We start from the raw sequence: 72,089 nt of genomic DNA, 5'->3' as shown, positions 1-72,089 counted from the left end.
CACAAAGGCTGCTTAGGAGAAGTCTCAGTAGTCGGCGGAGCCTCAACAGTCGGTGGGGCCACAGAAGGAGGAGGTATCGGAGGTTGATCATTTGGAGCTTCACTACGCGGTATAGCCCCAGAAGACGAAGGCAAATGCTGTTGGAACAAACCCACAAACCTCCGATGATCAAGTAAAATCTGACCATCAGATTCCTGCATCTGGTCAATTTTCCTCTTCTTGTTTGTGGCATAGTTGTGTGCGAGCTTGTGCAACTTTTTATTCTCATGCTTGAGTCCTCTAATCTCCTGTTTGAGACTCATTACTTCAGCCGCCAACGATTCAACTTGACGGGTTCGAGCAAATAGGCGTTGGGCCATGTTGGACACAGAACCCGCACACTGCACACTAAGAGCCAGAGACTCCTTAATAGCCAACTCATCAGACCATTTGGAAAGCAGTCTGTTATCTTTAGGAGTGACAAGGTTTCGGGCCACCACCGTAGCGATCATGTTATTCTTCATCACTGAATCCCCAAGGGTAAGAGGACCAGTAGGGGATATGAAGGATGGGCGCCATATGTTGTCTGGAAAAGGCGGGACTGCCTCTTCACTAAGGTTCAAGTCAAAACGACGGTCGGAAGGGCCAGACATTTTCAGAGGTGTTAAAGAAAGAAGAGGTCGGACAGGTCAAGATCGTAGAAATGCAAGAATGGAGTTTTTACAGGTTGAAATTCAAGTGTGCTTTGAACGTCCTGCGTACCTCTATAAAAATCAACATGTGATGGGATTTCAGAGATTGAAGAGGCGAGCTTAGAATTCAAAGAGGCCAATTCAAAATTCGAAGAGGCGCCAGCTTTCTTAGAAGTTGGGCTTACTCATAAACCACCGATTCTAGATATCGAAGAGTGTCAGCTTTCTCAGCCTCGTCAGCACCCGTCACACGCAAACTCAGCTTTGCAGAAATCACGGGCAATTTGTCGAAGCGCCGATTCCAACCATCTGTCTTTCTCAGCCTCGTCAGCTTTGAGGAAATCACGGGCAATCTATCGATGATTTCTGTTGAAGTAGAAAACACGTGAAGTTTACTGTTCAATCATCTAACGGTTGCCGACAGGAGTGAAAGAATAGTACCGGTTATTATTTCCTATAAATGTCGACCTTCACCCTCCATGGCAAGGCAGACATACAAAACCTTCCGTCATCTCCGAGAATGCCTTTCCAACAAACCCTCTCGAGTCACTCAGTGTTCCTTATTCCTTGGGGTACCTCTGCAAACAACTCATCCAAAGCAAAAGTATTTCATATCATGAAGGTTGAAAGCAAGAGTATCTCATATCATGCTTTCTCCCTGTCCTTCTCCTTGTCGTTGATTTAGGACAAGGAGAAAGTGAGTAATCAACCAGCACTTGGTATCAATCTTCCGATTTAGAACCGATTGCCTGGAACCCCTTCCTGATTGCTTACCTAGCCTTGCTCTCGAGTACTCATCTTCATCATCTTATGCTTCCGCTTCGTCTACCACATCTGCCTGGGGAACAGATAAGGGAAGTGAAAATGATACCTCGAAGCATGTGGAGACAATTTGCCAATTCATCCTCAGCTAGGGACAAGGAGAAAGAAAGCAAGAGGTGGGCACTTGGAAAGTTTGAAGAAAGAAACAGACCAACACCTCTACCTCCTGTCTGCTTGCCGTGCAAAAGAAACAAGCAGAGAAGAATGCAGACTGCACAATCAAATCAACCCAGCAGAAGGAGTCTGATTTGAAACCAAGGAACTCTGATATTCCTCACTCAGAATTCCAAACCAGTTTGAGATCAAAGCTGTGGAAAGTCAACAAGATCATCTATCTCCAAAACCAGATTTGCGTTCTTAAATTCTACTCTGTCTATTTTTTGTTTACTTTGCTATACTTGTCATGTTTATTCGTTGTTTGTTTATTTGCTTGTTTTTGTGTGAGTTTATGCTTGAAACATTGAGGACAATGTTTGATTTAAGTGTGGGGGGGTAACCATTGTTTTGCATGAAATTCGTAGGAGTTTATCACCCATTACTTCTAATGTTGGTCCTTGCTCTTTTAAGTGTTTTCAAGCTGTTTTGGAGTGTTTTAGTGTGTTTTGACATAAAAATCCGAAAATCTCATAAAAATTGTTTTGAAAAAAAAAATACCAAAAAAAGTTGTTTTTTTTGTATGTGTCTTAGGGTACCTTCCAACACAATGATGAGGAATTGGTTTTTAATTACATGACTGTTAAAGAGAGTTATAAACATGGATGAACATTTGATTTACTCTTTGGTGTATGCTTGGTTGTGGTTATAATTTATGAATTCACATGCAATCATAAAGGAAAAATTAGTTTTTGTAACATGCTTGAAGGAAGGAACTCAAACAAACGCTACAACCTTGTGAGACTTGAGCCTAAACGTTATTGGAGAGTTGATAATCTGTGCATTATTGTTTTCTAAGTCGTTGCATGATCTCATTATTCTTTACTTGGTTACTACTTAGAAGGCGTTTCATCATTTAGTTCCAAATGCTAGAACTCATGCCCATTTCATTCAAAGCATGCTATTGAATTGCATAACACATATTCAAGAAGAAGTTGTGTAGTGACCACCACCTTAGCCAAATTTCCATGTATACTACTTCATTATATGTTCAAATGTAACCCCGTTGAGCCTTGTTTAGCCTGTTTTTCTTTGTTAATCACATCATCTCCACCTAGCCTAGATTAGGACCATCCATACCCTTGTTCTTAAAGCATGATTCAAATTGAATTCCTTTTGAGTAATGTTTGGCAGAAAACAAGTGTGGGGGAAGTGTTTCTCATGTAAGTAGTGAGCCATAGGCACGGGTGGAAAGAAAAGAAAAGAAAAATACATCCAAAAAAAAAAAACAAAAAGAAGAAAAAGAAAAGTTGTGAAAATGTTTGAAAAAGAGTTCTAAAGTGTTGTTTGGGTCCAAAACATTGAATTCGGCCCTAAGTGTTGCTCAAATCTTCCCTTTGTGTTAAAAGTTGATTTCTGCATTCTAAAGTGAATTCTAAGTTTCAATTTCATTACTTTGCTTGCTATTGCCTTAGGAACGTTTGTTATCCCTATCTTTCCTTTGTTAACCATTACCCCAAGCCCCGTTACAACCTTTGACTTCTATCTTGAGTGTTATGTGTTTCAATTTGTGGAGTTTGAATTTGGCATGAGCATATGATGTGAAAATTATGTTGACACACAAATTAACCCTCTTTTTATCAATTGTAGCAAAGTATGTAAGTAGGGATCGTTCTAAACCGGGGATTAGGAGGGATTGCAAAATCACTTGAAAACTGACTCAAATACGTAAAAACAAGTTTAAAACACTAAACTAGACTCAAACAATGCAAAACTAAACTTTAAAACACCAAAACAAACCAAAAGACTCAAAACAGCCCAAAAACACTCAAAACTGCCTTAAAACCACAATCTGGGCAGTTTTGAACACTAGACACAAACTTGGACGAAAATTGGTTTTAACTTGACCTAAGACACTTAAAAACACAAACTAAAGTGATGTCTAACTATTATGACTCAACTAAGAAAAGGGGGATTGATTTTGGACGAATTTAACTTTGAAAACAAACTTTGACAAAAACGTTTTGATGAAAATTAAGATTGTGAAAGGCTAGTTAGAAGGTTCCTTCTCCACACATGAAACATATGCATACGACTCGATTTCCAATTACTCTTTCAATAAACCATGAATGACAATGCCCCAAATTAACTAGATTGACCAATTAATTCTCTGATTTCCCTAGATTCATTGAATTGAATGGGATACGCATTACAACCAAATTATTCTTATCAAGGACCCTAACTATGGAATACGCATGATAGAGACACATATCAAAGATCATTAAGTTCAATGGAAATCATAAGCATTGACGAGGCATTCATAACTATGGGATACGCATGTTACTCTTGCCTAGGATTTACTTAACACAATCGTGACTAGCGACTTTTACTACTTATGAATATAAGTTAATAACGATTAGGTGAAATTCCCTTATACTCTAGCATCAAATTCATGCATGCAAACTAAGTGTCGACCCTCAACCAACATACATAAACATGTTATCAATCAAATAGATAAGTAAACCACATTCACGATTCATGAAATCATAATTGGAAGAAATCAAGTCATATAAAACATATGATCATGGCTTTGAATTCCCCTCTAACTATAAAGAAATTAGTTCCTCATGTTCGCAAACAAACAAAGATAAATAAATTTAAACATTGAAACAAAGATAGAAAACACCTAGAAACGCTCCGACAATCCAACGTCTTGAATGGCATGCACGGCTTCAAGTTGTCTTCCTTCTTCTCCTTGCAAACTCACGGCACAATGAGGGATGATTGGTGAATGGTGTAGTGAAAATCTGGTAGAAGGTGGTGAATGAAAGGGTGCGGCAATGGGTTGTATATATAGGCTGAAAATCCCATCTCCTAGGTAGCAAAGGACAAGGTTTTAAAGGCCTAAATTGCATAGGATAATAACATCCAATCCTATAAGGAAAACAAGTCAAAAACCCAAAGGGATTGGGAGATAATGTGCAGCACAAAGAGTGTGAAAAGATAAGGCTTCTAGAAACCAAAAATCCCAAGGGAAATAGGTATTAGGTGCGGCAAGGATCTAGGGTTCTAGAAGATAATGCAAGGCAGATTTTTAGGCTTCTAGAAAGGTTCCTAGGTGTCATCTTTGTAGGATAAGATAAGGCCTTCTAGAAATCCCATTTTAAGCTTCCTAATCTAGTTAGAAACCCTCCTAAATGGCTGGAATGTGGATAGTTTAGGATTAGGATAAGATAGGATAAGATAAGGTTTATTTGGATAAGATAAGCTAAGATAAGGTTATTGATGAGGTTTTGGATAAGATACCTTATCTTGAGCTGATTCATTGGCTTTAATTCTTCTTCTTCATGTAGGAAACCTTGCTTGAGTAGGAAACTTCATTCATCTAGGAATCCATCTTCAATTAGGACTCCTACATTGATTAGGAATCCTTCTTCATTTTGGAATTCTTCGTTTAAGCCCTTTCCTTCTTCAACTAGGAAACTTTGTATCTTCAATTCTTCAACTTTGAAACGCCTTCCTAGCTTCATCAATTCCTCAAATTCGTCCATCCCTTGTGCTTCATGTGCATGAACTTCATTCTAGCCCAATTTTGCTCCAAAATGCTCCAAATTGCATCCTTTTGCTCACTTTGTCTCTAAAACCTGAAAACACATGAAAATAGCTTAAAAGACTAACTTAACTAAGAAAACATAACATAAATGCATAAGAACTAACTAACTAAGGCGCATAAATATGCTCCTATCAGCATATGGTGTCACTGGTTCTCGCATCTAAGTAGTAGCATTCCATTCATGAGATCATATCTAAACATGCTTATTAACTTCAGAAATTGCGTTCTTTGTGATACATATATGTGAGTGTTCGTTTTCATATCTACATCAATCTTCTCACATATGACTAGTATAGGATGTGTAGTTAGAAAATCTGAGTGAAAATTGAGTGCATACTTTGTAAGGAATTGAGTAAAGTCTCTAAGGCATGTTACTACATCAAAAACATTGTTTTAATCGATTAATTGTGAACAAGTAAATGGTGACTATGATTAAGTATGTGCTTGATAGGAGCATATTCATGCGACTTAGTTAGCTTGTTTTCTTGCATTTTCATAGTTTGTTTGTGTTTATTATAGTGTTTTAAGCTATTTTCGTGTGTTTGTAGGTCCATATGACAAAGTTGGCAAGAAAGTGCAATTTGGAGCATTTTGAGGCAGTTTTGGGCACCAAATGGATAGCTTATGAATGTAGCAAGATGGATGGACAAATTTGAAGTTCAAGAGGCTAGGAATGTGCTGAAAAGAGTGAAGAAATAAATCCAAGTCAAGGAAGATAAGAAATCAGCTCAAAAGAAGGAACATTATCCAAAATCTTATCCAACCTTATCTTATCTTATCCTATCCTAATCCTATCCTAACTTAATTCCAGTTGCAAAGGGGATTTATTTTTAGATTAAAACACATTAAAATAGGTTTCTAGAAGCCCTTATCCACTCCTACAAAGGTGTTGCACCTTATCCCTTGTTTTTCTAGAAATCAGCCACAAAACAACCATTCTAGAAGGCCTTATCCCTTGTCCTACAAAAGTGACGCCCCAAACCTTTCTAGAACTTCTAGAAACCTAATTATTCCTTTCCCCCTTGGTTTCTAAAAGCCTTAGCCTTTTCCTTCAAGGATTGTGTGTTATTATCCTATACAAATTAGGCCTTTAAATCCTTTTCCTTTGCTACATAGGGGCTGCGAATTTCAGTCTATAAATACCATCCTTTGCACCACCATTTAGTCACCATCCTCTACCATATTTTCACTACACCATTCACCCAAACATCCCTCTTGTGCCGTGAGTTTGCAAAGGAGAAGGAAGGATACTCTTGGAGCCGTGCATGCCATTCAAGGAGCTTGGATTGTTGGAGCGTTTCTAGGTGTTTTCTATCTTTATGTCAATGTTTAAAGTTATTTATCTTTGTTTATTTGCGAACATGAGGAACTAATTTCTTTATAGTTAGAGGGGAATTCAAAGCCATGATCATATGTTTTATATGACTTGATTTCCTCCAGTTATGATTTCATAAATCGTGAATGTGGTTTACTTATCTATTTGATTGATAACATGTTTATGTATGTTGATTGAGGGTCGACACTTAGTTTGCATGCATGAATTTGATGCTAGAGTATAAGGGAATTTCACCTAATCGTTATTAACTTATATTCATAAGTAGTAAAAGTCGCTAGTCACGATTGTGTTAAGTAAATCCTTGGCAAGAGTAACATGCGTATTCCATAGTTATGAATGCCTCGTCAATGCTTATGATTTCCATTGAACTTAATGATCTTTGATATGTGTCTCTATCATGCGTATTCCATAGTTAGGGTCATTGATAAGAATAATTTGGTTGTAATGCGTATTCCATTCAATTCAATGAATCTAGGGAAATTTGAGAATTAATTGGTGCAATCTAGTTAATTTGGGGCATTGTCATTCATGGTTTGTTGAAAGAGTAACTGGAAATCGAGTCGTATGCATATGTTTCATGTGTGGAGAAGGAACCCTCTAACTAGCCTTCACCATTCTTTTTCATCCAAAATCGTTTTTGTTAAGTTTGTTTTCAAAGTTTATGTTTTAACTTTCAATTTCGTCAAAACAAAATCCCCATTCATTAAGTCTTGTTTTTAGAGTCAAAACCTATTTTCTTTTGGTCTTTTGAGTCTTTTAAGTTCTATTTTCGTCCAAATCACTTATTAGGTCTAGAATTGAGTCTTTTTTTATTGTTTCTTGCTGTTTTGAGTGTTTTGAGTTAGTTTTGAGTCTATAGAGTCTAGTTTAGTGTTTTTGAGTCTTATTTGTGTTGATTAGCTGATGCGAAATAGATAAGCACACAAATTAAACCCTCTTTTTGTCAAATTGTAGCAAAGATGTAAGTAGGGATCGTTCTAGACCGGGGATTAGGAGGGATTGCTAAACGCTTGGAAACTGACTTAAACACTCAAAAACAAAGTTAAAAACACTAAACTAGACTCAAAGAATGCAAAACTAAAAGTTAAAACACTTAAACAAACCTAAAAACCAAAACAGCAACTAGAAGGCTCAAAACTGCCTAAAAACCACTTTCTGGGCAGTTTTGAGCACCTACACTAATTTGGACGAAATTTGATGAAAACTTGAATCAAAATACTTAGAAACACAAATCAAAACACTTTCTAACTAATCTAAGACTTCAAATTAAAGGGGGATTTTGTTTTGACGAAAATTAAACTAAAGAAAACAGATTGGAAATAGGGCAGATTGTAAAAACGATTTTGGTGAAATAGATGGTTAAAAGGCTAGTTAGGAGGTTCTTCTCCACACATGTCACACTTGCAAACAAAACGATTTTCAGTTGTTCTTCCGATAAACTATGAATACTCAACGCCCCAAGTTAACCGTGAATTGCACTAATTAAGCCTCAGTTTTTCCACAAGTTATTAAGTTGGATGATTGCATACGACAACCCAAAACATTCCCTACAAGTTCCCTACATGAATTGCATAATAGAGATACAAGCAAGAATCATTACGTTCTATGAAAAACATAAGCATTGACGAAGCATTTGTTACTATGAATTGCATGAAACTTATGCTAAGAATTCATTCAACGCGATCGTTTTCAAGCGATCTTCACTACTTGTGATTATAAGATTGTAACTATTAGGTGAAACTCCCTCATAATCTAGCATCATATTCATGCATGAAAACTAAGCGTGCACTCTCAATCAACATACACAAATAAGTTATCAATCAAATAGATGAACGAATTGAATCCATAACTTATGAAATAACAACTGAATGTAATCGAATCAAATTGCAAGCATGTACATGGTTTCGAATCACCCCCCAACTAAGGGGGTTTAGTTCCTCATACTCACAACACAAAGTTTATTGAATTGAAACATCGAAGACATAAGAAAGATTACACCTAAAATGCCAAAGAATTCCACTTTGAATTCTGCACAGCAAGCTCCTCTTTCTTCTTCTCCTTGCTGCGGCAGAGAGGGTTTAGGGGATTTTTGGGTAGTTTTGGATGATTTTGGACGAGGGAGAATGGTGGAAAAATGTCTAGGATGGGTGTAGGGCACGGCTAGGAAGGTTTGGGGTCAGAAAATATGGAGTTGGGTGAAGGTTGGGCTCGGCAAAGGTGAGGGACAGGTTCTGGCGTGAATGGAGTTTTCTGAATGTGTTTTTGGGTTTTGAAAGGTAGATAGGATAGTATGGTGGTGCGGCAAGGTGTGGGAATGGTTTATGGAGGTGGAGAATGGTGTATGGATGTGTGGAATGGTGCTGGAATGGATGGAAGCTGCGGCAAAAGGTGGGAAAAGTTGCTGGAATGGGTGGTGGCTGCGGCAAGGAGAGGATTAGGGTGATGGTGATTTTCTGATTTGTGTAGAGGGAATGATATGTGCGGCTAGGGTGTTGAAATATATATATAGGCACTTAAAAACCCTAGCAAATCAGATTAGGGCCTTTAAAACACAAATCCATCAGAAATTAGGTTGAAACAATTAGACATTTAGTGGGAAAAAGGGCCTAGGGTGCGGCTGGTATGTGGGCTAAGGTTAGGGTTTCTAGAAACCCTAACAAGGCAAGGCAAAGTGATTCTAGAGGGCCCAGGTGCGGCATAGGATGAAGGTCCATAAGGAATTTGGGTTTAGGTCATCTAAAAGCCCAAAGCCAAGAATAGAAACTCACGAAAATGGAAACCTCCAACTTTTAGAAACTTTGGTTGCCAATTCCGATTTAGGAAAGATCAACCCAAAATTGAAACTTTTAGGCTTAGCTTTCCTACTTCAAGTAGGAAACCTCAACTCTTCAACTCTTCAATTTCATCCCAACCTTGTGTTCCATGCATGTCCTTTTCAATCCAAACTCACTTTTTGCTCCAAACGCTCCAAATTGCATCATTTCATGTAATACGTCCTTTAACCTGAAAACACATGAAAGTAGCTTAAAAGACTACTTTAACGAAGAAAACATAACGAAAATGCATAAGAACTAGCTAACTAAGGCGCATAAATATGCTCCTATCATTAGCATCCCTAGTTAATCCCCGGTCTAGAACGTGAAGGAAATCTTTTGGGAAAACATGTTCATTTGAGCAACATCATATAGCATGCAATTAACAATTAAAGGCGGAATCATGCTTGTATGCACTCAAAAACAAAACATTACCATGAAATTCAATGCCTAGTAGATTGGTGAACCAATTAATCAACTCAAAACAAAGTGAGTTGAAATTAATACCTTTGTAGATTCCTCTTTGCATAAGCAAAGGCTAATCACCCAAAGAGATAGGGGCCTTCATTCCTTGCTTCTTAGATCCATGGATTTGGATGGAAGAATAGGTTCTCCAAGTTCCCAAAATTGAGAACCTCTAAGTTTCTTCACCAAGGTTAGATTTAAGAAGAAATGAGTGACCTTGGAGTAGTAGGATTGCTAAATGTACCCTCCAAGGTGTTGGCCTCTTTAGAGAGAAAATGGAGAGACAATTCTCACCAATTTTCCCCCAAAATAAACCCTTTTAATCCTTAATGAATATTTGGCTATAAAGTCATTTATATAGTCACTTCTTTAAGTGACCTAAACAACCAAAACCCTAATTCATACACTATGGCCGGCCATATTGGGATTTTTGGGCTTTTGGGCTTTAATGAATCTTTATTCATTAAATTGTCATACAACTTAAGTTAATGGGCTTGACGTTCGAAGCCCATTGGGCCTTAAGGTCCAAAACTATCCCGAAGTCTTTAACGAACTTATTCGTTTGATTAATTAACATATTAATTAATCCTTGCCATAAATAAATGATTAAACCATTTAATCATTCTTACTCATTTCCGTTTAATCTCCAATCTCTACCTTTTATGGTGTGCGATCCATTAGGTTCCTTTTAGCGAGGTAGTGGGCGATTAAAACCATTTTACATCGATTGTGAATTGAAACTATTTTCAATTCTCCCTTTAGTGATTACACACGTTTAGGGCTTCCACAAACCATGAGTGACACCTAGCAGCATATCATGGTTACCCAAGCTAATCAGAAGAGGTTAGAGAACCTATTCAGTTCGGGATTACAAATGCAATACGGTCTTTCTCTAATCTAATACTCTTGACCACATTGTTTGGTTTGATAGTTTATTTTCTCATGTCTACTATCCAATGTGTGTCTTGTGCTTATATGATTACCTTGAATGTGATTCGGAACGCATTCCCTAATCTCATTCATACTCTGGCCAGAGATTCAAATCATATCAGAGAGTATTCTCCCTCAAACGGTTTGAAGGTTAGAGATCCCTTGTTGCGCATTCACTTGTCTCCATAGCTAAGTGGCTTGACCCCAACGATGCCGTGGACACCCTCCTGATGGAGTGACTTTGACATAATCAAAGATCAAGGACTTAACCACAAGACAACTATGATGCCTCAGGTCAAAGGACTACTTTGCATTATCCCAACCATGAGTTCTCATGTGACATGGAATATGAGAACTCTTCGTTGATCGCGTTCAGTGAACTCATTCTCTATTGAGAACCTACCGTACTTGTCTTGATGTCACACACACCAATGATTCGAGACTGATCACTCTCCCTGAGAGAAGACATAGTACGTACTGATCTTAACGGACTGTCAATGCCCAATTGGCAATCCTATGATCAGGAACGTTTAGGATGTGTCTACGAAAGAATGGTCTCATGAATCTAACTTCATTAGATTACATTCTCCCATTCACATATTCCTTGGACTTTATCGTTTAAGCATATAACATTTATATGAGACGGCTCAAACAATAATCTTTGCCCTTTATATGTAAAACTAGATTAGTTTAACATGTGAAATGTCCGTAAAGTATCATCACATGATTGGCTTTAGGGCACATTTCCAACAATCTCCCACTTGCACTAGAGCCAATCAGCTTGGTCATCTTGATGATACCTCTTCTGTAGTCATTTCATAAATGGCTGAATAGTAGGCCTAGACAGTGGATATCTATATGTGTTATCCATAGAAGCAACCTTGAGAATAACGACGTCACCATTATACATGATTCTCAATCATGTGGTTCAGTCTCTCATTTGAGTTCGGATCTTGATGAGACCTTGATTCCCAGGCTTGAGCTATCACCCCATTAGTGTCATACACTTTCTGGTTGGAATCGAATAGAGAGTTCATAAATGAACTTTCCCATCCAAACAACATTGTTGTAAACTTCTATATGGCAATATATCTTGCATTCATAATGGAACACACTAAAGTCATTACTTTAATGTTTCCATCCAAATATCTCTTTAGTCATAATAAAGAGATATTCGTTTATCTCTTCATTCATAATGAAGAAACATCCAATGATGGATTAGATTCATAATCTAATACATTTACGCTTCCTTTTCGTTACTTTGATTCTTCCTCGTTCTTTGAGGAATTTATCCTTTAGTATTTCTCAAATACTTAAGGACTCACTTGACAGTTGCCATGGTTCTGATCCTGGGCTTGCACTGATATCGTCTTGTACCGTTCTAGGTACAACTCATATCAATGTTTTTCATACAATATGAAATACATAAATCACCTTTCTGCGTATGCATAAAGGATTCAATTTACGCATTATTTCTTTGGGAGTCAAAGGGTACATTCCCTTTGAGAAGGGCAACTTGCTAGTCTCACTAGAATCGTCCTTCTTATTGAAGTTTATCATCATATGAGAAACTTCCTAGCATCCATTGTCTATTATTAGGGATTGATATAATCCAATTATATCATGAAATATATCATTATAGATTTCCATCCCATGTATATAGACTATATCTCCCATATACATTCTATCTTCATGTAATGTATTAAAGTCATAACTTTAACGAAGAAGTATTCTTTTCATTTCCAAAATTAATATATCATATATATTTAAATTTTTAGGAACATGATTAACTCCCACTAATCTTTTGTAAAACTAGTAAACAAAAGATTTATTTACATCTTTATGAGAAATCAAACGATTTGATCCTTTTTCTCATAAAATGCAAATAGCTCCCACTTGCTTGCTAAAATCCATGATGGATGGATCTCTACAACTTACATGTCTTGTGATTTATAGTTTTAGACATATATTATCAAGACTATCTTAATAATGGTTTCGGAAACCCATATTATGTCAAAACATTGAATCACCATTTAGTTGTAGCTAGCAATCTTCGAATTAATTGAAACTAAGACTACGTCAAAAATGGTTCCTTTAAAGTCAACCATTCTCTTTGATTGTAGTCACCTTAAGCTACCAATTAGCTATGAAGGTTTCATTATTTCGAGTCAAATGGTACTTTACCATTTTCTTGAGTATATATCGTATATGCACTCAATGTAATCATAAAGTTCAAAACCATTCAACTGAGACGGTTTATAAATCCTTATCGACTACCTTGGAGCTTATGGTATAGGAACTCGGTTGTTATATTTGTTGATTACTTTCTTGTCTCTCAAAGAACCCATTCTTTGAGTTCTATCTCTCGTTCATTTGCTTTTAGGCAAATCACATTGTAGAATTACAATGAACTACCCAACAAAACAACATTTGTTAGTTGGTTTATAGAAGCGATATCCAAAAGTTATTTTAAGGATATCCTACAAGATTGTTATCAAATGATAGGAGCATATTTATGCGCCTTAGTTAGCTAGTTCTTATGCATTTCCATGGTGTTTTATTAGTTAAAGTAGTCTTTTAAGCTAGTTTTATGTGTTTTCAGGTTTTAAGGCCAAAGGATGCAAGAAGATGCATTTTGGAGCTTTTTGGAGCAAAATTGGGCTTGGAATGATTATCACATAATTGGAGCCAAGATTTGGACGAATTTGAAGACTTGAAGATGATGATTCCTACTTGAACAAGGTTTCCTAGTTGAAGTAGGAAAGTGCTTAAATGAAGGAGGATTCCTAATCGACGAAGGATTCCTAATCAACGAAGGATTCCTAATCAACGAAGGATTCCTAATTGAAGATGGATTCCTAATCACATGAGGATTCCTAGAAGAACAAGGATTCCTCCTCCAACAAGGATTCCTACTTGAAATAGGAAAGTTAAGCCAAGGTTTCCTACTTTGGTTTGATTTTTCCTAATTGTCCCTAAAAGTTCCAGCAATTATGAAGACTTTCTAAGCATTCTAGGACACAAAACAAAAGCCTAGAACCCTTTTGAACCCTTGCCGCACCTCCCTTTGCATTTCCTCTTTCTTATTTCCTGATTCTAGGCTTTAAAACACTTTCCTTTTGTGTTTTTAACCCTAGCCGAATTTCCCTTGCTATTTCCTTTAATTTTCTGATTTGTTTCCTTAATTCTAGAAGCTTTAAACTTAATTCCTGATTACCTAATTAGTCTAGGGTTTTTAATTTCCTAATCCCTTTAAATAAACATGTTTGTGCAGCCACAAACATCTCCATTCAGCCACACACTCTCCCAAATTCATCAAAACCCATCCACAAACTCAGAAACCAGTCCTCCTCCATCTCTGCCGATTTCCACCACCATTCTTCATCTCCATTCAGCCACACACTCTCCCAAATTCGTCAAACCCCATCCACAACCTCAGAAACCAGTCCTCCCCCAATCTGCCGCAAGGAGAAGAGAAGGAGACAGTTCATGAAAATTGTTTGGCTCTTCAATCTGAGTTGTTGAACAATTTTAGGTGTATTCTATCTTATATTTCAATGTCTACTTCTTGTAATCTTTGTTTTTCATTGAGTATGATTGGCTAAATTCGTTTTGGCTAAGGGTGTATTCAAAACCATGTTTATTTATGTGAAATAAGTTGATTACTTCCAGTTATCGTTGCATAAGTCGTGAATACAATTTGCTTAACCGTTTAATTCAAAACTTATTCTTGTATGTTGATTGAGAGTGCACGCTTGATTTGCATGCTGGAATTTGGTGCTAGAATATAAGTTTGTTACACCTAATCGTTATGAATTTATATTCGCAAGTAGTGAAGATCGCTAGTCACGATCGTGTTAAGTAGATTCATGGCAGGAGTATCATGCTTTTCATAGTTACAATTGCCTTGTCGATGCTTATGAATTCCAAAGAACTTAATGATTCTAACTTGTATCTTTATCATGCTGTTCATATAGAGAACTTGTTAGGAATAATTTGTTTGCGATGCATATTCATCCAATTCAATGATTCTAGGGAAATCTGAAAGTTAATTTAAGCGGACCTAATTAACTTGGAGTGTCGAGGTTCATAACTTATTGAATTGATAACTGGAAATCGATTACGTTGCATAAATTTCATGTGTGGAGAAGAACCCCTTAGCCATTCCATCACCCATTGATTCATCACATTTAGTTCACAATCTGTTTTAATTTACAATCTGTGCATTTAGTTCAAATTCGTCCAAACACAATTCCCCCATATTTTGTTAAGTTTGAGTCTTCATAATCTGTCCTCTTTGGTGTTTTGAAGTATTTTGAGTCATAAGTTTTGTCAAATTCGTCCAAATCTTGTCTTAGTTGCTGTTTGAGTCAATTAATTTGTTTTAGTCAGTTTTGGGCAGATTTGAGTGTTTCAAATCTGTTTTGAATCTTAGTAGTCTAATTAGAGTATTTAAGTTTAGTTTTTGTGTTTCTAAGTCGATTTGTATTAGATTAGCACCCCTAGTTAATCCCCGGTTAGAACGATCCCTACTTACATCATTACTACAATTGTCACAAATAGGGTTTAATTTGTGTGTTAAGTTAATTTTCACACCATCAAACAAATATTGCTTATTAGCACACAACCCCAAATCTTTAACATGCTTAAGATTTGTCTTTCTTTCCAACTACATCTTATGGAGTCATGAAAATATTGGAAGATCTTCTCATTGACAATCATATTGTTTTAGAAGTATATATCCTATATATGGGTAATAGATAATATCTAACGAACTAAATCTTATTCAAGTTCGTTCTTCTCCTAATGGAGAAATACATTATCTTATGATGCTTATTTCCTTGATATCTTTCAAGGAAACTGTTCTAAAGTGTTACCTTATCTTGGATCAAATCTAAGGAGGTAAATACTTTAGACGTCTTACTCATCAACTTACATTTCTTGAATTCTTTGAAACATTTTGCAAAGTATTCGGACTTGTGTTTATTCAAAATAAACTATAGTCCAACCGAGAGTGTTCTTCGGTGAATGTCATACAACATGAGTAGTATTATGTTTGTGGACAAATGCCACTAACATTTAAGTGAATTAACCTCAACAACTTTGTGATTCTTTCTTCTTTCCAAAAGAATAAAGATTCGAACATTTCGCCTCCATACAATTTTAACAAGAAGGTATTGGATCCGGATCTAACGATCCAAAGCGTCCATCTATGACCAACTCGTAATTTATGTTTTAGAGGTATCACAACTTTAGTTGGGATTAGTCACTACCTTGCAACCTTTTGGGTTTTAAGCATCATTATTTTCTAAACAGTTAACACTACCATATTATCTCTACTATAGAGATAATTAATTAGATTACCATAATCCAATCATTGATTAATAAAGAACATTGTTTTGTCAAACAAAACATTTATCCATTTCACATAGTGACGGAATTTAGTTCCTTAAAATTGGAATATAAAGACAATCTATGTTTTTCCAATTTCTTTGGTAGTTCATATGAGGAAGTAAGTACCATCTGCTTTCGCAGAGATCTATATTTGATTCACGTTTCCGAATGTGAAGCACCTTTTCTTCACTCATATATCTTCTACTTCTTATTAGTCACACTTTTACAACGATTTGTAAAACATAGTTACTAATACGGAATCAAGCATTCAAGTAGAAGAACCAACTGTTTTGAACTATTCAAGAACAATTTACAACACCTTCGAAAGGTGTGTTCTTGACACTTGCAAGACATTTCTTGCAAATACCCCTTCCAATATCCATCCTTTCATAAAGAAAGTTTGTTCCCTTGGAGTTATTTATCTTCTTTATCTGACTTCTCCTTTTGACTACAATAGTCATGGTCCCTAAACTCCCACTATCTCTCTTGAAACCTTTTTCAATTGTGTTATACACATCAAACATTTTGGAGAGCATGTGGTTATTTTTCACTACATAGTTTACAATAAACTTAGTGAACGATTAGGATAGGGAAACAAAGGTGAAGTCCTTGCCTAGTTTCCGTCTCATTAAGTGGTTTTATCACTTCAACACTTAATGATTCAAAATCATTATAAATCCATGTTAATGGACTATTTTTGTCAACCAACCATTATGTTCTAAACATAATTACAAACTTTAAAGAGTTGTACAAGGCAACTCTTATTTCTTCACACAACAAATTGTAAGTGAAGAATCATGGCACATAAAGTGTCCATGCCTTTGTGCTTTCTTCTCAAGTTCCTTGTTCATGTAACAAAGAAACAAGCACTAAGTGTTTGCATTGACTAAGGGTTGTTCAAAGCAACTCCTATTTCTTCATACAACAATTTGTAATTGAAGAATTATGACATTAAAAGTGTTGTCCTCTTTATGATAGACCTTTTCTAACATATTCTTCTAATGATACATTATCAATAGGAAGATTGTGAGGATGAGACTACTTTGGTACTTTTACAAGCCATTAAAGACAATCTATGGTTTTGTAGTACCAAGTCCGTAAACTAAACGTTCGGTTTTTATTTGTCAAGTGTTGGATAGCGTTTGCAAATATATTGGTAATCAAATACATAACGAATATAAATTGATTGATTTTAAGCCATTTCATTCGGGTCTTTAAATCAAAATAGCACCACCCACTATTTTTGGCAACTTCCATATCCCTCATTGGAATTCGAGAGTTTTGGATGAAGCTCCTAGTAGGTTATGGGAGGCTCACTATTACCAAGCCCACCTCACGATGATACGATGTATGGCTAGCAACAATAATAATGAGAGAGTACGCTTACTCATTTGCAACTAATGCAAGTACCCATCTTATTTGGCCTCTAGAGAATGTCACCTCACAATGATATGATGTTGGCTCCATTTCACTTAGTTAAGTCATTCCCACCATGCTTAGTTCGTGAAGGGGTTCAAGAATATCCTCACGATGATACGATGTCAGCCATCCTCGTTGCCTACACCAACCTCATCATATGTATATGGATTCCTCCTGAGTATAAGCATGCACTTTGTACTCCCCCATGATAGGGTGAAGCCGGTGTACAAGTCATAAACGATTGGATCCCACCACGGTGGAAGGCCACGAAGAGATATTCTAAACATCTCTCGCTTATCAACTTAATATTGGTTTAGTTGAGGGTTTTAGGTCTCATCACATATAAATATTCATTTTAATCTCTATTAAAACAATTTTGGTCCTCTTACAACTATTGGTCCATCTCATTGTTTTAGTTGTACATAATACTCCCACTATGCTTTTAAAACGATTTTTAAAGCAAGAGTATATGATACTACTAACATAAACTTTGCATTCATTTGATGGACTATATATAGTTGCCTTAGGGCCTAAGGATGATTATGAACCTTTGTTTAGATTCAACACGAACCTTGTGTTGAATCTCGGTCTAGGGATGGTGATTAATTTTAGTTACGCGTTTAATCACATTAAGGCGTGTTGTCTTAGGGGCGTTGGACCCAACTACTTCATTTTCATGCATATCATATAAAGCAAGAAAGAAGTACTTCAAAGTAAAGGTGAGCTTATGCTCATTACAACATTTGCATATAACAAATTACTTTAAAGTAAAGAAGAGCTTAAGCCCTTTTACAACATTTGATCAAATCAAATTACAACCAAAATCTAATCTACACATTCCCATGGTTCAAACAAATTTGAAACGCCTTTCACATAGCTCAATTATATTAGGCTTAGGTTCATAATCACCCTTTAATTAATTAACACTTTAACTAATTAAATGAATGCAACATTTTCATTTGGTTTTTGTATCCATAAAATTGATTTAAATGGAGCTAAACAAAATGAAAATCCAATTCTCATTTAAAGAGACAAAACAATTTTGTTCTCATCCTATTTGGGCCATCATGCAATTAACCTCAACTTTTGGGCCATATTGCAATAACAAAAACTTTTGGGGTCACTTTGTACAATACACAAAAGTCACTACTTCATGTAAATACAACTAGAACCCAAACTTTTAATAATGCAAAAACTTCATTAAAGGAACAAAACAATTTGTCCTTTAGCGTTTTTGGACCTAAACGTAAAAACATAAACTTTTGGGCCAAAGTGCAAATACACAAAAGTATCAAAACTTTATGTAATTGCATAAAAGCCCCAAAAGTACTCCCTTTGAGGGAGTGGCCGGTTTTGGGGGGAGGATAAGAGTGATGTGTGTGTTGATTTGTGAGTTTTGTCAAAAACAATCAAGTGGTGTAAGATAAGAACTTCTTATCACCATTATTTCTATCACCTTTATAAAAATAATATAAGTTTTGATGATAGATTTTTCTATTGCCATTTAATCAAATATTTAACACTTTAAATACATGATAAATCATTTGAAAAACATATCACAAAAACTTTATGAAATAAATCAAAACTTTGAATCAAAACACCAAACCTTTTTGTTCTTGGCAAGAACATCAAGAACAATGAAGAACATCCATGAAAAACCCAAATTTTTCCATGAACCTTTTTCACCCAAAAACATTCCAAAACCATTCTTACTTAAGGGAAATAACATCTAACCAAACTAGGGTACTTAGGGGTTCCAAAGAACACATTAAAACACTTTTAACAAGTCAAACAAGAACCCAAAAATCCACCTTTTGGTTTTGGCCGAATTTTCCCAAAAGCATGGCACCAAATTTTAGCTCCAATATTCATGCTCATATGAACAACATCTACAACATTTGAGATAGCAAATTTTCCAACAAAATTTACTTTCAAAGAAGCAAGAATAAAGCTTGTAACAATTACAACTTTTAGATCACATACTATGAACTACAAAACCCAAAAGGATTCACCAACTACTAGACCTAGGCTCTGATACCACTTGAAGGAAATCTTTTGGGAAAACATGTTCATTTGAGCAACATCATATAGCATGCAATTAACAATTAAAGGCGGAATCATGCTTGTATGCACTCAAAAACAAAACATTACCATGAAATTCAAAGCCTAGTAGATTGGTGAACCAATTAATCAACTTAAAACAAAGTGAGTTGAAATCAATACCTTTGTAGATTCCTCTTTGCATAAGCAAAGGCTAATCACCTAAAGAGATAGGGGCCTTCATTCCTTGCTTCTTAGATCCATGGATTTGGATGGAAGAATAGGTTCTCCAAGTTCCCAAAATTGAGAACCTCTAAGTTTCTTCACCAAGGTTAGATTGTAGAAGAAATGAGTGACCTTGGAGTAGTAGGATTGCTAGATGTACCCTCCAAGGTGTTGGCCTCTTTAGAGAGAAAATGGAGAGACAATTCTCACCAATTTTCCCCCAAAATAAACCCTTTTAATCCTTAATGAATATTTGGCTATAAAGTCATTTATATAGTCACTTCTTTAAGTGACCTAAACAACCAAAACCCTAATTCATACACTATGGCCGGCCATATTGGGATTTTTGGGCTTTTGGGCTTTAATGAATCTTTATTCATTAAATTGTCATACAACTTAAGTTAATGGGCTTGACGTTCGAAGCCCATTGGGCCTTAAGGTCCAAAACTATCCCGAAGTCTTTAACGAACTTATTCGTTTGATTAATTAACATATTAATTAATCCTTGCCATAAATAAATGATTAAACCATTTAATCATTCTTACTCATTTCCGTTTAATCTCCAATCTCTACCTTTTATGGTGTGCGATCCATTAGGTTCCTTTTAGCAAGGTAGTGGGCGATTAAAACCATTTTACATCGATTGTGAATTGAAACTATTTTCAATTCTCCCTTTAGTGATTACACACGTTTAGGGCTTCCACAAACCATGAGTGACACCTAGCAGCATATCATGGTTACCCAAGCTAATCAGAAGAGGTTAGAGAACCTATTCAGTTCGGGATTACAAATGCAATACGGTCTTTCTCTAATCTAATACTCTTGACCACATTGTTTGGTTTGATAGTTTATTTTCTCATGTCTACTATCCAATGTGTGTCTTGTGCTTATATGATTACCTTGAATGTGATTCGGAACGCATTCCCTAATCTCATTCATACTCTGGCCAGAGATTCAAATCATATCAGAGAGTATTCTCCCTCAAACGGTTTGAAGGTTAGAGATCCCTTGTTGCGCATTCACTTGTCTCCATAGCTAAGTGGCTTGACCCCAACGATGCCGTGGACACCCTCCTGATGGAGTGACTTTGACATAATCAAAGATCAAGGACTTAACCACAAGACAACTATGATGCCTCAGGTCAAAGGACTACTTTGCATTATCCCAACCATGAGTTCTCATGTGACATGGAATATGAGAACTCTTCGTTGATCGCGTTCAGTGAACTCATTCTCTATTGAGAACCTACCGTACTTGTCTTGATGTCACACACACCAATGATTCGAGACTGATCACTCTCCCTGAGAGAAGACATAGTACGTACTGATCTTAACGGACTGTCAATACCCAATTGGCAATCCTATGATCAGGAACGTTTAGGATGTGTCTACGAAAGAATGGTCTCATGAATCTAACTTCATTAGATTACATTCTCCCATTTACATATTCCTTGGACTTTATCGTTTAAGCATATAACATTTATATGAGACGGCTCAAACAATAATCTTTGCCCTTTATATGTAAAACTAGATTAGTTTAACATGTCAAATGTCTGTAAAGTATCATCACATGATTGGCTTTAGGGCACATTTCCAACAGAACGATCCCTACTTGCATCATTACTACAATTGTCATCAATAGGGTTTAATTTGTGTGTCAAGTTAATTTTCACATCAGTGCTTAAGTGTAAGATGATTCAAATCTGTGGGGATAATGATTTTTAACATGTCATGTGCATTGGAAATCCCTGAGGCAAATGTTGGAAGGTTTAGGTTGTGTTTTATTTGTTTTGTTTCATTTTATTTCTTTGTTTTGCTCGAGGACTAGCAAAAGCTAAGTGTGGGGGAATTTGATAGGAGCATATTTATGCGACTTAATTGGCTTGTTCTCGTGCATTTACGTTGTGTTTCCTTAGTTATTTTAGCGTTTAAAGTCATTTTCGTATGTTTGTAGGTCTTAATAACAATGTTGGCAAGAAAAGTGCATTTTGGTGGATTTTGGATCAAAATTGGGCTGAAATGGATTGCATGCATGAGGATGGACGTTTTGGGCATATGTGTGTGCAAGTGTGTGTGTGCAAATGCAAGGGTAAACAATGACAACTCATACACATGCAAACTCACGGCAATGGGAAGGAATTGTGTTTGTTTTGTGGCTGAAATGATGTGTGTGCAAGTGTAACAACTAGGATGAAACATGGTAGCACACACATGCAAAGAGGAGCTGGAATCATCCTTCACACAAATGCAGCAACAACCCCTCATCATTAAACAACATTTCTGCCACAAAACACATGCAAAGACACCCACATGCAAAATGGAAGAAAGGCACGACAATGGGAAGGAATTGTGCTTGTTTTGTGGCTGAAATGATGCAAAGAACATGTGTGTGTGCAAGTGTAATAGCTAGGATGATAACATGGCAGCAAACACATGGCAAAGAAAAGAACATGGCAGCAAACACATGGAGCACACGGCATGGGCAGAAAATGTGGGTGTTTGGTGGTTGAAATGATGAAGCATGTGTGTGTGAATGTAAAGGGGAAACATGACAGCTCACACCCACACAAGCTGCACATGCAAAGGAAATGGAGTGGTCCTCTCTCAAGCCTATAAATACCACCTCCCATATTCATCAAAGAACAGATTTTTATCCTTGCTCCTTGGCCGCAACTTTCAAACACCATTATCTCCAAATTCAGCCAAAAATCACCCCTAGCCACACCACCCATCAACTCTAAACCTTTCCATACCATTTCCCATCCATTCTACACCATAAAAACCACCCTAACCCTGTCCAAAACCTCTCTGCCGCAGCAAGGAAAAAGGAGGAACTTTGGATGCACCTGCTGCCAAGTTGGAGTGTTTTAGGTGTTCTCTTTCTTTGAATTTTAATGTCTAATTTTATGTATCTTTGCTTTGCAAGTATGAGGAACTAAACCCCCCTTGGCTAGGGGGGAATTCAAAACCATGTTTATGCTTGCTATATGATTTGATTACTTCCAATTGCGTTTCATGAATTGTGAATTTAATTTACTTATCTTTATGAATTAAAACTAATTTGTGTATGTTGGTTGAGAGTGCACGCTTAATTTTCATGCATAAGTTTGTTGCTAGGATATAAGGTTGTTTCACCTAATCGTTATGAACTTATATTCATAAGTAGTAAAGGTTGTTGATCACAATCATGTTAAGTAAATTCTTGGCATAAGTTTCATGCAATTCATAGTAACAAGTGCCTCGCCAATGCTTATGGTTTTCATAGAACTTAATGATTCTTGCTTGTATCTCTATTATGCAATTCATGTAGGGGACTTGTGAGGAATGCTTTGGGTTGTCGTATGCAATTCATCCAATTCAATAACTTTAGGGAAATCTGAGGGTTAATTAGTGCAATTCACAGTTAATCTAGGGTGTTGGGAATTCATGGTGTGTCGAAGAGCAATTGGAAATCATTTTGTAAGAAGTATAACATGTGTGGAGAAGAACCCCTTAGCTAGCTTCTCATCCATTCAATTTAATCAATCTCGTTTTACAATCTGCTAGTTCTTAAAGTTTTTGTTTAGTTTTAAATTTCGTCAAGAACCAATCTCCCATTTATTTCAAAGTGTTAGATTAGTTAGTAATCACTTTAGTTTGTGTTTTTAAGTGTTTTGATTCAAGTGGTAAACCAGTTTCGTCCAAATTTGTGTTTGTGCTCAAAACTGCCCAGAAGGTGTTTTTAAGGCAGTTTTGAGTCTTTTGTTTGCTGTTTTGAATCTTTTTGTTTATCTTAGTTTTTAAACTTTAGTTTTGCATTCTTCGAGTCTAGTTTAGTGTTTTAAACTTTGTTTTTAAGTTTTGAGTCAGTTTTCAAGTGATTTGGCAGTCCCTCCTAATCCCCGGCCTAGAACGATCCCTACTTACATACTTGCTACAATTGATAAAAAGAGGGTTTAATTTGTGTGTTAAGTTATTTTCGCATCAAATATGAATTGATTACTTCCAGTTTTGATTTCATGAATCGTGAATGCAATTTACTTAACTGTTTGATTCAAAACTTATTCTTGTTTGTTGATTAAAGGTGCACACTTAGTTTGTTTGTAGGGATTTGATGATAGAATATAAGGGAATTTCACCTATAGTTATGAACTTATATTCACAAGTAGTAGAGGCTGCTAGTCACAATCATGTTAAATGAATTCCTGGCAGGAGTATCATGCTATCATACTTACGAATGCCTTGTCAATGCTTATGATTTTCACAAAGCTTAATGATCTTTGATTGTATCTCTATTATGTTGTTCGTGTAGGGAACTATTGAAGAATAATTTGGTTGTCATTGCGTTGTCCATCCAATTCAATGACTTAAGGAAAATCTTAGGGTTAATTAGTACTATTCATTTTTAATCTAGGGCATTGAGGTTCAGGGTTTATTGGAAAAGCAACTGAAATCGATTTTTATGCAAGTCATGTGTGGAGAAGAACCCTCTAGCTAGTCATTCACCCATTAAATCACCAATTTCATCCAAAGTTATTTAGAGTCTTAAATCTGTTTAGTTTTAGTTTAAATTCGTCAAAAATCCAATCCCCTTTACTTTGTTGTGTCAAGTTAGTTAAAATCTGTCCAATTTGTGTTTTTAAGTGTTTTGAGTCAAGTTAAAATCAATTTTCGTCCAATTCACCCTCTAGTGTCTAGTTTGAGTCTATTTGATTGTTTTGTGTTGTTTTGAGTCTTTTTAGTTTGTTTTGAGTTCATAAGAGTCTAGTTTAGTGTTTTTCAAGCCTAGTTAAGTGTTTTTGAGTTAAATTTGAGTAGATTAGCATCCCTCTTAATCCCCGGCCTAGAACGATCCCTACTTACATCTTTACTACAATTGTCAATAAGTGGGTTTAATTTGAGTGCTAGTTAAATTTTACATCAGCCAATTACCCATAATTTCCCCCAATTTCATGCCAAACTTGTTTAAGTCTTTAATCTACTTGTCTTTACTTTAATTTCGTCAAAAACCTAATCCCCTTTACTTTGTTGTGTCAAATTAGTTAGAATTTGTCCAAACTTGTGTTTTTAAGTGTTTTGAGTTAAGTGAAAATTAATTTTCATCCAAATCACACCCTTTAGTGTCTAGTTTGAGTCTATTTGATTATTTTGTGTTGTTTTGAGTCTCCTTAGTTTGTTTCAAGTTCTTTGAGTCTAGTTAAGTGTTTTCGAGCCTAGTTTTGTGTTTTTGAGTCAGTTTTAAGTAGATTAGCAATCCCTCCTAATCCCCGGCCTAGAACAATCCCTACTTACATCTTTATTACAATTGTCCATAAGAGGGTTTAGTTTGAGTGCTAGTTTATAACATATCAACCAAAACATCTTCCAAAACTCCTTTTGGATATGCATTAGATTGATCAGCCAATTGAAGAATGACACCATCATTTTTAAGCTCTCCTAGATTCATAGATGCATAAACGGAATATGGCATGACATTAATGGAAGCACCTAAATCTAGCATAGCATGTTCAAACCTTGTATTACCAATAACACAAGGGATAATGAAACTACCTGGATCTTTGCCTTTAGGTGGCAGCTTTCTTTGAAAAACTGCAAAGACATTTTCACTTACATGCACCACCTCCTTCTTCGGAATCCGTTTCCTTGTTGTGCAAAGCTCTTTCAAAAATTTAGCATACTTAGGAACTTGCTTTATTGCATCAAGGAATAGCATATTAACGTGCACCTTCCTGAATGTCTCTAGAATGTCCTTTTTATTCTCTTCTTTCCTAGATTGCATAAACCTACGAGGGAAAGGCACATTTGGTGGAATAGGGTTAGACGGAATTGGATTCGAACCAACCTTACCTGAGTTGGATTGCATGGTATTCTTAAGGGGCTTTGGAAAGGATTATTCTTCCCTTGCCGTGGCTCTGTCCAATTCTTCTTCTTCTTATAGCAGCTTTTCATCCTCTCTTTGGCTTTGTTTAAACGTTTTTGGGCTGGTTCCAATCTCTTTGCCACTTTTCAATGTGATAGCCTTAGCAGTTTCAAAACCTCCCTTTAGATTGACAATGGTTGAACTAGGCAGTTTGCCTTGTTCTTTGAATTGTCCCATGAATTCTGCCATCTACCCTATTTGATTCTTCAATTCACCCAACTCCTTGGCTTGATTTTGTAAGCCATGCGTCAAAGAAGTTAGTACTTGAAGAATTTTATCATTATCCATTAACGAACCTGAATTTGGTTGGGCAGATTGTGGGTGAGGTTGTGGTGGTGCAAATGGCCTTTGATATAGCCCATGAGGTGGCTGTCTATATCCACTTTGTTGTTGAGTTTGAGGTTCCCTCCACTTCATATTTGGATGATCTCTGCAGCCCGGATTGTAGGTGTTGGAGAATGGGTCATTCCTAGGTTGATTTTGGTCTTGATAATCTATGGCATTGACACTTTCTCATCCCCCATTCTCTATCAATTGAGGACATTGATCAGTGGGGTGTCCTTGCATAGAGCACACGCCACAAGCACTTTTTCCTTGCACCTTGGATCCTTCAACAACCTGTGATAGAAGAACAGAAAGATTAGACATTTGAGATTGAAGTTCTGAAATAGCACTTACCTCATTAACTTGGGTCTACTGTGGGGGGTCTCTTTGTTCAACTCCTTTGTATTTTTGTGCATTCAAGGCTCGATTAGCTATCAAGATCTTTGTAGCAACTAGTGTTTTATCAACCAAAGCACCACCTGCCGAGGCATCTAGCATTTGTCTCTCAATTGGAAGTAGTCATTCGTAGAAATATTGAATTAAAAGTTCTTCCTTCATTTGATGTTGGGGACAAGATGCAACTAAAGTCTTGAAACCATTAAAATACGCTGGAAAGGATTCTCCTTAGCCTTGTTGGATTCCATTAATTCTCTTCCTCAAAAGAATGACTATTGACGTTGGGAAAAATTTCTCTAAGAATGGTTTTTTCATACTTTCCCAAAAAGTGACGGCTCCAGGTGCTAATTCAAATAGTCAATCCTTAGCCTTTTCTGAAAGAGAGAATGGAAAGGCTTTCATCTTCAGAATATTGCCATCCACTTCAAATTCCTTCAAATGCTTGTTCGGATCTTCCATGGACAGCCCATGGTATTTGGGAATGTGATGCAGTAAACTAGACTTCAATTCAAACTCATCGGTCTTGCCTTGAGTTGTTGTAGGGTATTGAATGCAAAAGGGACGGCATTATCCAATCCCGAGGCTAAAAGTTACTTAATTGTTCGATTGTCTACAACCATGTCTTGTTCCTCTTCCTCTTCTTCAAATTTGGATTCAAAACTAGAACTAGGTGGATTGGGTTCTGGTTGCTTCCTCTTCCTTCTCGAAGTTCGTTCTAAATCATCGTCAAACTCCAATATATGTCCACGAACTGGTTGAGAACTTCTAGTCATAAACTAGTACCTAAAACAAAGAAAACAAAACAAAACTAAATTAGAAACACAAGAAAAACAAAAACATGTTTGCAAATGAAACCAATGTAATTTAAACATTGAACTAAAACTAAGGATAGAAAGAACCCACGAACGCTTCAGCACTCTAATGACCTTAGATGGCAAGTCACGGCACGAAACTCTTCTTCTCCTTCCTTTCTTGCAAAGCTGCAACACTCTTTATATATATTTTTTTTATTCTGAATTTCTCTCCAAAGCTATTTCCTTCTCCTTTGGTATGGCATATATTGTGCATATATATAGGCTGGTGTGGCACAAAGTTGTAGAGGAGAAGGATAGGCACGGCACAACCTACTCCATGAAGGAAAAGGACTAGGCGCGGCAGATTCCTAGGGGGAAAGGGATAGGGTGGTTCGGCACAATCTTAGGGCTTTTAGAACCAGATAACAGGTGGTTTAATATGAAAAGGAGTCCCCCTTGCAGCTGGAAATAAGGTAAGATAAGATTAGGATAGGATAGGATAAGATACGGTTATTTTGGATAATGTTGGATACGATAAGGTTGGTTAAGGTTTCCTTCTTCTTAGCTAATTCCTTATCTTCCAAGTCTTGATTTAATTTCTCCAGATTTGTAGCACATTCCTAGCCTCTTTAAACTTCAAAAACGTCCATCCAACCTACTCCATGTGTATGCTACCCATTCCAAGTCTAAAACTGCTCCAAAATGTTCCAAATTGCCATTTCTTGTCGGCTTTGCCAATTGGACTTACAAACACACGAAAATAACTTAAAACACTCTTATAAATAGAAACTAAGTAAATGCAAAGAAATAGGCTAACAAAGTCGCATAAATATGCTCCTATCAGGATCTTCGTTAGGTAAACCATAAAAAGAAGGAACCATGTGAAAATGTGAAGATTTGAGATCATAGTTTCTAGCTTCAGGAGGCAGCAAGATGTATGAAGGTGAATTTGGTATAATCGGTTGAGCAAAATCCTCGAAAGCTTGATTGTCATCATTAATGACAGCCATCTCTTCTTCTCCGTCTGAATTAGAGTACTCAGAATAAGCACCTACACTTGCTGATCTAGAAGAACTATTGTCCTCTTCCTCATGGTTAATCAGAGCACTAGTTGATACAAAGTTCTCAAAGGTGTTGCCCTTTAACCATTCAAGTCTTTAGCCTATCCTAGCAAGTTTATCTGACATATACTACCTAAGAAACAAACATAAAATGGAATATAGGAATCTAAACTTTAAATGAAAATAGATAGGGTTTTAAACAAAAACAAGCAATTATAAGGGACTTAAATCAGTCCTCGGCAACGACGCCATAATTTTGTTGTGTTCCTTCCTAGTGCAAAAATATGGTTTGTATAATGGCACAAGTAAGGGTGTCGAACCACATGGACTGATTGGACCTCTATAAATTACTAAGTTTGAAAGAACCTGAAGTAAAGAATGAAAGTAATAAATTGAGAGTAGTTTTTGTGTTGTAAACTTAATTAAATTAAAATGCAAGAATGTAGCAGCAAATAATATATTGATGTAAAAACAATGGAAATGAGGCCAAGGATTCAAATTCACCATTACAAAACCAATTCGATGTTTATAAAGTTATGCTGTATTCAACTACCAACCTGTTTACTGAGTTCATTTTACATATATATGATCAGCCATATGATGTGTGGTTTTGATCAAATTCTCCTAATCTGCAACCTAATTGAGATGTTCAACTTCGGTTCCTAATTAAGAGTCTATAGCATGCAAGAAAACGTTTCAGAACCAAAATGATTCAAGTGGTAGTGCTAATCATTTTTTGGCCCAAAATTCGATGACCAAATATTTTGAGCAGACGACAAAACAAAAATAAAAAGAGGTCGAACACAGATCCTCTCCGAATCTGTGCAACCAGAGCTTGGAGATCAATGAATCTGGACCATTAAAATTTGATTCAACGACTACAATTATGGACTCTTAAAAGTTATAATAATTATAGCTTTTAAATCAAATTTCAATGACCTGAATCCATTGATTCCCGGATTCTGGTTGCACATTTTTACACTAAAATGTCAATCTTGCTACTATTCACTTTACCCTATATTTTGTCCTTATCGTTAAAACTCAAAATTTTTAAGCACCTTTCAGTAATTTTCCTTTGATTTTACCCTAAATACGGAGTTATACATTGTTGATGTTATAAAACATCAATGAAATATCAAGTATTGACATTTAATACTTGCACCATAAGTATTGGCAAATATCGACAATGTTGCTACTGGAAGCTCTGGGTAGCCATAAATTAAATATTTATGAAGTTACATAAGTTTAGAAAGAGAACATTGCTCTTTTAATGTAGATAATTACCCATATCAAACAGTCTTTTTGGAATGCCGCAACACAATTATAGGGAAAACTTGTAGCAACAGTTAGATACAGTCATGACTGTATGAGGGAGAGACTTGTAAAACTCTTGTACATATGAAATTTTATTATAAAACATTGAAACATGAAAGGACAGCTGCAAAGTAAGGTGGCAACTATGATTAATCTAGTCATGCTCACGCTTCATCTTCTTTCTTAACCATTCCTTTTCTGCATATATATCCATTATGTAGCATACTTTCAACTCATCATCGAATGAAATAATGAGTTCGGAAAAGAAAAAGTACGATCATGCTTTTTCAGATGATTTTTAACTTCATCATCATCGGCCGACTTCTATTTTTCAAAAACTAATAATTCTTGCTTCTTTTCTTCTTTCAACAATGCTGTTATGTTATGCTTAATTAATCTTTGAATAGTTGATCATTTATCTAATTTGGGATATAGACTCTCACTTTATATATTTACCGTGAATGTAAGTGGGGTTCAAAGTCCTTGATTCACGATTTATGTTTCATGAAATCACTGAAGTTTTTTACAGCGTGGTCATCCAATTAATGCTGACCCAGTAAAGTTTGGATTTAGATTTACTTTATTGAACCAAGGCCTGTTATCATGAGTCTGTTTGAGAAAGCTCTCTCAAGCAGTAAATTTGAAAAGAATATTAATTCCACTGCCCAACTCATGCATGTTGACACAGCAGAAGTCATAGGGTAATGAAATCACGATCGATCACTATTCCACAAGTTTCTACAAGCAAAAGTTTAAGAGAAACTATCGTTTTTCATTGAAAAAATGAATAAGATGATTAAATTACAACCCCAAAAAGTTGTTTAAATAGTCAAAAGAAACCCTAGTTGTGAAAGAAAAACAAAACATGAAGCTAGTTCTGAAAATAGCAAGATCTTTTTCTCATTCTTCACTCCTTTTCGGGTCCAATGGCATGTGGGATTGGATGGATAACTTCCATCTTTCAAGGTACGTAGAGATGAGAAATGAAAAAATAATAACCATCTAGAGGGCAGAAGATGAATTACTTGAGAAGAAAACTTATCTATTCCAATCCTCTCCAAATGGTAGGATTAGAAGGGATCTAATCTCCTTCTAATCACCCCTAATGAAATACCATTCACTTCTATCTTCAATTTTTCAAAATTGGAGAGTTATCCATTCTAACCCAGTTTTAAATGCCAAGACCTTCAAGTTTACTAAAAGATAATAGATACTGCACCAATATATAATTAGGGGTACACATATCAACTACCAAAAATGACACACCCCGACTTAAATCAAGACATGTTGGCCGTCACGTGAGGGTGACGTAGCTATGTGCGCCGTGCGGAAGCGCAAGTGATAAGATAATGTGGGTAAATAAAAAACCAAAGTAACTTACACTAGACTAGTATATAAGTACGAGTGGAAGTGTTAGAGTGAACTAACTTACACTAGACTAGTATATAAGTACAAGTGGAAGTGTTAGAGTGCAGATACACATAATTAGAGCGTAGGTACCAAGGTGTAGTCCAACAGACTAAATACTAATTAAACATGATATGAAAGAAGCCCTACATTGATGGAAGTCTGTAAGAACCGCCGTAGAGTTCTCGTGAGCCGCCAACACGAACTTCTAACTAAATCCTGAAAGGGCGTAAAAACAGAAAATGCATGTGGGCAAAAATAAAACTTTTCAAAACCATTTCACTTTCAGAACATATAACCCCTCACCGTAAAACCTGCATAATTTCCCAGAAAATAACAGTACATACGTATTTAGAAATATTATTCGAGAGTAGTGAAAACCAAGTATATGCCATGTTAAGTGTCTTAGCAATGAAATCAGTAAGCCAAGTGAAATAAATCAATAACAAGTGATATGTCAACCGGAGTCACCTAATGTGACCTGTATGGTTGAGTTTATAGCTCATCAATCAAATCTTGCACACGAGTCAGAACCACCTAATGTGGTCTGTACGACAGGCTATGTGTAAATAAATACACTCAAGTGCTATGATCACGTGAAGGCTGTGCGAAATATCGCAAGTCACCTACGAGTCGAAACCACCTAGTGTGGTCTATACGACAGGCTGGCACCTGCCTTGGATCCAAGGTGAGCGTGTAGTGCAGGAGGTGACCAGTCACGTGAAGGGTAGGCTCTGGCCTCGGGCAGAGCACTTACATCGGGGTGCAGGATAATGAACACTAAATGTATCAGAATAATCATGTACACTGCAATCACTATCATCAATATATACTCACCTGAAGCTTACATGGGCGTCCACAACATCATGCAATGATATGCATAGCTATAGTAATGCACATACTAAAATCTAATGCAATTGACATGGTATTTAAGATCGTAAATCCATTTAAATCAATTTCTGGGAAAATGTAAAAAAAAAAAAATATATATATATATATATGTAGAAAACAAAAAGCCCACTCACTGGTATGAAGCTAGATCGTAACCCCCGAGTCTCGCCTGGCTACGCTCGTCCTCTGGGAACGTCTCATCTATATGTGAAACCACTTATTTAACGTTAATTTAAGCACATAATCAAAACCATATAATAACTTATCATACGTTGCTCAATTGGGGTGTTTAAATATACCATCATGGTCTACTCAACACCACAAGCATCCTTATATTTTTAGAATTATTTTTGATGACCCACGCGCCCTCACGCGCCAGCCAAGGCATGGCCACACGCGCCGGCTACGCGCTAGCACGTGCCTGGCACATGGACAGAATCCCCAACGGCCCTAGGGAATATTTCGTTCAATAACAACATATTCCGTCTAAAAACTAACGGTGATACCTGACGCCGTTAGTATATTCCGTCAAAGTTGACGGAATATTCCTTGTGTTCTTCGGTGGTCCTCGCCAGAGCCACCGTTGGTTACACCAAAAACTGGAAAAACTTCAAACTTCAATATTGATATGAGCATATTTATGCGACTTAATTGGCTTGTTCTCGTGCATTTATGTTATGTTTCATTAGCTATTTTAGTGTTTAAAGTTACTTTTGTGTGTTTTCAGATTCTAAAGGCAAAGTATGCATTTTGGAGAATTTTGGAGCCTTTTGGAGCCTTTTGGAGCAAAATGGAGCTTGGAATGATTATCACATGCTTGGAGCAAAAGGAATGGATGAATTGAAGACTTGAAGAAATTAGGATTCCTAATCAACGAAGGATTCCTAATCAATGAAGGATTCCTAATTGAAGATGGATTCCTAATCACATGAGGATTCCTAGAAGAACAAGGATTCCTACTCCAAGAAGGATTCCTACTTGAAATAGGAAAGTTAAGCCAAGGTTTCCTACTTTGGTTTGACCTTTCCTAAATGTTCCTAAGTTTTATCAACTTTGAAGGCATCCTAAGCATTCTAGGACATCAAATACACATCCTTTGCACATTGTGAACCCTTGCCGCACCCCCTTGACATTTCCTCTTCCTTGCCGTGCAAGGGAGAGGGTTGTTTCCTGATTTTATGCATTAAAACACATTCCTAATGTGTTTTAGGACCTTGCCGCATATCCCCTTGCCTTTCCTTTAATTTTCTGATTTGATTTCCTATTTCTAGAAGCTTTTGACTTAATTTCTGATTACCTAAATAGCCTAGGGTTTTAATTTCCTAAACCCTTTAAATAAGCATCCTTGTGCAGCCACAAACATCCCCATTCACTCCCATTCACGCCAGAAATCATCCACCACCTTTGCCGCACCCATCCTTCACCATTCTCCATAGTTTTTGCCCAAAAACACTCCTAGCCGCACCATACATCCATCCTAAACACCATTCCACCCTTCTACACCATCCATAACCCCCAAAACCCAATCCATACACTCACCCACTTGTGTGCCGCAGCAAGAAGGAAGAAGGAAGGATCCTTGGATGTTCAAGCTTCATTGTTGGTGCATTCTAGGTGTAATTCGTTTTATGATTTCATTGTGTAATTCCTTTCCCTTTCGTTTTGTTTTGAACATGAGTGGCTAAACCCCTATTGGTTAGGGGTGATTTCAAAGCCATGACTATGTGTGCAATTTGATTTGATAAATTCCAATTATGAATTCTTGAATCGTGAATGCAATTGGCTTAACTGTTTGATTAATAACTTATTTGTGTTTGTTAATTAGGGGTCGACACTTAATTGGCATGCATAAATATGATGCTAGAATATAAGGATGTTTCACATAATCGTTGCAAACTTATATTCATATGTAGTGAAGGTTGCTAGTCACAATCGCGTTAAGTTCAATTCCTAGCATGAGTAACATGATGTCATAGTTGCAAGTGCTTTGTCATTGCTTATGGTTTTCATTGAACGTAATGATCTTTGATCGTATCTCTATTATGATGTCATGTCCCTTGAAGAATGTTTTGGGTTGTCGAATGATGCCATCCAATCCAATAATACAAGGAAAATCTGAGAGTTAGCTAGTGATATCACGGTTAATTTGGGGCAATGTCGTTCATAATTCTATGAAGGAATAATTGGAAATCGAATCGTTTGCATATATGTTATGTGTGGAGAAAGAGCCTCTAACTAATCAATCATCCATTTAGACTCCCAAATTGTTTTACAATCTGTTTTAATTACAAAGTTTGTGTTTTGTTTCAATTTCGTCAAAACCAATCTCCCCTTTATTTTGAAGTCCTAGATTAGTTAGAAAGTGTTTTGGTTTGTGTTCTTAAGTGTTTTGATTCAAGTTAAAACTCAAATTCGTTCAGATTTGTGTTAGAGTTCAAAACTGCCCAGAAAGTGTTTTTAAGGCAGTTTTAAGTCTTTTAGTTGCTGTTTTGAGTTTTTGGTTTGTTTTAGTGTTTTAAATTGTAGTTTTGCATTCCTTGAGTCTAGTTTAGTGTTTTGAACTTTGTTTTTACGTTTTTAAGTCAGTTTTCAAGTGTTTAGCAATCCCTCCTAATCCCCGATTTAGAACGATCCCTACTTACATACTTTGCTACAATTGATAAAAAGAGGGTTTAATTTGTGTGCTTATATATTTCGCACCAGTTAGCTTGTTCTCATGCATTTATGTTGTTATTTCTTAGTTAATTATGTATTTTAAGCTATTTTCGTGTGTTTGTAGGTCCATAGGCCTTATAAAGCAATAAGATGCATTTTGGTGCATTTTGGAGCAGTTTTGGGCTTGGAATGAATATCACATGCATGGAGCAAGGTAGATGGATGAAATTGCAGACTAAAGAGGCTAGCAATGTGTTAAAGAGAAAGAAGAATTAATGTAAAAAGGACAAAGAGCTCAGCCACAAAGGGGTGTCACTCCACCATTCACCTTTCCATCATTGCCGTGCACCACCATTGCACTCCCTTTGGATTGCTATGTCGTGCATCATCATCCATGTTCCCTCCATTGACTCATTTGTTGCATCATTCCACTTCCTTTCCTTTGTCTACCATGTGCACAATATCCTTTCACCTCTTTGCACTCATTGATTCACCAATTGCTACACCATTCCTTGTCCCCTTCATTATTTCAGATTTCATGCATCATTACATTGAATCATTGCACTCAATTGCTACGCCATTCCTTGTTCCCTCCATCATTTCAAATTTCATGCATCATTACATTGAATCATTGCACTCAATTGCTACACCATTTCTTGTTCCCTCTTGTTCCCTCCATCATTTCAGATTCATGCATCATTACATTGAATCATTGCACTCAATTGCTACCCCATTCCTTGTTCCCTCCATCATTTCAGATTTCATGCATCATTGCACTCAATTGCTACACCACTCCATGTTCCCCTCCATTGCCATGCACTTCCTCTATAAAAGGAAGTGTGTGTAACATAAATTGAGTTCATGTTTTTGCTTGATCATTCATCCCCATTTCAATACAACCTTCATCCAAACACATCCATTCATCTTCACATCCATTCCTCCATACAAACAAACCTTCAAACATTCACCAACACCTTGTGCCGTAGATAAGGAAGAGAAGGAAAGTGCTTGGACGTGCTTACTGTCTAACTTGGATCGTTGGAGCATTTAGGTGTTTTCTTTCTTTTGTTTCTAATGTTTAAATTCATTTCCTTTCGTTTTGTTGTAAATATGAGTGGCTAATGAAGGAAAAAATTTGTCCTAGCTAAGAACATGTGAGAATATTTGAACACATATGCAAACTATTAACACATTAAAGTAGGCATGCATTCAAAAACTTATTCACAAAACCCATGACTTTCAAAGCCTAGTGAATGGTGAACCATAAGACTCTTTAACAACATTAAAGAGAAGGTAAGATTTTAGAGATTAATTACCCTTGAAGCTCATCCTTGTTTACACAAGGGATTCACCCAAGTGGAGGGCCTTCAAGTCACCTCCTAGCTCCTTGGATCTTCCTTGTGATTTCCTTCCTTTTGATGCTCCTTTGCTCCTTGAGGATGTGAGGAAAGGATCTCCAAAACACCAAAGGTTTGGTGTCTCTAAGTCTCCACACCAAGGATGAGGTGTGAAGATGAAATGGATGACTTAGAGAAGAAAAAGATTGCTAGCTTTTTCTTCCCTATGTGGCCGGCCTCCTTGTAGAGAAAGAGAGAAAATGTTTCACCTCTTTACCTCAAAGAAAACCCTAATGAGAAATAAAGTTATAAAGTTGATTTTATACTTCATTTCAAGTGAGTGGCAAACTTGTAATTAATCCAAGTTTGCAACCATCACCCTTATGGCCGGCCTTACTTAAATGATTGGGCTTATTGCCCATTTTGTTTTAGTTGTCATACAACTTGAACATAATGGGCCTTGTGGACCAAAACACTTTTGGGCCCCGAAACCCAAAATCAACTTAAAAGCCCAATACGAACCTTTCGTTAAATTAATTAACTTATTAATTAATCTTGACCATTTTTCAATTAAACCATTTAATTGCATATCCATTTCATTTATATTTCTTCACTTTCATCCTTACTCGGTGTATGATCCATTAGGTTCCAATTAGCGAGGCAGTGGGTGATTGTTACTCTTAATGATCGATTATGAATTGAAACTACATTTCAATTCTCCCTTTGATTAAGATTAGTGTTTGTTAATCTTCAGGACTTCCACAAACCATGAGTGACACCTAGCAGCATGTCATGGCTACCCAAGCTAAGTAGAATTGGTTGGAGAACCTATCCAATTACAACTACAACGCAATAATGTCCTTCTCTAATACAATACTCTTAATCACATTGTTTTAATGATAGTTTGTTTCATGTCTACTATCCAATGTGATACTTCTCTATATGATTCAATTGAATTTGATTTGGAACAAATTTCCTAAGTCATATTCATATGCTTTGGCCAAAGACTCTCGAATCATATCTTAGAGTATTCTCCTTCCACCATGGAAGGTTAGAGATACCTTGTTGTGCATTCATATGCCTACATGACTAGATAGCTTGACCCCAACAATGTCGTGGACACTCTCAATGGAATGCCTTTAACATGATCAAAGATCAAGGACCTAACCATTAGACATCTATGATGCCTCAAGTCAAATGACTACTTTGCATATTGCAACTTACGAGTTCTTACATGACATGTATGTTCGAACTCTCTTTTGATCGTTGTTCAGTGTACTCGATTACTCTTTCGAGCACCTATGTGTTTGTCTTAGTGTTAAACACTAAATGACTTGAGACTAGTCATATTCGCGCTTGAGTTGACATAACACATACTAACCTTAGCGGATTGTCAATGCCTAATTGGCAATCATATGGCTAGGAACGTTTTGGGAATGAACATAAGAGAAAGGTCTCATTAATCTAACTTACTTAAATCACTTCTCTCTTAGATCAAATACATTCCTTGGATTCCCTTATTGCTTAAACAAATGATACAATAAATAGTGATTAACAATAAGCTTTGCCCTTCATTAAACATTTAATAGTTTAATACATTAAGTATTCCAAAAGCTATTACATCAAATGAGTGGCTTTGTGGGCATACTTCCAACAGCTAAACCCCTCTTAGCTAGGGGTGATTTCAAAGCCATGATTATGTGTGCAATATAATTTCATAAATTCCAGTTATGAACTCTTGAATCGTGAATGCAATTGGCTTAATTATTTGATTGATAACTTATTTGTATTTGTTGATTAAGGGTCGACACTTAATTGGCATGCATAAATCCGATGCTAGAATATAAGGAAGTTTCACATAATCGTTACAAACTTATATTCGTAAGTAGTGGAGGACGCTTATAAATGATGCGAAATATATAAGCACACAAATTAAACCCTCTTTTTATCAAATGTAGTAAAGTATGTAAGTAGAGATCGTTCTGGATCGGGGATTAGGAGGGACTGCTAAACACTTGAAAACTGACTTAGAAACGTAAAAACAAAGTTTAAAACACTAAACTAGACTCAAAGAATGCAAAACTAAACTATAAAACACCAAAACAAACCAAAAGACTCAAAACAGCAAATAAACACTCAAAACTGCCTTGAAAACACTTTCTGGGCAGTTTTGAACACCTAACACTAAATTGGACGAAATTGGGTTATGACTTGACTCAAGACACCTAAAAACACAAACTAAATTGATTTCTAACTAATCTAACACTTCAAAATAACTGGGGATTGAGTTTTGACGAAAATTGAACAGATTCTAAAACGAATTTGATAAAAGTGAATGGATGGAAAGCTAGTTAGGAGGTTCTTCTCCACACATGTCACACTTGCATACAAAACGATCTCCAATTGCTTTTCGATAAACTATGAATACTCAATGCCCCAGATTAACCGTGAATTGCACTAATTAACCCTCAGTTTTTTCACAAGTTATTGAGTTGGATGATTGCATACGACAACCCAAAACATTCCCTACAAGTTCCCTACATGAATTGCTTAATAGAGATACAAGCAAGAATCATTAAGTTGTATGAAAAACATAAGCATTGACGAGGCACTCGTTACTATGAATTGCATGAAATTTATGCCAATAATTTACTTAACGCAATTGTGACTAGCAACCTTCACTACTTGCGAATATAAGTTCATAACGATTAGGTGAAACTCCCTTATATTCTAGCATCAAATTCTTGCATGAAAATTAAGCATGCACTCTCAACCAACATACACAAATCAGTTTTTATACGAACGGATAAGTAAATTGAATTCACAGCTTATGAAACGCAATTAGAAGTAATCAAATCATATTGCAAGCATAAACATGGTTTCGAATTCCCCCCTAGCCAAAGGGGGGTTTAGTTCCTCGTACTTACAAAACAAAGAGTATTGAATTTAAACATTGAAAACAAGGGAAAGAAAACACCTAAAACGTTCCAGCAATCCTAACTTGAATGGCATGCACGTCCAAGGCTTCTCCTCCTTCCTCTTTGCTGCGGCACAAGGTTTTGGGGACAGGTTTGGATGGGAGATGGTATGGTGGTGTTTAGGATGGATGGGGGGTGTGGCAAAAGAGAGAAAGATGGCTAAAAATGTGTTTGTGATGTAGTGTATGAATGTGTAGATGGGTTTGGCTAAAAGAATGGATGGAGAATGGGTGGTGTGGCTGATTGTATTTTTTTGAAGTAGTGTAATGTTTAGTGTTCTTCCGTTCACTCCCTATTTATAGAAGCTCCAAAGCAAATAATCACTCAAGTGGCTTCAATAAACAATACAAACAAAGACCAAAATGATGCAAAAACAGCTAGTTTACATGCTCTTTTATCATTGTGTCTTGCCTTTAACAAAAGGCAATCATTCCTCTTTTGCTAATTCAACTCCTTTGTAGTTGTCCATGTGCCTTCATTCTTCAATTTCTTATGCATTTGCCTTGTATTCCATCCCTTTTCCACATGTACTAGCTGTTAGACAACTTTCACACACATGTTTTGCATCATTTTATCTTGCAAACATCAACTTTCGGCCACTTTACACCTCTACACACATGCTATGCATCATTTCAGCTTGCAATTATGTTTGTAGTTGCTGAAAATGTGAATACATCTTGTAAAGCAATCCAACAAATGGCATCTTTCACTTCTTTTCCTTTCAAATTGTTCCTTAAGTGTATGTATCTGCACACTTCCACACTTCAACTTCATTATTCAGATTTTTGCATGTGTTGAAACTCTTTTTAAAACACCAAAAACGTCCATCCCACTTGCTCCATATGCATGCAATCCATTTTGGCCCAAAATTGCTCCAAATTGCACCAAAATGCACTTTCTTTCCAACTTTGTTATTAAGACCTACAAACACACGAAAATAGCTTAAACCACTCTTATAAGCAATAACTAACTAAGTAAATGCAAGAAAACATGTTAACTAAGTCGCATAAATATGCTCCTATCAATAAATGATCGCGTTAAGTTCAATTCCTAGCATAAGCGACATGATGTCATAGTTGCAAGTGCTTTGTCAATGCTTACGATTTTCATTAAACGTAATGATCTTTGAATGTATCTCTATTATGAGGTCATGTAGGGAACTTTTGAAGAATGTTTTGGGTTGTCGAATGATGTCATCAAATCCAATAAAACAAGGAAAATCTGAGAGTTAACTAGTGATGTCACGGTTAATTTAGAGCATTGTCGTTCATAATTCAATGAAGTAGTAATTGGAAATCAAGTTGTTTGCATACATGTCATGTGTGGAGAAAAAGCCTCTAGCTATCCCATCCATCATCTTATTTCTCAAATTTGTTTTACAATCTGTCTAGTTTTTCATACTTGTTTGTTTGTTTCAACTTTGTCCAAAACTCAATCCCTTTTTTAGTTTCTTGTTTCAAAGTGTTTCAAATCTGTTTTAGTTTGTGTTTTTAAGTGTTTTGATTCAAGTAAAAGTCAATTTTCGTCCAAAGTCATTCTTAGTGTCTAGTTTAAGTTTATTTGGTTATTTTAAGCTGTTTTGAGTATTTTAAGTTTGCTTTGAGTCTTGTGAATCTTGTTAAGTGTTTTTAAGTTTAGTTTTATGTTTTTGAGTCAGTTTAAAGGTTATTAGCAAGCCCTCCTAATCCCCGGTCCAGAACGATCCCTACTTATACTTATACTACAATTGTCAAAAGAGGGTTAAATTTGTGTGTTAAGTTAATTTTCGCATCAAGTTTTTGGCGCCGTTGCCGGGGATTAGCAACTTTGCTAATCCCTCGTTATTTCTTTTTCGTGTCGTTTGTTTTAGTTACCGACTTTGTTTCTGTTTGTGTTTTTTATTTTTACTTTTGATATTTGATTTAGTTTTGTTGATTTCAGGTACTAGAGAAGTAAGACATGGATTTTGCTACCACTGAAGCTCAATTGGCGAAACATACTTCTCAATTGTCACAATATGCCGAAAAGACCACAATGCAAAGTGTTCCTACATGTGGTGTGTCATATGGGCAAGGATATCCAACTCATCAATCCTCTCAATTCGCTGTGAATGAAGATGCTTGGGGTTATCAAGGTCATCAATCATCTCAATCCTCTTTCAACACCCGAATCAACTTTTCCTCCTCTAATGCCGTGAGTGATGAGGAGACAATGACGGGCAACGTCTCATCATCTCCCAAAAATACATACTTTAAATGATCCGGCAATGGTTTAAGCTCAAGAACGGGGGCCTGAATCACAGAAGGTAACAACGTATTAGTGGAAACGGGAATTGGAATTGGGTTAGAAGGCTTACCACGATGTTGTGGCAATGATTCAAAGGCAGCCACAAGCTCGGCATGTTCTTCCTTAGGTACGGCCAAATTGGGCTTCATTCCAATTCCTTGTGCAATTGTTGTTTCAAGGGGATCGTCTTCCAACATATCAAGATAATCCTGCGCCAATTCATCCAATATATCAATAGAAAAGCAAGAATGATCATCTTTAGGAAATTTCATAGCTTCAGAAATGTTAAAATTAATAATCTCCCCATCAAATTCCATTGTTAACGTCCCCTTGAACACATCGATCTTGGTGCGTGCTGTTTTCATGAAGGGCCTCCCAAGTAAAATCGGCAATGGGGTGACATTTGGTGAGTCCTCCATCTCTAAAACGTAGAAATCCGCTGGGAATATCAAGTTATCCACCTGCACCAACACATCTTCCAATACTCCTTTCGGATATGCATTAGAACGATCGGCTAATTGAATTATAACACCATCGTTTTTAAGCTATCCTAAGTTCATAGATGCATAAATCGAGTATGGCATGACATTAATTGAAGCTCCTACATCTAACATAGCATGTTCAAACTTAGTATTGCCTATAACACATGGAATTGTAAAACTCCCCGGATCTTTGCATTTAGGGGGTAATTTTCTTTGCAAAACAGCGGAAACATTCTTACTTACCTGGACAACCTCTTTGTTTGAAATTCTCCTTCTTGTTGTACATAGCTCCTTCAAAAACTTGGCGTACCTAGGTACTTGCTTAATTGCGTCAAGAAAAGGTATATTGACTTGCACTTTCCGAAACGTCTCCAAAATGTCTTTCTCGTTCTCCTCCTTCTTGGATTGCCTCAACCAGCTAGGAAAAGGCACGTTTAGTGGAATAGAACTAGGAGAATTCGGATTGGCACTTACCTTGGTCGATTTAGATGGGTTGGAAATGCAAGATGGTTGCGGCAAATGTTGTTCCATCCTTGCCGTGGGTGTGGCTTGTGTTTCCTCCTCAAACTGTAACTTTTCATCCTCTTCATTACTTGATTTAGATGCTTAGGGTTTAGTTCCAACTTGTTTGCCACTCCTCAATGTGATTGCTTTGGCGGTTTCGAATCCCCTCTTTGGATTTGCAACGGTTGAACTAGGGAGTCTTCCTTGGTCTCGAAACTGTCCCATAAACTCGGCAATTTGCCCCACTTGCTTCTCCAACTCGTCCACCTTCTTGTCCCTAGTTTGCATGCCATGCGCCATAGAAGTTAGTAAATTAAAAATCTGATCATTATCAATAGAAGAACCTGATTTTTTGGCGGGTTGTGCTTGGGGTTGATTTGGTGCAAACGGCTTTTGATAGAAACCCGGGGGTTGTTGCCTAAATGTGCTTTGTTGTTGGCCTTGTTGGGGTTCTCGCCATTTGAAATTTGGGTGATCACGCCAACCGGGATTGTAAGTATTAGAAAATGGGTCATTCCTTGGTTGGTATTGGTTGCCAAATCCCACGGCATTGAGGGTCTCCCACCCTCCATTCTCTATCAATTGTGGGCACTTGTCCGTAGGGTGTCCTTGCATGGAGCATACGCCACAAGTTGCCACGGTTTGCACTTTTGGACCTTCCACCACCTGAGAAAGCAAAGTAGTAAGGTTAGCCATTTGATTTTGAAGTTCGGTTATGGTACTTACCTCATTCACTTGGTGTTGCCGTGGGTTGCTCCTTTGTCCAACACCTTCGTATTGTTGAGCGTTTAATGCTTGATTGGCAATCAATGTCTTTGCTGCCGTGGGGGTCTTGTCCACCAAGGCTCCTTCCGCTGAGGCATCTAGCATTTGACGTTCGATTGGTAGAAGAAGCCCCTCGTAGAAGTATTGTAGAAGAAGCTCCTCCTTCATTTGATGCTGTGGACAAGAAGCAACAAGAGATTTAAAACGTTCATAATAAGTAGGAAAAGATTCACCTTCATCTTGTTGAATTCCACTTATCCTTTTTCGTAGGAGGATGACTCGAGAAGTTGGGAAAAACTTCTCCAAGAAGGCTCGTTTCATGCTCTCCCAAGATGTGACTGTTCTGGGAGCCAATTCATATAACCAATCTTTCGCCTTTTCCAAGAGAGAAAAGGGAAAGGCCTTCATCTTTAATATGCTCCCATCGACGTTGATTGGAGTCATGCTTGAACAAACCACTTCGAACTCTTTCAAGTGCTTGTTAGGATCCTCCATGGACAACCCATGGTACTTCGGAATGTGGTGTAGCAAACTTGACTTCAACTCGAATTCCTCGGTCTTTCCTTGGGTAGCTGCGGGATATTGAATACATAGAGGTGCGGCATTGTCCAATCCCGAAGCCGAAAGCTCCTTGATTGTACGATTGTCTTGTGCCATGGCTTCCTCCACTTCACCCACTCTTGCCGTGGGTTCCTCTTCCTCAAACTCAACTTCGGCTTCTGAGTTTGAACTTGATTCACTAGGTTCTGGATTCTTCCTTTTTCATCTCAACTCTCGCTCAAAATCGTCGTCAAAGTCCAAGATGTGTTCACGAATCGGATGAGTACTCCGAGTCATAAACTAGTACCTAAAACAAGAAACAAAAACAAAGTCAGAATCTGGAATTAATTAAACAAACTAAAATAAAACAATCCAAGGGATTAGCAACTTTGCTAATCTGATAGGAGCGTATTTATGCGCCTTAGTTAGCTAGTTCTTATGCACTTTCGTTATGTTTTCTTCGTTAGAGTAGTCTTTTGAGCTACTTTCATGTGTTTTCAGGTTCAAAGGGGCATAATACATAAAAGATGGCAAAATGGAGCATTTTAGAGCAAAAGTGAGCTTGGATTGAAAAGTACATGCTTGGAGCACAAGGAATGGACGAGTTTGAAGGTCAAGGAAGCTTAAGAAATGAAGAAATGAAAGTGAAGAACAAAGAATTCAAAATTAGAAACCAAAGTTTCTAAAGTTGGAAGTTTCTATTCTCGGAGGTTTCCATTTGTGAGAGTTTCTATTCTTGGTTTTGGGCTTCTAGATGACCCATCCTTACCTCTTGGACAAGGCCGCACCTTCCTAGCCCAATTCATCTTGGATCCTCACTTAATGCCGCACCTAGGCCCCAAAATATCTGATTTCCTTGCCTTGCAAGGCTTTCTAGAAAGCCTAAACCCTAGCCCACTAAATCAGCCGAACCCTAGGCCTTTTCCCTTGCAAATTCTGATTGTTTTAACCTATTTTCTGGTGGATTTGGGTTTCTAGAAACCCTAATCTGATTGCTAGGGTTTTTAAGTGCCTATATATATTCTTTTAAACCTTTTGGCCGAACACACCACCTCCCATATCATCCATTCACTCCAGAAATTCATTCTAAACCCTTGCCGCAACCAACCCCTTCATTCTCCCTAGTTCTAAGTCCTTGCCGTGCCTCCCTAGTCCTTTTAACCCTTCTACCCTCTTCCATAATCATCCATCCACCACAGCCGTGCCTTCCCACCACCATCACCACCTTGCGCAGCCACCAAAGGAGGAGAAAGAAGGAGTGCCGTGCAGTCCAAAGGAGGAAGACACCTTGCACATGCAATCTGCCATTAGTGGAGTGTTTGGAGTTCTTTCTTTCTTTGTTTCTGTTTTCATGTTTAATTTAAATTGTTGTTCAATTATGTTAGACATGTGGAACTAATTTCTTTTTAGTTAGAGGTGAATTTGAAGCCATGGACATATGTTTTATATGATTTGATTTCTTCCAATTATGATTTCAGAAATTGTGAATGTGATTTACTTATCTATTTGATTGATAACTTGTTTATGTATGTGGGTTGAGGGTCGACACTTAATTTGCATGCCTAAACTTGATGCTAGGATATAAGGGAATTTCACCTAATCGTTATTAACTTGTATTCATAAGTAGTGAAAGTCGCCAGTCACGATTGTGTTAAGTAAATCCTAGGCAAGAGTAACATGCGTATCCCATAGTTATGAATGCCTCGTCAATGCTTATGATTTCCATTAAACTTAATGATCTTTGATATGTGTCTCTATCATGCGTATTCCATAGTTAGGGTCCTTGATAAGAATAATTTGGTTGTAATGCGTATTCCATTCAATTCAATGAATCTAGGGAAATCTGAGAATTAATTGGTGCAATCTAGTTAATTTGGGGCATTGTCATTCATGGTTTGTTGAAAGAGTAATTGGAGATCGAGTTGTAAGCATATGTTTCATGTGTGGATAAGGAACCCTCTAACTAGCTTCTCACCATTCTACTTAATCACAATCTGTTTTGCTTTACATTTGTTTTTAAAGTTTGAGTTTTAAAGTTTTAATTTCGTCAAAATCATTCCCCCATTTATTTTAAAGTGTTAGATTAGTTAGAAATCCATTTAGTTGTGTTTTAAGTGTTTTGAGTCAAGTCATAGTCCAAATTCGTCCAAACTAGTGTTAGGGACTCAAAACTGCCCAGAAAGTGGTTTTAAGGCAGTTTTGAGCCTTTTAGTTGCTGTTTTGAGTTTTTTGTTTGTTTAGGTGTTTTAAACCCTAGTTTTGCATTAATTGAGTCTAGTTTAGTGTTCTACATTATATTTTTATGTTCTTGAGTCAGTTTTACATTGATTAGCATCCCTAGTTAATCCCCGGTTAGAACGATCCCTATTTGCTCATATACTACAATTGTCATCCATAGGGTTTAATTTGTGTGTCAAGTTAATTTTCACATCATAATCCCCGGCAACGGCGCCAAAATTTGATGTGAAAATTAAGTTGACACACAAATTAAACCCTATTGATGACAATTGTAGTAATGATGCAAGTAGGGATCGTTCTAGACCGGGGATTAACTAGGGATGCTAATCAACACAAATAAGACTCAAAAACACTAAACTAAACTCTATAGACTCAAAACTAACTCAAAACACTCAAAACAGCAAATAACAATAAAAAGACTCAATTCTAGACCTAACAAGTGATTTGGACGAAAATAGAACTTCAAAGACTCAAAAGACTTAAAGGAAATAAGTTTTGACTCTAAAACAAGACTTAAAAGTAAGGGGTTTGGTTTTGACGAAATTGGACTTTAAAACATAAACTTTAAAAACAAACTTAACAAAAACGATTTTGGATGAAAAAGAATGGTGAAAGGCTAGTTAGAGGGTTCCTTCTCCACACATGAAACATATGCATACAACTCGATTTCCAGTTACTCTTTCAACAAACCATGAATGACAATGCCCCAAATTAACTAGATTGCACCAATTAATTCTCAGATTTCCCTAGATTCATTGAATTGAATGGAATACGCATTACAACCAAATTATTCTTATCAAGGACCCTAACTATGGAATACGCATGATAGAGACACATATCAAAGATCATTAAGTTCAATGGAAATCATAAGCATTGACGAGGCATTCATAACTATGGAATACGCATGTTACTCTTGCCAAGGATTTACTTAACACAATCGTGACTAGCGACTTTTATTACTTATGAATATAAGTTAATAACGATTAGGTGAAATTCCCTTATACTCTAGCATCAAATTCATGCATGCGACCTAAGTATGCATCCTTAATTAACACACACGAACAAGTTATCAATCAAATAGATAAGTAAACCACATTCACGATTTATGAAATCATAACTGGAGGAAATCAAATCATATAAAACATATGAACATGGCTTTGAATTCCCCTCTAACTATAAAGAAATTAGTTCCTCATGTTCGCAAATAAACAAAGATAAATAAATTTGAACATTGACATAAAGATAGAAAACACCTAGAAACGCTCCAACAATCCAAGCTCCTTGAATGGCATGCACGGCTCCAAGAGTCTCCTTCCTTCTCCTTTGCAAACTCACGGCACAAGAGGGATGATTGGGTGAATGGTGTAGTGAAAATCTAGTAGAGGGTGGTGAGAATGAAAGGGTGCGGCACTACATATATATAGGCTGAAAATCACAGCCCCTAGGTAGCAAAGGAAAAGGATTTAAAGGCCTAATTTGCATAGGAAAATAAAACACAATCCTTGAAGGAAAACAAATCAGAAATCCTAAAGGGAATGGGAAGATAAGGTGCGGCACTTAACTAGGAAGGGATAAGGGCTTCTAGAAACCAAAATCCCATTGGGTAAAACTCACGGCACAATTTGGAGGGAAAGTGGCTGAATTGCAATGCAAGGCAAAGGTCTTCTAAAAAGGTTATAGGCGCCACCTTTGTAGGAAAGGAGTAGGTCTTCTAGAAATCTGATTTTAAGCATCCTAATATAGTTAGGAATCCTTCCAAGTAGCTGAAATATAGGTGGATTAGGATTAGGATAAGATAGGATAGGATAGGGTTTGGATAATGTTTTGGATAGGGTTTCTTCACTTGAGCTGTTTCTTTGGCTTTAACTTCCCATCTTCAAGTAGGAAACCTTGTTTGAGTAGGAAACTTCAATCTTCTAGAAATCCAACTTCAACTAGGAATCATTCTTCAACTAGGAATCCTTCTTCAACTAGGAATCCATTGTTGACTAGGATTTCATCTTCAATTAAGCACTTTCCTACTTCAATTAGGAAACTTTGCATCTTCAACTTTGAAACACATTCCTAGCTTCTTCAATCCTTCAAATTCGTCCATTCTTAGTGCTCCACATGCATGAGCTCCATTCTAGCTCAATTTTGCTCCAAAATGCTCCAAATTGCATCTTTTTGCTTACTTTGTCCTTAAAACCTGAAAACACATGAAAATAGCTTAAAAGACTAACTTAACTAAGAAAACACAACATAAATGCATAAGAACTAACTAACTAAGGCGCATAAATATGCTCCTATTAAGCATGTTATTGATTTGCATAACACATATTCAAGATAAAGTTGAGTAGTGACCACCACCATAACCAAAAAGCCGTGAATCCCCTATGTCATTATGTTTTGTAGGTTTTAACCCCATTGAACCTTGTTTAGCCTTTTCTTTGTTAACCCACATTACCCTCACCTAGCCTAGATTAGGACCATCCCTACCCTTGTTCTTGAAGCATAGTAAAGCATGATTCAAATTGAATTCCTTTTGATTAATGTATGGCAGAAAACAAGTGTGGGGGAAGTGTTTCTCATGTAAGTTAGTGTGCCATTGGCACGGGTGGAAAGAAAAGAAAAGAAAAATTGGTGAAAAGAAAGAAAGAAAAAAGAAAAGTGTGAAAAGTATGAAAAAAGAGTTGAAAAGATGTAAAAAAGAGTTCTAAAGTATTGTTGGTTGAAGAAAGGGTCCAAGAAGTTGAATTTGACCCTAAGTGTTGTTTAAATCTTCCCCTTATGTCTAAAAGTGATTTCTGCATTCTAAAGTAAATTCTAAGTCTAGATTTCATTGCTTTGCTTACTATTGCTTTAAGAACGTTTGTTTTTCCCTTACCTTTCTTTGTTAACCAACACCCCAAGCCCCGTTACAACATTTGACTTCAATCTTGAGTGTTATGTGTTTCAATTTGTGGAGTTTGAATTTGGTATGAGCATATGGTGTCACTGGTTCTCGCATCTAAGTAGTAGCATTCCATTCATGAGATCATATCTTAACATGTTTAGTAACTCCAGAAATTGCGTTCTTTGTGATATATATATGTGAATGTTCGTTTTTATCTCTACATCAATCTTCTCACATATAACTAGTATAGGGTGTGTAGTTAGAAAATCTGAGTGAAAATTGAGTGCATATCTTGTAAGGAATTGAGCGAATTCTCTAAGGCATGTTACTACATCAAAAACATTGTTTTAATTGATTAATTGTGAACTAGTAAGTGGTGACTATGATTAAGTATGTGCTTAAGTGTAAAGATGACTAAATCTGTGGGGAATAACGATTTTTAACATGTCATGTGCATTGGAAATCCCTGAGGCAAATGTTGGAAGGTTTAGGTTGTGTTTTATTTGTTTTGTTTCGTTTTATTTCTTCGTTTTGCTCGAGGACTAGCAAAAGCTAAGTGTGGGGGAATTTGATAGGAGCATATTTATGCGACTTAAGTGGCTTGTTCTCGTGCATTTATGTTATGTTTCGTTAGCTATTTTAGTGTTTAAAGTTACTTTTGTGTGTTTTCAGATTCTAAAGGCAAAATATGCCTTTTGGAGCCTTTTGGAGCAAAATGGAGCTTGGAATGATTATCACATGTTTGGAGCAAAAGGAATGGATGAATTGAAGACTTGAAGAAATTAGGATTCCTAATCAACCAAGGATTCCTAATCGACGAAGGATTCCTAATTGAAGATGGATTCCTAATCACATGAGGATTCCTAAAAGAACAAGGATTCCTACTCCAAGAAGGATTCCTACTTGAAATAGGAAAGTTATGCCAAGGTTTCCTACTTTGGTTTGACCTTTTCTAAATGTTCCTAAGTTTTATCAACTTTGAAGGTCTCCTTAGCATTCTAGAGCATCAAATACACATTCCTTGCACACAAACATACCTTGCCGCACCCCCTTAACCTTTCCTCTTCCTTGCCGTGCAAGGGAGAGGGTCCTTTCCTGATTTTAAGCATTAAAACACATTCCTAATGTGTTTTAGACCCTTGCCGCATATTCCTTGCCCTTTCCTTTAATTTTCTGATTTGATTTCCTATTTCTAGAAGCTTTTGACTTAATTTCTGATTACCTAAATAGCCTAGGGTTTTTAATTTCCTAATCCCTTTAAATATACATCCTTGTGCAGCCACAAAGAACCCCCATTCACTACCATTCACGCCAGAAACACCATCTCACTCTCTACCGCACCTTTCCTTCACCATTCACCATATTTTCTGACCCAAAACCACCCTAGCCGTCCCATACACCTATCCCAGCCATAAACCCATCGTTCTACACCATCCATAACCCTCAAAACTCACCCATTCGTGTGTCGTAGCAAAGAGAAAGAAGGAAGGACTCTTGGATGCTCAAGCTTCATCGTTGGTGCATTCTAGGTGTAATTCGTTTCATGATTTCATTGTGTAATTTCTTTTCCTTTCGTTTTGCTATGAACATGAGTGGCTAAACCCCTATTGGTAAGGGGTAATTTTGAAGCCATGACTATGTGTGCAATTTGATTTGATAAATTCCAGTTATGAGTTCTTGAATCGTGAATGCAATTGGCTTAACTGTGCGAGTAATAACTTATTTGTGTTTGTTAATTAGGGGTCGACACTTAATTGGCTTGCATGAATATGATGCTAGAATATAAGGTTGTTTCACATAATCGTCACACACTTATATTCATATGTAGTGAAGGTCGCTAGTCACGATCGCGTTAAGTCCAATTCCTAGCATGAGTGACATGATGTCATAGTTGCAAGTGCTTTGTCAATGCTTATAGTTTTCATTGAACATAATGATCTTTGATTGTATCTTTATTATGATGTCATGTAGGGAATTTTTGAGGAATGCTTTGGGTTGTCGAATGATGTCATCCAATCCAATAACACAAGGAAAACTTGAGAATTAACTAGTGATGTCACGGTTAATTTGGGGCATTGTCATTCATAATTCAATGAAGGAATAACTAGAAATCGAGTCGTTTGCATACTTGTCATGTGTGGAGAAAGAGCCTCTAACTAATTCATCATCCATTTAAAACCCCAAAATCATTTTCAAATCTGTTTTTACTTTGCAATCTGTTTTGTTAGTTTATTTTCGTCCAAATCAAACCCCCATTTATTTTGAAGTCCTAGATTAGTTAGAAAGTGCTTTGGTTTATGTTTTTAAGTGTTTTGGTACAAGTTAAAACCCAAATTCATCCAATTTGGTGCTTTGTGTTCAAAACTGCCCAAAAAGTGTTTTTAAGGTAGTTTTGAGTCTTTTGGTTGCTGTTTTGAGTTTTTGGTTTGTTTTAGTGTTTTAAACTTTAGTTTTGCATTCTTTGAGTCTAATCTAATCCCTCCTAATCCCCAGTCCAGAACGATCCCTACTTACATACTTTACTACAATTGACAAAAAAAAGGTTTAATTTGTGTGCTTATATATTTACGCATCAAACATGATAGAATTTGTTGACTTGCAAGCAATACAATCATAAATAGATAAAATCTTCTAGTAACCTAAATACAATCTACTAGTGATTTACGCAACCACACATGTGCTATAATTAATATCACAATAATCTCTAATTTAGGGTCCGTTTGAAAGTGTTTTTAAAATAGATGAAAACACTTTTAGTGAAAATGTTTTTTAAACCAATCCTTAATTAAATTGCAAGTGAATAGAAAAACATTTAAAATGCTTCCTGCAAAAAATACATAAATATACATTATATAAGAAACACTTCAACACTTTCTCATAAAACAATTTTAATCATTTTAAAATCACTCCTAAATGAGCTGTTGAAGACTCTAGAAAACCAGCAACAAAGAAGATATCAAAGTCAACAAGTATTTTCTTTTCTCAATTCCTCTCCTGTTTCTGTTCGTCTCTGTCTCTCTCCTCCATTCAGCCATAAACTCGAATTGCATTTGCCAGTTCAAAGTCAACACGTCATCACCACCCCCAAACCTCCGGAATCAAATTCCCATTCCCTTTCCCCAATTAACTTCCACTTAAGGAAACAAAGGAAAAAAGGAAAGGAAACTTCATTTCCCCTCTCTCCTCCGACCTCCGCCACTGCGCGATCTCTCTCTCTCTCTCTCTCTCTATCTCTCTCTCTCTCTCCCCTCCCCGTCTCCGACTCTTTCTTCCGGCGAATCGATCGGCCTGGAAAGGAAGGGAAGGGAAGGAGAAAAAGCTTGGACCATGTCGTTCTCTGACTCCGACTCCTCGTCGTCATACGGCGGCGACTACAAGAATTTCAAGCAAATCAGCCGCGACCGTGAGTTCCCTCCCTCTCTCCTTACTCGCTTTCGTTTAAATTCCACTTCAGTTTCTTTGATTATCGATTTAATTAATACTAGCATCTGAATCAAGCTCTAAGCTGATGAATTTGTATTGTAATTGGTTCAGAAACTTATTGGTTACTGAACTATTTCTGTGATTTAGTAAAATAGCGGTAGAAACTACAAGTTCAATGATTTTTTGGAGTTTGTAATAATCTGTGACAACAATTAGTAATCGCAATTAGTAAATCGCGAAGATTCGGATGGATGAAATGTACGGTGAAAATGAGGTAGCTAGCCTATTGGGATTTCGGTAGGGCAGGTAAAATCTGTATTGGGTGTTCAATGTAAGAGGAGCACTGATCCGCTGCGGTGCAATGTGCAGCAGCTAGACTGGTTTTGTATCGGTGGTGGTATAGCAGTTAATGTTTATTTTCAGGCGAGGTCGACCAGCTTGTTCTAGATATGGACCAAGATCACTCTGTTACTGTTGTTTATAAGTGATGGTGGTTTGTTGTTGCGTGGCCATTTTGTGACTGATTTCCGAAATGTTGTGTTTAGGATTGTTAATTGAAATGCTTCGGTCTTGCAAAACAGGGGATTCAAAAGCAACATGGAAGGTAAATGCAACTCGTATTATGATGTCAATTGTGGTACAAATTTGATTTACGTAATTTTTGTGACTATAAGTTTATGTTTGATTAATAAAAAGTGCTTACATATGTTCCAGAGATTATAGGATTTATGAATGGGGAGTACATCTTTTATGAAAGTATTTGTTTTGTAGCACTCGTAGACATAATAATGAGCTGGGAAAGTTTCTGAACCTCAACAGGAAATACATGTGTTCTGTGTGCTTATATTGTGTATACTACTTGTTGGGATTTTTCTTGTCTATAATTGATAAAATCTACTTTATTTTTATCATGTACTCTGGAATAGAGCTTGTAAGTGAATTATTTGATCAAGCCCTGAATGTACTCTCTAATAGTTGGGAGATATAACAGGTGTATCTCTAGGGTAAAGTACTATTTTCTCTCTTTTATCTGGTGAACCCATTATCTCTCTTATAAACTGATGGTAATTTTCAATGTGATCATATTCTTCTTTGTTTAGTTGCAATTGTTATGTGATCGCTATCACTGTAGGTACTTATCATGGACAAACTTACTGTTAAGATAATGTCTTACGCATGCAAAATGGCTGACATTACAGATGAAGGTGTTTCATGTAAGAATCAAAAGGACTCTCCCTGAAATGTTTTACTTTATATTTTTGTATTTTAGTGCATTGCCTTGGTATCTGCTTTCTGGCCAATCTATTTTTACTAGCTGCATGAAGAGGATGCTGCATCGTCATGGTATTCGATAATACTTTGTAGTTATTTGTCAGTCACATTTACCTAACTATATAACAAGGTGCTGCATTTCTTTAGCTATATATCAAAAGCCATTGCACCTCCCATTCTGGTAGCATTTACTAAATGTGTGATACAATATTCCACACTGTAAAATTGTCATTGCTATTGTAGAAGCCCTAATCTGAAGCTGCTGACTGGTCACTGCATGGTATTTGATTATTTTTTATTTGACGAGTTACTAAGTTATATCTGTTGTGTAGTGTCGAGGACAGTGAATTGAGGCAATTTTGTTCTCGGTGTGTGATGTGTGGCTATAGAATTGTGAATATTACATTGTTGCCATTTTAAGCTGACAAGTGGTTGCCCTGTTTTTTGTCTCCCACTTATTTTCTGAGGCCAATCATTTAACATGTTATATTGGTTGATGGGCTTCTGTTAAAACTTAAGTTGGTGGGTTGTTTTTGACTTGTTACTACAATTCGTATTTTCTTGCAGTGGTTGAAGACATATTCAGGCGAAGGCAGCCATTGCCCTCCATGGATGCTATATACTTTATGCAGCCTACCAAAGAGAAGTAATACTTTTTAATTTTTGTTGGAGAGAGTGGGGGAGAACCTATCTGTTGAATGTTTTTATTTTTGTAGCATTTCAGCAGTATAGTTTCTTGATGAATCTTGTTAGAATATAAAACTATTTCCAGAGATCATCCAAACTACTTAACTTTTGGGAACATTGATAGTTAACCAATGTACCATGATATTAGAGTGAGATCCTACAACTCTACCAATTTATGTATGTTTGGGCTCTTTGAAGGCTGGAGAGAAGCCCACGCGTGAAGGGATGTTAGAATGTAGAACAATTATTGTAACACATTGTACAATTTAAGGTTTCAGGAATAGTGAGGCCCAAACAAAACTTGACAAATCACAAGTTTGAGACCTAAAGTTCGATTGAATTGTTAACTATATTTTTAACTTTAGGGTTGTTCAGTTATTCTCTGTTCTTACTCCATCTGTTTCCCTGTCCGTAGAGGGAAATATTTACCTAAAAGTTTCCTTGTTTCTTTCGCACCTCTTTGATTGAGCATTTCTTGCAAGTAAAATTTGAAATAAATTTCTTTATTTTTTTCTGCTTAATATAGTGCCAAAGTGATTGTTTGAATAATTACCTATTCGCTGTTGGTTTTTTAACGTCAGCCATATAGATGGCAGCCTCTCTAACTTTCTCTCTCTGGTGTTAATTTGCAGTGTTATAATGTTCTTGTCAGACATGTCGGGAAGATCACCATTGTACAGGAAGTATGTGCAGCAATATCAGTTGCCTTGTTCTAGTTGTTTGTGTGGTTTTTATCATGTTGAGGCTTGAAGGTTCTAATGGTTCTTCTTTTCTTGTTTTTATAGGGCATTTGTTTTCTTTAGTTCACCTATTTCAAGAGAATTAGTTAGTCACATCAAGAAGGATGGAACTGTGTTAACTCGCATAGCTAAATTGATCGAGGTTATAGTTATTTTTCAAACATATCCTAGATTGATAAGTTAGCAGAATTTTATATATCAGTCAGTTGTCTTCTTTGTTGTTGGTCAAAAGTAAGAAGATGCTGATTTGGGCAAATTTGCAGATGAATTTGGAATATTTTGCAATAGACAGTCAGGTATGTGAAGCTACTGCAGTCAAAGTTTTGGTTTATTTGTGATCATCATTTTATATTATATCCTTTTCAAAAGAATATTTGTTTAATTTATATTTAAATTTGGGGTTCAAGTGATATTAAGATTCAATGTTCGTAAGCATTTACAGCAATTTGTTAGAAAAAAATAAAAAAGTTCATGGCTTTTCTGTTTTGTAATTTCTTTGCACAGGCTTTTGTTACCAACAATGAGAGGGCTTTAGAGGAGCTTTATGGGGATGAGGAGGATTCACGCAAAGGTGTTGCATGTTTGAATGTGATGGCTGCTCGTGTTGCTACAGTTTTTGCTTCGTTAAGGGTACATGTTATAATGATGTTAAATTTTGATTGAATATTTGGTACAGGTTTTCTGAAACACCTATTTGTTTTTTATTTCCTAGGAATTTCCTTGTGTGCGTTATCGAGCTGCAAAGTCACTTGATGCCACCACAATGACCACTTTTCGTGATTTAATTCCTACAAAGCTCGCAGCTGGGATCTGGGATTGTCTCATGAAATATAAAAATACTATTAAGAACTTCCCTGAGACAGAAACATGCGAGTTGCTTATCCTTGACAGATCTGTCGATCAGGTTTTTAGGTGCATGTGTTGGTTATAAAAGCATATCATGCATAGTGGTATTTGCTTTATTATTATAATGAATACTAACTTGAATTTTCAGATTGCACCTCTCATACACGAATGGACATATGATGCCATGTGTCATGACCTGCTAAATATGGATGGAAATAAGTACGTGCATGAGGTAAGTTGAAATGTCCATTTACATAGATGTGCTTTCAAAGTTTGTGTTTTTGTCTCTTTTGGATGCTTTATAAAGGGATTGTTTATAGGTTCCAAGCAAAACTGGTGGTCCACCTGAGAAAAAAGAGGTTCTTTTAGAGGATCATGATCCTGTCTGGCTAGAGCTTCGCCACGCACATATAGCAGATGTATGTCCTGTGCCTAATTGTATTTTTCGGGGTTACACAGGCATAAATTAAATAATTTTTTTTCCCATCATTTGACCTTTGTCAGGCTAGTGAACGACTGCATGAGAAAATGACCAACTTCGTATCAAGGAATAAGGCTGCACAGATCCAAGGTTCAAGGTTCGCGTGTATTTATTTCTTGACTTTTCTTTTGTTTTCTTAAATGAATTCTAATTATGTACTTGTTTCTAACTTTCTTTGAGTAAGGAATAGCTGTAAAACCCTGTTGTTTTCCCGAATTTAGATCATGAGTGGAATTTGTTTTGCTATTCCATTAATACACAATCTTTGACGAGTTTGAAATGAGACATAAGGAATTTACGCACCCTGTTCAGTGGGCTGATAGAAATACTGGAGTCGGGCTAACTGAACTTCTCTTCTGGTTGAATCATTCTATCATTCTGGTCAAACAAACAGAGCCTAATTGTGTAGTGGCTCGCAAAATTTGCCTGTTCTTTTGTCCATAATGGATTTCTTAACTGGTTAGGAGTGTTTCTGGTTAAAAATAGTTTGGTTTTTCTTGAATAGTCAAGTACTAAGTTCTCATAAAACAAGGACCAGCTCAAGAAATTCCATGCCCATACATGGGACTGCTTGGCTGGATTTTATAGAGACATTACATATTGGCATAGTGCTAATCCTTGATTTGTGCAAATCATTGTTACGTGATGAAGGTATGTGTGCCTCACATCATATCATGTGTATTTCATTGGTGCAAGGAATTTCTCCTCGTAGGGTCTGCCAACCAGACTTTTTTGCAATGGATTCATGGTTAATACAGCTAAATTCTGGTGCTGAGCACTTTGATTTTTTAAGTAGAAAACTCATTATATGTGTAAACTATATATATAGTGAAGCTTATACATGAGGGATTTATAGTTACTATTGTTAGATCGAATGAGCTGCATGCGGTGGGGTTATTGTATGAAGGGTATAAAATTGTTCTTCGGGCCTTGCACAAAAATCTTGGATTCTTACATCCTCTAAAATAATTCATAATATTACTGTCTGCATCCAAGAAAAAGGATATGAGATTTTCTCTTTCAACTTAATCAACATCATTTTTCTGTTTAAACTTTCAAAGCTTAGGCAAGTCTATTGGTATGCCAGTTCGTGTTGTGTTCTGTTTCTCACGTAAATGCTCACGTGTTATATAGAGATGCTCGCGAACTATCTACGAGGGATTTGCAAAAGATGGTTCAAGCATTGCCACAATATAGTGAACAAATCGACAAGCTCTCCCTTCACGTAGAGGTTAGTTCATTTGAAGTATCTGTTTGATTAGCAAAATTCCACCATCAAAATTCAAAATTTTGGTTAAAGGATTCTGTTCAGTATTTCTGATGACAATTATAAATAATGTGACCATTGCTGTAGTTTATTTATAATTCAATTAGTTAAGAAGATTCTTAAACAGAACAAACCTGTTAAATGAACGACTTTTATACATCTAGACATATTCATGTGGCCACCCTTTTGCCTCTTGAATAAGTGTTGTCCAAATCTCACATATGCATTCCATTTTTTGCTCTTTTTCCACCTCAATGTTTCCACTGTCCAATTGTAAAAGATAAATTTGTCTTTGGATGAGGCTTCATTTTTAAGCAAACCAAGAAGTAACTCAGCAAATACAAATTACAAACTAAAAAGTCAATGGATGGAGTAAGAATCACAACAGAAGTGATAGCATATTGAATGACTGAAAGAAATTTTGAGTTGTTGACTTCGAACATGGAAATCATGGATTTAGGCAAATATTATTTTATTTCTCCAGATTGCAGGAAAAGTTAACAGAATTATCCGGGAGATTGGGCTTCGAGAACTTGGGCAGTTGGAGCAGGATCTTGTTTTTGGAGATGCGGGCATGAAAGATGTGATCAAATTTTTGACGACAAAAGATGTAAGAAACTTTAGAAGTATATGAGTATGCAAGATTCATTGTCATTGTGTTCTGTAAACTTTATATGCCATTTTTATGCAGGATATAACTGGTGAAAATAAGTTGCGCTTGTTGATGATTCTTGCAGCCATTTATCCTGAGAAATTTCAGGGCGAGAAGGGTCTCAATTTGATGAAGGTTGGTACCACCTGAGGTCAATCAGTATATCTAATCTCATTCAAGTGTTTACTGTGGTACTTTTCTTGTTTTCAGTTAGCAAAATTACCACCGGATGATATGAATGCCGTGAATAATATGAAACTGCTTGGGGGAGCACCAGATACCAAAAAATGCACAGGGGCTTTTTCTCTGAAGTTTGACATTCATAAGGTGAATGTATACAGAGTCGTTGAGAGTTCTTTCAATTATTCAATCAATATCTAACAAGGGGCTATTCAATTTTCAGAAGAAACGTGGAGCTAGGAAAGAACGTCCAAGTGAAGGAGAAACATGGCAGCTTGCTCGCTTTTATCCCATAATAGAGGTACCCCTTTTTGATTATTTTGTAGCCTACTTAGTCTATATGGGTGAATGGTCTGGGTAAATGTCATGTGATTAGAACAGCTATATAGAGTTTGTTGGTCCATGGTAACTCTTCCAATTTGCCTCTCGACTATCTCGGTTCTTGTTTTTGGGACAACCAAAACAAAATGTAATTGAGTTGCCTCTCAGTTAAATCGATGACCATATTCTTTAAGCTTTTTTATTTCTATTACAAAAAATATTAGTTCTAGTAGTAATGATATATATTTAAATTGCAGTAGGGTTGGGTAGGTATTGTTTGGGTTTTTTTATCACCAAATGGTCCTTTATGTTTTGTCAACTCATCAGTTTGTTCATTAATATTTCAAACTCATTGTTGTCCTTGACATCCAACTCCATTACAAAATTTGTTAGTGTACTGACGTGCTTCAGCATAGGATCCACAAAGCCAATCTTATAATGCCACATGAATTAATAAAATTTTAATTCTTAGACTAATAGTTTATAATTGTAAAACTAATAAAAAAAATTCATTTCTTAACCTCCCTTCTTTCTCAAGTGAATCATGACAAACACCTTCATCCTGTGAAATTAGAATTATCTTACGATTTGTTGTGCACAAATTGATTTACAATGAAAAACATTTTCTATTGATCTCATGGGATGGGAAGTACCGAGAAACAATTGAATGAATAAATAATTTTTGAATTGTTTATTCATTATATATCTCCTGGAATCTAAAAGATATATGTTTAACTGATTATTCATATATCCATTTTGCCGAAAACAGTTGAATGGATAAAGTATTAGAATGCATCCAATTAGGTTGGATTGTTTCCGAGAATGAAAATTGTGTTTGTGAATGAGTACTATGGGGGAGAGAGGAAATCGGAATTGCGTTTGAACTAGGTATGGAAGCAGGTTGAAGATGAATTTATTATTTCATCTTCCCACTCCCATCCCTGTAGCTCAACCACCACCAAACTCAAAGCTCACTGTTCTCTCGTTCTCACTCTCTCTCCCTCACTACCACGCCATCCAACCCCACAAAACAAGCCCCAAATTTCCTCGACCCCCAACCACAATCTTATTGTTTTTATTAGTTTTATCTTCTTTTTTTTTTTCTGTCAAAGTTTTAAGCGATTTGACTATGCACATAGCTTCGGTTCCGTCTTGTTTGCCAAGGAGATATGGTTGCTTTTCCTTCAGTAGGCTTTCCGTGGGTTTGGTTGACCTCACCACTTCAGTTCTCATAGAAGAAGCTGTGAGCTAAGAACAAGGAAAGGTTACAATTATGAACTTTTTCTTCAAGAACTGAAGTTTAATCCATGTGGCATCACAGTAATTGGCTTTGTAGGTCCCACACAAATGCATATCAACACACTAACAAATTTTGTAATCGACTTTATCAGGGACAATATTGATGAGTAGAGCAATAGGCAAGGGACTTGAGTTTGAAACATTAAGGACCAAACTGATGAGTTGACAAAGCATGACCATTTATAATGTTTTCTTGGTATTTTAGTGGGGCATTCACGTGACATTTTCTGGTGAAACTTGCATGGAGATATGTCGTATGCAAATTCTCATGCCATTGAATATGCATAGCATGCTACTTAGTGACTGCTTTAGAAAAAGAAGCAATTAAGGGCTTCGTCTCATAATCTTTACTAGATGTCATGAATATATCATGAAACTCAGTTTCAGTGATTGTACGAGTTATCAATTACTATATCTGAATCATCTCTTCGTTCAGGAACTTGTAGAAAACCTTAGTAAAGGTGAACTGTCAAAGGAAGAATATCCATGTTTGAATGACCCAAGTCCAACTTTTCCTGGGACTTCACATGTAGCGGCAATAAATCATCCTCCAGCTGCTCATTCAATGAGATCAAGACGGACGCCAACATGGGCCCGGCCTCGAAATTCTGATGATGGGTATTCGAGGTATCATGTCACTTTACTTGATTATTTTGAATATGGACCAATCATCACTTTTCTTGTATTCCTTTAGTTTTCTGTTAAGCCCAATTCCCTTCATGGTCAAGAGTCCCTCATAATTATAGCGCCCCTTGTAACTAGAGCTACTTTTGGACTGTTGCATTATGGAAATCTTTCATAAGTAGCAACCCTGAGAGCCCCTTGAATGATTTATTTTAACTATTCTCTCCTTCTGCACCTACAGCGATTCAGTATTACGGCATGCATCGAGTGATTTCAAAAAGATGGGCCAGCGCATATTTGTAGTTATAGTAGGTGGGGCTACTAGATCGGAGGTATGAAAATGTTCCACTTGTCCCTAAATGAAGTTGCGATTGCCTTTTCTAGCTTAGTGAGTTTATAAGCTGTGTTTCATTTTCAGCTTAGGGTTTGCCACAAGCTCACAGCTAGACTGAAGAGGGAAGTTGTTCTAGGCTCCTCATGTCTCGAGGATCCTGCTCCGTTTATTGCGGTAATACATTTTAGTTTTGGTCTGTTAACTCTTGATTCTGAGACGAGCTCTCTTTCTCCCCTAACAAACTGTTTTTTTCTGAAAATGTTGCAGAAACTAAAGATGATGACTGCACACGAGCTCTCGTTGGATGATCTACAGATATGAATGTAGAATCCACAGGAAGGGCTGGGAGTGACATTCGGACAGTTACCAGTCCAATCTGTATTCGTAGATGCATGCTGATTGTATCCATATTCTTTTCTTTTGACCCTTTTCAACATTCAATATAAAAACCCTACCTATTGATACCGGTAGCTCTGCACATTCTTGAAGGAGCTAATTTGGGTTCCTGCCGACGGCTGCTTCTTGGTTCTGTGAATCTGTATTATAATTTACATGCTAAATTGAATCCAAGCTACAAATGCAACTTCTAGAACAGATACAACAACAACAACAAAGCCTTTTCCCACTAAGTGAGGTCGGCTATATGAATCCTAGAACGTCATTGTACTCGGTTTTGTGTCATGTCCTCCGTTAGATCCAAGTACTCTGAGTCTTTTCTTAGGGTCTCTTCCAAAGTTTTCCTAGGTATTCCTCTACCCCTTCGGCTTTAAACCTCTGTCCCGTAGTCACATCTTCGAACCGGAGCGTCAATAGACCTTCTTTGCACATGTCCAAACCACCGTAACCGATTTTTTCTCATCTTTCCTTCAATTTCGGCTACTCCTACTTTACCTCGGATATCCTCATTCCTAATCTTATCCTTTCTTGTGTGCCCACACATTCAACGAAGCATCCTCATCTCCGCTACACCCATTTTGTGTACGTGTTGATGCTTCACCGCCCAACATTCTGTGCCATACAGCATCGCCGGCCTTATTGCCGTCCTATAAAATTTTCCCTTGAGCTTCAATGGCCTACGACGGTCAGACAACACGCCGGATGCACTCTTCCACTTCATCCATCCAGCTTGTATTCTATGGTTGAGATCTCCATCTAATTCTCCGTTTTTTTGCAAGATAGATCTTAGGTAGCGAAAACAATCGCTTTTTGGTATTTCTTGATCTCCAATCCTCACCCCTAACTCATTTTGGCCTCCATTTGCACTGAACTTGCACTCCATATATTCTAGCTTTGATCGGCTTAGGCGAAGACTTTTAGATTCCAACACTTCTCTCCAGAGGTTAAGCATCGCATTTACCCATTCCGAAGTTTCATCTATCAACACTATATCGTTTGCGAAAAGCATACACCAAGGAATATCATTTTGAATATGTCCTGTTAACTCATCCATTATCAACGCAAAAAGGTAAGGACTTAAGGATTGTTGATGCACAAAATCAGTGAGGACTTTGGTACAACAGAAAAAATTAAGTTTGTGATCTTCGCTAGATTGCTCCGGTCATTAGTATGGATAAGTATGTAAATAGATAGATACAGGGAAGCAAAGACAAGATGTACGTGCTTCACCCAGATTGGCTACGTCCACGGAATAGAGGAGTTCTCATTAAATGTGAAGGGTTTACACAAGTACATAGGTTCAAGCTCTCCTTTAATGAGTACAAGTGAATGATTTAGTACAAATGACATTAGGAAATATTGTGAGAGAATGATCTCGTAATCACGAAACTTCTAAGTACCGAAGTGTAGTATCGTCTTCACTTGCCTTATCTGTCTCATAGGTAGATGTGACATCTTCTCTGGAAGTACTCTTGCTCCATCCAAGGGTGGTATCTTTAACTGGTGGAGATGCACAAAGTAATGTATCAATTTCACTTTAAGCTTACTTGTAGTTTCAGGCTTGGTCAAGCGCGATACAAACCATGTAGTAGGAGTCCTCCAAGTCGTCGAGCTAGGGGATCTGCTGAAAGAGGTGACAAACAAGGTAAGTGATAGGAGCGTATTTATGCGACTTAGTTAACATGTTTTCTTGCATTTACTTACTTAGTTATTGCTTATAAGAGTATTTTAAGCTATTTTCGTGTGTTTGTAGGTTCTAATAACAAAGTTGGAAAGAAAGTGCATTTTTGTGCAATTTGGAGCAATTTTGGGCCAAAATGGATTGCATGCATATGGAGCAAGTGGGATGGACGTTTTTGGTGTTTTAAAAAGGGTTTCAACACATGCAAAAATCTGAATAATGAAGTTAAAGTGTGGAAGTGTGCAAATACATACACTTAAGGAACAATTTGAAAGGAAAAGAAGTGAAAGATGCCATTTGTTGGATTGCTTTACAAGTTGTATTCACATTTTCAGCAACTACAAACATAATTGCAAGCTGAAATGATGCATAGCATGTGTGTAGAGGTGTAAAGTGGCCGAAAGTTGATGTTTGCAAGATGAAATGATGCAAAACATGTGTGTGAAAGTTGTCTAACAGCTAGTACATGTGGAAAAGGGATGGAATACAAGGCAAATGCATCAGAAATTGAAGAATGAAGGCACATGGACAGCTACAAAGGAGTTGAATTAGCAAGAGAGGAATGATTGCCTTTTGTTAAAGGCAAGACACAATGATAAAAGAGCATGTAAACTAGCTGTTTTTGCATCATTTTGGTCTTTGTTTGTATTGTTTATTGAAGCCACTTGAGTGATTCTTTACTTTGGAGCTTCTATAAATAGGGAGTGAAGGGAAGAACATAAGGGGACATCAAAAAAATACAATCAGCCACACCACCCATTCTCCATCCATTCTTTTAGCGAAACCCATCTACACATTCATACACTACGTCACAAACACATTTTCAGCCATCTTTCTCTCTTTTGCCACACCCCCCATCCATCCTAAACACCACCATACCATCTCCCATCCATTCCTCCATACAAATACCATCCAAACCTGTCCCCAAAACCTTGTGCCGCAGCAAAGAGGAAGGAGGAGAAGCCTTGGACGTGCATGCCATTCAAGTTAGGATCGTTGGAGCGTTTAGGTGTTTTCTTTCTTTTGATTTCAATGTTTAAATTCTATACTCTTTGTTTTGTAAGTATGAGGAACTAAACCCCCCTTTGGCTAGGGGGGAATTCGAAACCATGTTTATGCTTGCAATATGATTTGATTACTTCTAATTGCGTTTCATAAGCTGTGAATTCAATTTACTTATCCGTTCGTACAAAAACTGATTTGTGTATGTTGGTTGAGAGTGCACGCTTAATTTTCATGCATGAATTTGATGCTAGAATATAAGGGAGTTTCACCTAATCGTTATGAACTTATATTCGCAAGTAGTAAAGGTTGCAAGTCACAATCGCGTTAAGTAAATTCTTGGCATAAATTTCATGCAATTCATAGTAACGAGTGCCTCGTCAATGCTTATGTTTTTCATAGAACTTAATGATTCTTGCTTGTATCTCTATTGTGCAATTCATGTAGGGAACTTGTAGGGAATGTTTTGGGTTGTCGTATGCAATCATCCAACTCAATAACTTGTAAAAAAACTGAGGGTTAATTAGTGCAATTCACGGTTAATCTGGGGCGTTGAGTATTCATAGTTTATCGAAAAGCAATTGGAGATCGTTTTGTATGCAAGTGTGCTATGTGTAGAGAAGAACCTCCTAGCTAGCCTTCCATCCATAAGCTTCATTCAAATTCGTTCTACAATTTGTTTTAATTACAAAGTTTTGTCTTGTTTTCAATTTCGTCAAAATCAAATCCCCCTTTATTTTAAAGTGTTAGATTAGTTAGAAATCCATTTAGTTTGTGTTTTAAGTGTTTTGATTCAAATTGTAACCCAATTTCGTCCAAATTTGTGTTTGTGTTCAAAACTGCCCAGAAAGTGTTTTTAAGGCAGTTTTGAGTGTTTGTTTGCTGTTTTGAGTCTTTTCGTTTGTTCAGTGTTTCAAAATTTAGTTTTACATTCTTTGAGTCTAGTTTAGTGTTTTAAACTTTGTTTTTACGTTTCTAAGTCAGTTTTCAAGTGTTTAGCAATCCCTCCTAATCCCCAGCCTAGAATGATCCCTACTTACATACTTTACATTTGATAAAAAGAGGGTTTAATTTGTGTGCTTATATATTTCGCATCAGTAAGCAATTAGAGCTCCAAGCAATTAGTCCCAGATTAGAAGTTTGATTTCGAGTTATGGCTGATTGTTCTCATTCTCCCTATCTTGCAGGCAGCATGAAGGATAAAGAGAAGAAAAATGAGAAGAGATGATATGAGATACTTTTGCTTTTGAAGAAGTAACTTTCCACAGGCTTATTCTTGAATTGGGCTGGAGGGGTTTCTGGTTTTCTCCAGAGTATAAGGCCAACTGAAGAATTTAAGGGTCAAAACAAGTCCATCAAATCTAGAGTACGTTCGATCCTGCTGATATGGGATACTTTTGCTGTTGACAAAGTAGTGGATGTATCGACATGTGTTCTGTTACGCTTGTCTCCACATACTTCATTGTATCCTTCTCACTTGCCCCCATCTGTTCCTCAGGCAGATGTGGTATCTTCTCTGGAAGCATAAGGTGTTGAAGTCTGAGTACTCGAGAGCAATGCCAGGTAAGTAATCAGGTAAAGGGTTACAGGCAGTCAGTTCCTGACTGGAAGCTTGATTCCAAGTGCTGACTGATTGCTCTCTTTCTCCTTGTCTTGCAGGTAAGAACAAGGCCAAAGGAAAAGACAAGGAAAAAACATGATATGGGATACTCTTGCTTTTAACCCTGATGATATGAGATATTCTTGCTCTGGTGTAGCTTGTTTGCAAAGGTATTATCGGGGGGAAAGAAAGCTGAGTATTTCGAGAGGCTTCATTGGGAGTGCCCTCTCAGATATGAGGAAGGGTTGAGCATTTTTGCAAGTCTGCCTGTCCGTTGAGGATGGAGGTCGACATATATAGGAGTCTCCCTAACAAGTAGTAATGCTATTCTTTTACCCTGCTTGGTCATAGCACAGTAGTAGGAGCTGTCAACTTCACGTGTTTTAACTCTGTCAGAGCACTTTGAAAAAGTAGTCTGTGGTATCTGGAAAGCTGATGTTGCATGTGAAGATTACAAACAAGCTTTATCCAAGGAGATCTAGCTCTCGAAGTTGAGAAAGCGATACCTCTTCGATTTTTGAACAAGCAATCCTGTCGGGGATCTGGCTGTCGAGATTCGGAGAACGGTGCCTCTTCGATTTTTGAGAAAGCAATCCTGCTGGGAGTCTGGCTCTCGAAATTCGGAGAGCGGTGTCTCTTCGATTTTTGAGAAAGTAATCATGTTGGGAGTCTGGCTCTCGAGATTCAAAGGACGGTGCCTCTTCGATTTTGGAGCAAGCAATCTTGTTGGGAGTGTTTTCTTGAATGTGAGTAAAGGTTGGGCATGTTTGCTAATCTATCTTGCCACGGGGCACAAAGGTTGACACACAAAGACTTTCCAATTATCCCGCAGTGGTGCTGTTCCTTTACACTTATGGGTAATAATATGGTAGCTAAACCTTCAAAATTTATGTGTATAAACTTTGTTAGTGCTGTTTCTTTGCTATTCTTTTACCCTTCTTGGTCATAGCGATGTAGTGGAAGCTGCAAGCTTCACGTGTCTAAACTTTGTTAGAGATCTTTGGCAAAGTTATCTGTGGTACCCATGAACTGATGTTGCGTGTGGAAAGTGGATGATTGAACAGTAAGATCCACGTGCTTTCTACTTCACCAGAAATCTTCGACAGATGCCCGTAATTTTCGCAAAGCTGAGTGTGCATGTGACAGGTGTTGACAAGGCTGAAAAAGCAGGTGCCTCTTCGATTTCTGAGATCGGCCCTCGTGGTTTCTGAGCAGCCCAGCTTTTGAGAAAGCAAGCGCCTCTTTGATTTTTGAGATCGGCCCTCGTGGTCTCTGAGTAGCCCAGCTTTTGAGAAAGCAAACGCCTCTTTGATTTCTGAGCAGACGCTTCTTCGATTTTTGAAACTCTGTTGAGTGCAGATTTTTATAGAGGCTGGCATTAAGTTCCAAAGCACACTTGAATCTCCATCAGTAGAAGCTCCCTTCTTGCACTTCTAAGATCTTGATTTGTCCGACCTCTTCTCTCTTCAACACATTTGAAAATGTCTGGCCCCTCCGACTGTTGTTTTGACTTGAACCTTGTTGAAGAGGTAGCCACGCCTTCTCCATACAACATATGGCGCCCATCCTTCTTATCCCTTACTGGTCATCTTACCGTTGGGGATTCCGTGATGAAGAATGATATGACCGCTGCGGTGGTGGCCAGGAACCTTCTCACTCCTAAAGATAAACAGACTACTTTCCAAACGGTTTGATGAGTTGGCTGTTAAGGATTCTCTGGCTCTCAGTGTTCAGTGTGTAGGTTCTGTGTCTAATATGGCCCAACGCCTATTTGCTCGGACCCGCCAAGTTAAATCATTGGCGGCTGAAGTGATGAGTCTCAAACAGGAGATTAGAAAGCTCAAGCATGAGAATAAACAGTTGCACTGGCTCGCACATGACTATGCTACAAACACAAAGAGGAAGCTTGACCAGATGAAAGAATCTGATGGTCAGATTTTACTTGATCATCAGAGGTTTGTGGGTTTGTTCTAAAGGCATTTATTGCCTTCGTCTTCTGGGGCTGTACCGCGTAATGAAGCTCCAAATGATCAACCTCCGATGCCTCCTCCTTCTAGGGTTCTATCCAGTACTGAGGCTCCGAATGATCCCCCTCCAGTGCCTTCTCTTTCTGGGACTCTACCGACTGCTGAGACTTCTCCTAAGCAACTTTTGTGAAGGCTCCCTCTTGTTTATTTATTTTGACTTATGTATATGTACATATTTGTAACTTATCGGAGATATCAATAAATAAGCTTTACTTCATTTCAACGTATTGTGTTAAATACACCAAAGCCTTCTTCACTAAGTTCTTTGAATTTTTCTTTTGTTGAAGCTTGTATGTTGAAGCTTTGTGAGTGGAGCATGTAGGTTGTGGTAGTATTCCTTTAATTTCCTGAGTGAGGAAAACTTCTCGGTTGGAGACTTGAAAAATCCAAGTCATTGAGTGGGGTCGGCTATATGAATCTTAGAACGCCATTGTGCTTGGTCCTGTGTCATGTCCTCCGTTAGATCCAAGTACTCTAAGTCTTTTCTTAGAGTCTCTTCCAAAGTTTTCCTAGGTCTTCCTCTACCCCTTCGGCCCTGAACCTCTGTCCTGTAGTCGCATCTTCTAACCGGAGCGTCAGTAGACCTTCTTTGCACATGTCCAAACCACCGTAACCGATTTTCTCTCAGCTTTCCTACAATTTTGGCTACTCCTACTTCACCTCGGATATCCTCATTCCTAATCTTATCCTTTCTCGTGTGCCCACACATCCAACGAAGCATCCTCATCTCCGCTACACCCATTTTATGTACGTGTTGATGCTTCACCGCCCAACATTCTGTGTCATTCAACATTGCTGGCCTTATTGCCGTCCTATAAAATTTTCCCTTGAGCTTCAATGGCATACGGCGGTCACATAACACGCCGGAAGAACTCTTCCACTTCATCCATCTAGCTTGTATTCTATGGTTGAGATCTTCATCTAATTCTCCGTTCTTTTGCAAGATAGATCCTAGGTAGCGAAAACGGTCGCTCTTTGGTATTTCCTGATCTTCGATCCTCACCCCTAACTCATTTTGGCCTCCATTTGCACTGAACTTGCACTCCATATATTCTGTCTTTGATCGGCTTAGGCAAAGACCTTTAGATTCCAACATTTCTCTCCAAAGGTAAAGCTTCGCATTTACCCCTTCCTGAGTTTCATCTATCAACCCTTCCTGAGTTTCATCTATCAACACTATATCGTCTGCGAAAAGCATACACCAAGGAATATCATCTTCAATATGTTCTGTTAACTCATCCATTACCAATGCAAAAAGGTAAGGACTTAATGATGAGCCTTGATGTAATCCTACAGTTATGGGGAAGCTTTCGGTTTGTCCTTCATGAGTTCTTATGGCAGTCTTTGCTCCTTCATACATATCCTTTATAGCTTGGATATATGTTACTCGTACTCCTTTCATCTTTAAAATCCTCCAAAGAATGTCTCTTGGGACCCTATCATACGCTTTTCCAAATCTATAAAGACCATGTGTAAATCCTTTTTCCCATCTCTATATCTTTCCATCAATCTTTGTAAGAGATAGATTGCCTCCATGGTTGAGTGCCCTGGCATGAACCCGAATTGGTTGTCCGAAACCCGTGTCTCTTGCCTCAATCTATGCTCAATGACTCTCTCCCAAAGCTTCATTGTATGACTCATTAGCTTAATATCCCTATAGTTCATGCAATTTTGTACGTTGCCCTTATTCTTGTAGATAGGCACCAAAGTGCTCTTTCGCCACTCATTTGGCATCTTCTTCGTTTTCAAAATCCTATTGAAAATGTCAGTGAGCCATGCTATACCTGTCTCTCCCAAGACTTTCCACACTTCGATCAGTATATCGTCTGGGCCCACTGCTTTTCTATGCTTCATCTTCTTCAAAGCTACAACCACTTCTTCCTTCCTAATTCGACGATAAAAGGAGTAGTTTCTACACTCTTCTGAGTTACTCAACTCCCCTAAAGAAGTACCCCTTTCATGTCCTTCATTGAAAAGATTATGAAAATAACCTCTCCATCTATCTTTGACCGCGTTCTCTGTAGCAAGAACATTTCCATCCTCATCCTTGATGCACCTCACTTGGTTTAGGTCCCTTGTCTTCTTTTCCCTTGCTCTAGCTAGTTTATAGATATCCAACTCTCATTCTTTGGTATCTAGTCGTTTATACATATCGTCATAAGCCGCTAACTTAGCTTCTTTCACAGCTTTCTTCACCTCTTGCTTCGCTCTTCTATACCTTTCACCATTTTCATTGGTCCTATCCTTGTATAAGGCTTTATAACATTCCTTCTTAGCCTTCACCTTTGTTTGTACCTCTTCATTCCACCACCAAGATTCCTTTTGGTGTGGAGCAAAGCCCTTGGACTCTCCTAATACCTCTTTTGCTACTGTTCGAATACAACTAGCCATGGAATCCCACCTTTGGCTAGCTTCCCCCTCTCTATCCCACACACACTGGGTGATTACTTTGTCTTTGAAAATGGCTTGTTTTTCTCCTTTTAGATTCCATCATCTAGTCCTTGGGCACTTCCAAGTCTTGTTCTTTTTTCTCACTCTTTTGATATGTACATCCATAACCAACAAGCGATGTTGATTAGTCAAGCTCTCTCCCGGTATAACTTTGCAATCCTTACAAGTTATACGATCCCCTTTCCTCATTAGAAGAAAATCAATTTATGTTTTTGACAACCCACTCTTGTTCTCTTTTCTTAAAGAAGGTGTTGGCTAATAAGAGATCATATGCCATTGCAAAATCCAAGATAGCTTCCCCATCCTCGTTTCTCTCCCCAAAACCATGGCCACCATGAAAACCTCCATAGTTGTCTGTCTCCCTGCCCACGTGTCCATTTAAATCTCCTCCTATAAATAACTTCTCCGTCTGAGCAATTCCTTGCACCAAGTCTCCAAGGTCTTCTCAAAATTTCTCCTTCGAACTCGTATCCAACCCTACTTGAGGTGCGTACGCACTAATCACATTGATGAGTTCTTGTCCTATTACAATCTTGATTGTCATGATTCTATCTCCTACCCTCTTGACATCTACAACATCTTGTGTCAAGGTCTTGTCCATGATGATGCCAACACCGTTTCTCGTTCTATTTGTGCCCGAATACCAAAGTTTAAACCCTGAGTTTTCTAGATCTTTTTCCTTAAGACCAACCCACTTAGTTTCTTGTAGGCATATAATATTTATCCTTTTCCTCACCATAACTTCCACTACTTTCATAGATTTTCCCGTTAAGGTTCCTATATTCCACGTTCCTAAACGCATTATACTCTCTTGAACTCTACCCTTCTGTCCTAGCTTCTTCACCCTCCCCCGTTTAATAGGATCAAAGTACTTCTTTTGTGTGTCTTGTGTAAAGTTGATAGGAGCATATGCTCCCGAACAACTTTGAGTGGAGTCGTTCGAAAAGAAGTTTCTATGGCCCCCTTGCTCATTTAACACTGCATCCGGGTGCCGATGGAGATACAGCGACCCTTGCTCACTTATCACTGTGCTCGGGCCACACAGCGCGCCACTTACAGGTGACGCCCTAGCTTTAGCGCGATTTCGTTCTGGATTCAATTTCATAAGGATTCGACGTAACCGAGGAGTGCTGGCTGTCGACTACCTGACGCCCTCCCCCTCCTCCTTTATCCGGGCTTGGGACCGGCAATGTAGGATAAACTTACACAGGCGGAGTTGACTTCTAGAACAGATAAAAGGGAAAAAAAATTAGCCTTAACGATCCAATCAGGCATCCAATCCAATCCAATGAGCTGAACCCAAAGAAAAGTAAACTACCTAATTCATTACAACTTAACCAAACTGTCGAAGAAGCCACACAATATCGACACCCCGGTCGCGTTAGAGTCATCATGCCGGGTTGTAATATGACAAGGTCCAAAACCATATGCGGCACTGCATCCCCATACCCTGTCTCCTTATAATTGCTGTGTATTTGCTTCTATGGATAACGTATAGATATCTGCTCTCTAGGTCTATTACTCAGCTATTTTTTAAATGACTTTAGAAGAGGTATCATCATTGAACACATGGCTGATTGGCTCTAGTGCAAGTGAGAGGTGGTTGTAAATATGTCCTAAAGTCAATCATAAAACGATACTTTACGGACATTTCACATGTTAAGCTAAAACAAGTTTACACTAGGGCAAAGATTATTGTTTAAAGCTGTCTAATTAAACGTTATACACTTAAACAATAAGTCCAAGGAATATGCAATTAGGAGAATGTGATATAAAGAAGTTAGATTCATAAGATCATTCTCCTTCATACATATATCCTAAACATTCCTGATCATAGGATTGCCAATTGGGCATTGACGATTCATTGAATCAGTACATTTTACGTCTTCTTTCGCATGAGAGTAACTGGCTCGAGTCATTGGTACGAATGACACCAAGACAAGTATGTAGGTTCTCAATAAAGACTAAGTCCATTGAACGCGATCAACAAGGAGTTCTCATACTCATGTCACATGAGAACTCATGGTTGGGATAATGCAAAGTAGTTCTTTGACATGAGACATTATAGTTGTCTAGTGGTTAGGTCCTTAGTCTTTGACTATGTTAAAGGCATTCCATTTAAGAGTGACCACGACACAATTGGGGCTAAGCTACTTAATCATGTGGGTATGTAAATGTACAACAAGGGATCTCTAACCTTCAAACCGTTGATGGAGAATACTCTATGATATGATTAAGAATCTTTGGCCAGAGTATGAATG

General features: G+C 37.3%; 1 protein-coding gene across 1 annotated transcript; it reads left to right on the top strand.

Moving 5' to 3' along the window:
• The first annotated feature begins 51,438 nt into the window (after positions 1-51,438).
• Positions 51,439-61,141, top strand: LOC103437324 (SNARE-interacting protein KEULE-like). The gene is made up of 21 exons (XM_008375800.4): positions 51,439-51,948; positions 52,514-52,572; positions 53,101-53,182; positions 53,808-53,886; positions 54,560-54,610; positions 54,713-54,809; positions 54,931-54,963; positions 55,172-55,297; positions 55,380-55,571; positions 55,662-55,745; positions 55,834-55,932; positions 56,018-56,091; positions 57,129-57,225; positions 57,746-57,871; positions 57,953-58,048; positions 58,124-58,240; positions 58,317-58,394; positions 60,150-60,340; positions 60,579-60,669; positions 60,756-60,845; positions 60,939-61,141. The coding sequence occupies exons 1-21, from the start codon at positions 51,873-51,875 to the stop codon at positions 60,990-60,992; spliced, it is 1,992 nt and encodes a 663-aa protein (XP_008374022.3). The 5' UTR covers positions 51,439-51,872; the 3' UTR covers positions 60,993-61,141.
• The last annotated feature ends 10,948 nt before the right edge of the window (positions 61,142-72,089 follow it).

The sequence above is a fragment of the Malus domestica genome, chromosome 06, assembly GCF_042453785.1.
Source record: "Malus domestica chromosome 06, GDT2T_hap1".
Classification (NCBI taxonomy): Eukaryota; Viridiplantae; Streptophyta; class Magnoliopsida; order Rosales; family Rosaceae; genus Malus; species Malus domestica.
This window is presented reverse-complemented; position numbering and strand designations above follow the sequence as displayed.

What these genes read in the sequence shown, in the direction of transcription:
- LOC103437324 (XM_008375800.4), top strand. Translation starts at nt 51,873, where the DNA reads ATGTCGTTCTCTGACTCCGACTCCTCGTCGTCATACGGCGGCGACTAC. An exon ending in CAAGCAAATCAGCCGCGACC is followed by an intron (nt 51,949 to 52,513) that starts GTGAGTTCCCTC and finishes TGTTGTGTTTAG; the next exon opens with GATTGTTAATTGAAATGCTT. An exon ending in TACAGATGAAGGTGTTTCAT is followed by an intron (nt 53,183 to 53,807) that starts GTAAGAATCAAA and finishes ATTTTCTTGCAG; the next exon opens with TGGTTGAAGACATATTCAGG.